Genomic DNA, 72,089 nt, shown 5'->3' with positions numbered 1-72,089 from the left:
ATGTTTGTGAAACATCCTCCCTGTGGGAGGGGCGTACTGTTGAGCTTATTTAACCCTGAAAGCTCCAAACCTAACACCCCCTCTCGCTCCTCACCACAGGGCATTGTAAGCATACTGCTTACCCCCCCACCCACACCTTCACAGAACTCCCTATGACATTGGAAGCTAAGTGGTGTTGTGAATCCAACCGCCAGGTTCACCTGACTGGACCAGTACTTCAGCTTCTCCAAACTGGTCTGACTACCTTGACACAAATCTCGGAAGAGAACGGCCAGGTGTTTGGGTCTGGCTTTGACCTGTCCAGACTCTGCCAATATCAAACAGGATTGGTTGTCCTCCCATACTGTGACGGGTAGGCAACACTCACCGCAGACCTCTTGGACCAAACACCTATACTACTCCAGTTCCCTATCAAGCTCTGACAACGCATGGCTTCTGCAGAGGAACGAGCAATGAGGGTCTGGTTCTGGGACTTCGTCCCAACTAGAGCTCCTCCAAACTTCACAACCATTTCAGACACAGATTTCCTGTCCTCAGAATTTGCCCAACTGCTGTCGCACCAGCACGTGAGCTGGGGCTCACTGGCAGCTGACAACTTCAGGCAAAACTCCTCTGTCTTCTGCAAACATCTCAGCACTCTTTGGATGCCATTCCAGGCATGAACACTTGGCTTTGTAGCCTCCCTGCTGAGCAGGTTCACAGCAACTGCTATGTCAGTTCTGCTCCACTGGGAAAGAAACAACAGAGAGGGCGCGTTCAGTACCTCGGAACAATGGACCCCCTCCTCCTGAGTGAAACCTGTGGCTACTAACCTAGCCTTGTGTTGCAACTCTCGAGTTGCTGCCGTCTTGGGTCTGTACATACCCAAAGACCTCATTGAGCTCACCTGCTCTCCCATGGCTTCATGCCATTTCTGGGCTTCCTCTTGAGGCTACTGTTGAACCTTATCAAGGCTCTTTGGTTCACATTGAACCAAACAAGCACTCATGCTAGTGGCTGTGAACCTTTCAGGTAGAATCCCATCAGTGGATCATGCAGACTGCTGTGATACCACCGTAGTATTCCCCTTTGCCTCAGTCACACAGGATTCTGCCTGTACGTCCTCGACGCCAGGCATCTCTCCTACTGACTTGCTGCGCCTTTGCACCCTAGCTGAACTGCCTAAGGATGACGTTGGCGCGCCTTTGGGTTTCTGATTCACTACAGAAGAACTCCCCTCTTGCTCTGGGACAAGACCTGAGTCAGGCTCCCCTGGAGAAGATTTGCCATGCATGGCCTGCCTCCCAGTCCTAGACACTGGAGGTGTGGGTGCACTCCTAGGCTCCTGCCTTGGAGTTCCCCTAACTCTGCTGCACCCTGGTCCTGGCCGGGAACTTGGCCCGAGCCACCAGTAGGTGCTAAAACTACAGCAATACCCCCCGGGGTTGGTCCACCTGGACCACCGCCACCAGCAGGTGGCACATCTGCCTGTCCAGCATTGACAGGACCATCCAGAACATCTGGAAGAACATCGGGATTTCTAGGGATGCATTCCCATCCATTCTGCTCACAGAATTCAGCACTCCTGCTGACTAGAACCCGTGTTTGATCACCATCTAGGTACGCAAACCTCCAGCTATGCAAGCTGGCTTCATACCCACAGAAAATCATCTTCTGCACCTTGGGACCACCTTCTTTGCGCTCAGCACATGGTACAGAGACCATCGCTTGAAAACTGAAAACGCGAAAGAAGTGTACCTTTGGATGAAGACCTGCTTCTGAGAGCATGGCCTCAGCGGCTTGCTGCAATGTTCTGTTACAACGTTCAGCCAAACCACATACCTGTGAAGAAAGTGGGTTCGTCACTCTGTGCTTAATCCCCCTCTCACGGAAGAAAGCCTCCAGCGAGGATCTAAGGAACTCCTCGCATCTGTCAAACTGAACACAGCCTACCCTTTCAGACCTGGGGTAGCTGGACGTCTTCCCTTTGACTTTGCAATCCAGAAAGTCGTCACATGCCATTAACTTGCACCCTTCAGAGAACTCAGGCTGCTTCAGCACACTGTCCCTGTGGTAATGTCCCAGCCACAGTTGTGCGCACATGTGGTGCGTGGGCACAGTGGTGCACTGAGCCTGTACTGCATCAATGATACTTCCACCTGTACCTACTAGAGGCGTCTCAATAGGAAACACCCCGTCTTCGCTGCGTTCCACTTGAACCAGCAATTTTCCACTCCTGGAAATAAAACAGCTGTTAGATTCAAAACAGACATCAAAACCTTCAGACAGAAGTGTTGGTACAGAAAACAGACACATTTCCTTTTTTTAATAAGAATTTATTAAATTTTGAAAACAAAAACAAATAACAAATACAAAAACACAAATTACAAAATAAACAAAACACTACAATACTACAAAAATACTTAATCACCTATTCTTATCTTATTCATAACATTATTTTGGGACCTCCTCACGTCCTCCCTTCTGCGTACATTTCTAATTAACTATAGTAACTTTTTAACATTGTAAATTCTTCCTTATCAACTAATCTTAATCTTTATATATCATCATCATCATATACCTATAATCTTATTCCTAGTAAAATAAACATGACACAATTCTAACTGTTGTGAGACTTCCCGGGGGGGGCAAGTTGTTAGACTGACCCCCAGGCAAGAACGAAGCCTCTGTGCCTTCCTGGCTACTCGAGTCCAGGGGCACGGCAGTAATATGTGATTGTTCCCAGCTTGCCAAGAACAACACACACAAGCCAGTGAAGGCTAAAACTACTTTATTGTAGATAAAATGCAGAATATATCTCTGCGTAGCAAGCTCATAAATTCAGAGCTGTGCATAATACGTCTAGCATCCTTGAGCCGGAACAGAAAGTAAGATACAACAGTAAATTACAATGACATCACATGTGTGGGAAGACTGGTATCACCAGTGGTTTTCCCACAGGGTGAAACATGACTCTTAAGTCAGGTGACCTCGCTGCTGAGGCTCTTCGCAGCTCGGCTTGTACTAATATCACAACATCCTCCCCCGATATTAGACAATGAAAGAGCGGTGAAAATAAGGCATCATTAAGAGAAGTAAACAAACAGTTATCATATACACAGTATGAATCTGTTGTCTTTGTTCCATCCTTGGAACTCTCTGAGACTGGTTCTACCAGTTGGAGCCTTTGATAACCAACTCTCCAGGGGACCAGAGCATATGCTCTGTGTGTGTAGGCAAGAACAGTGTTGAATTTTGCAACCTGTTGATGTGGCCTTTTCACATCTGTGAAGAGAGCCTGAGTGTCTCTGTTTTGAGTGCAAACTACAGCTACATTTGCAACGGCTGAGATTGCAAACTCTTTTGAGTACCTTTTGGGCACCTGACCCTTTGTCACTCTCTCAGATCTACGCACAAGATGTAGATCCTCTTTGCTGAGTTTCTCCTGAACAGGACTTTTTGGAGAAACCTTACCAATTGTAAACAGTGGCTCTAAAGATCCTAGCACATCATCTTCTGATGGCCTGGTCATAGCATGAGCTCCTCTTTCAATGACAGTGTCACCTGTGTCGGAACTAGCCATGGTAGAGCTTGCACTGCTACTGCTAGAGTCAGTATACTCATATGTATTGACATCAATGGGAAAGCTTTGGAGAACCTGTGTCACCGGCTTTACAGTAGGTTCTACCTCCTGAGTAAGAATTACTGTGTTAGAGGAAGGCAATAGAACTCTGTATTGACCTTTCTCATAGCCCATAAAGATGCCTTGGATGGTTGTACCTTCAAGTGATTCCACCCACATCTGAGAACCAAAAACCTTAAGATGCTTAACAGAAGCCCTTCTTTGAAACAGTATTTCATAAGGTGAGCATTCCATTCCTTTTGGAACACTCCTGACCCAAGCATATGTGAAGGCAGATAGGCTTTCAGCCCAATTCTGTTCAGACAGCTTTGCACTTAGCAATTGCGCCTGCATACCCTCACGTAATTCTGTGTTAATTTTAACACACAAATCTTTGTTCCACGATGATTGGCTTACAGCAACTTTGTGCCGAATGCAATGTTGACTTAGGAAGTCCTGGAACTCCTGTGAATCAAACACTGGTAATTGATTAGTATACAAACATTCAATTTTGCCATCATGCATGAAATCTATCTTAGCACAAAATTCAGTGAACCTGGCCAAGACTTGCTGCGGAATTTTCATAGTATAAATCCAAGAGAATTTAGAAAAATGGTCAGACAGCAATAAATAATATTTAGCTCCGCCTCTAGATTGTGGCAAAAGCCCTATTACATCAGCAGAGACCTGCTGGAAACATCTTGTGACCTTTTCTCTGCGTGGCTGTTTGGTAGTCTCCTTGGACTTAGCAGCACCTGCAAAAGAATAAGAATCAACAACATCAAAACAACAGTCAGTAGAATCAAAAGACAGTAAGAATAGTCCATCTTTGTTCTTCTGAGCTGTAAGGATATCTTCTCCATCCTTAGAGATTGTGCACAGTCCTTTGCGTATTCTGAGCTTGCAGTCCTTCTCGGTAAGCTGTGGTACACTTAGCAGATTGTAGGCAATTTCTGGCACATATAATACATTGCTTATAGACAGCTGGAGACTCTGAAGAAAAACAGTTCCAACTCCGGTCGATTTCAGGTGTGTTCCACTCACCTGCGACACGGTGGAGTCCAGCTTCTTAAAAGTCTTAAACAAACGTTTGTTTGATGTCATGTGGTGACTGGCTGCAGAGTCAATAACCCAAGCTAAGTCAATGTCAATGTCAGTGTCCTGCTCCTCCTCGCCTTGTGTAAGCAATGCAACTGTGCACCCTTTGTAGACGTTGGCTTGCGTCTTGCCTGTAGATCCACCGGCGTGTTGGCTCTGGTGAGATCCTTTCTTGGGCTTTCTGCAGGTCTGAAAACTGTGCCCTCTCAGGCCACAGTTTGTGCAGCGTACGACTTTAAGAGCTTGCGCATGCTCTGTTGAGACACTAGGTGGGGTCGAGGACGCTGCTGCTTCACTCCCCCTTCCATTAGCCTCATTTTGAGCAGCACAACGATCTTGCTCATTAAGCAAAGATGAAAAGACTCTGGCAACGGTTAAGTTTTGAGCATCCAGGGTTCCAAGCTGTGAAGCTATAGCACTGTAACCGTCATGGAGGCCGTTTAGAACCATGAAACAAAAGACATCCTCATTCAGTCGCACGTTTCGTTGTGCAAGTTCACTTCTCAACTCTTTCATGTGGTTAAGATGCGAATGTAAATCACCTTCCTTCTTTAGCCTTAGGTTGGTAAGACGCTGAAAATAGAGCATGGAACTCCCTGCAGCAATCCTTAAATGTTGATCTTGCAAAACATTCCAATAATCATTAGCGTGATCCAAATCCCTTATGTGAATTAACTGGGATTGGTCAAGACGCAAAACAATTGTTGCTTTCGCCTGATGATTCCTGTTGAGCCATCGAGGCATAGGGAACAATGGGGGGGGGGGCATTAGTCACTACATCAAGCAAATTTTGCCTTGTTAGTACTGCCTCCATTTTAATTCCCCAAGTCTGACAATTTTCATCAGTAAGCAAAGGGCATAAAGAACTGCTGCTGCTTTGCTTGTGATCCTTTGCCACTATGGAAAAAAAACAGGCTTTTTACTCTCTGGTTTCAGAAAGCAATTAAGAGGTTTATTGCCTCGTAAATCAGTCCGGTTACTCACAGCCCAATTAACGCGTCTTCTTCTCACAGCGGGAAACGGCCGTCATTCAGCACGAAACTCCCCCGGAACGAAGAACGCTGTTTTTCGGCTGCTTCTTTGCCGGCAGATAAACATCAGGCAGAAGTCATCAATCAGAGGTCCGATGTCCGGAAACCAGCCAAACTCTGCTAGCAATGTTGTGATACTTCCCGGGGGGCAAGTTGTTAGACAACCCCCAGGCAGGAACGAAGCCTCTGTGCCTTCCTGGCTACTCGAGTCCAGGGGCACAGCAGTAATATGTGATTGTTCCCAGCTTGCCAAGAACAACACACACAAGCCAGTGAAGGCTAAAACTACTTTATTGTAGATAAAATGCAGAATATATCTCTGCGTAGCAAGCTCATAAATTCAGAGCTGTGCATAATACGTCTAGCATCCTTGAGCCGGAACAGAAAGTAAGATACAACAGTAAATTACAATGACATCACATGTGTGGGAAGACTGGTATCACCAGTGGTTTTCCCACAGGGTGAAACATGACTCTTAAGTCAGGTGACCTCGCTGCTGAGGCTCTTCGCAGCTCGGCTTGTACTAATATCACAACACTAACTTCTTATGTCCTATCTTAACCTAACTTCTCATTACTGTCGCCTTAAATATCCTCTGATTTCTATTTCAAATATCTATCTTTTCTCGTCGTTTCAAATAGTCTTTAAATTTCTTCCAATCTTCTTGCACCAATTCTTCCCTCTGGTCTCGGAGTTTCGCAGTCAGTTCTGCGAGTTCCATATACTCAATCAACTTCATCTGCTACTCTTCCACTGTTGGTAGTTCTTCAGTTTTCCAGTTTTTAGCGATTAAAATCCTAGCAGCTGTTGTGGCATCCTAAAAAAAGTTCTGTCCTTATTGGGGATTTCATAATTGGTTATGCCCAGCAGAAAGGCCTCTGGTTTCTTAGTAAAAGTGTTTTTCAACACCTTTTTAAGCTCATTATAAATCTTCTCCCTGAAGTCCTTTACCTTTGGGCACGTCTACCACATATGAAAGAAGGTACCTTCTACTTGTTTACATTTCCAACATTCATTACTCAAACCATGATACATCTTGGCTAACTTTACTGGAGTTAAGTACCATCTATAGATCATTTTCATAACATTTTCCCTCAACACATTACATGCAGTGAACTTGGTACCTTCCCTCCAAAGTCTCTCCCAATCCTCGAACATTATGTTATGTCCAACATCTTTCGCCCAGTCAATCATAACTGATTTAACCATTTCATCTTTCGTATACCACTCTAGCAATAAATTGTACATTCTGGAAAGATCTTTAGTATTTGGTTCTATTAGCTCCGTTTCCAACTTAGATTTCTCTGACTGAAAGCCTTGTTTTTTGGCCAACTTAAAAACTTCATTGATCTGATAATACTGCAACCAGTCAGATACTTTCTCTTTCAATTGTTCATAACTTTTCAATTTAAAGTTCTGACCTTCTTGTTCTAATATATCAGCATATTTTGGCCAATTTGCAGGTATGTTGGGTCTCTTGTAGGCCTTGGCCTCAACTGGTGATATCCATCTGGGGGTTTTCCTCTCTAACAAGTCTTTATTCCGAATCCAAACCTGATACAAGGCATTCCTAATAATGTGAGTTTTAAAAGCTTTGTGGGCCTTAACTTTGTCATACCAAAGATAAGCATGCCATCCAAATACATTGTCGTGTCCTTCCAAGTCCAAAACATCAGTATTTTCTAACTTAAACCAGTCTTTCAACCAGCAAAAGGCTGCAGCCTCAAAATAAATTCTAAGATCTGGCAGTGAGAATCCACCTCTTTCCTTAGAGTCTGTCAAAATATTATATTTTATTCTGGGTTTCTTCCCCTGCCAGATAAATTTAGATAAGTCCTTTTGCCACTTTCTAAAACAGTCCATCTTGTCAATAATCGGAAGCACTTGGAATAAAAACAACATCTTTGGTAATACGTTCATCTTAATAACTGCTATTCTGCCCATCAAAGACAATTTCAATCGCGTCCATATGTCCAAATCTCTTTTTATCTCACTCCACAGTTTCTCATAGTTGTCCTTGAACAGGGTCAGATTCTTAGGAGTCAAATTCACTCCCAGATATTTCACCTTGTTAACAAAAGTAAGTCCAGTTTGGTCTTGTAATTTCTGTACCTGCATAGGTGTTAAATTTTTTGTCAAAACTTTAGTCTTTGCTTTATTCAGCTTAAATCCTGCTACTTGTCCAAATGATTCAATTGTCTCTAATGCTTTAACCATGCTGGTTTCTGGGTCTTGTAGGGATAACACAAGGTCATCGGCAAAGGCTCTCAATTTATATTCTTTCTCTCCCACCCTAATCCCTTTTATCGACTGTTCTCTTCTAATCATATTCAGTAGGACCACCAGGACTGTTATAAAGAGTAGAGGGGAGATAGGGCATCCTTGTCTTGTTCCTTTTTCTATTCTAATTTCTTCAGATATCACATTGTTTATTATAATTTTAGCTTTTTGTTCTTTATAAATGGCATTTATACCATTCATAAATCTTTGACCGACCTCCATCTTTTCCAAATTCTTCTTCATAAAACTCCAAGAAATATTGTCAAAGGCCTTCTCCGCATCTATAAACATCAGCGCAGCTTCTGTATTTATCTTCTTTTCCAATCTTTCCAATATATCCACAATATTCCTTGTGTTACTATTCATGTGTCTGCCAGGTAAAAAACCTGCTTGATCTTTGTGGATATATTCCTTCAAAACTCTTTTTAACCTATTGGCCATGACATTTGCAAAAATTTTATAATCCACATTTAAAAGCGATATTGGTCGGTAATTCTTCATCTGCGTTTTATCAGTCTCTGGTTTCAGAATCAATGTGATAAATGCTTCTTTCCATGAGTCTGCTGCCCTACCTCCCCCTAACATTCCATTGCATACTTCCATTGACTTATAGTATTTTGCAGTCAGTCCATCTGGTCCTGGGGTCTTACCAATTTGCATTTTGTTAATTGCTGCTTCAGTTTCTTGATTTGTTATAGGGTGGTTGAGTATTGTTGGTTTATCTTCTGGGATTTTATGCAAACGATTCTTTTCCAAGAACTGTTCAATATCACTCTCCTCTTGATTCTCCTGTTTGTACAATTGTTTATAAAAATTTTGAAAACATTTCCTAATCTCCTCCGGATTCTCCACATTCTTATCCTTAACTTTAATATTTGTGATGGTATTCAATTTCTGTCTTTTCTTCAGCTGCCAAGCAAGTAATTTTCCGCATTTATTTGCCGATTCGAAAGTTCTCTGCTTCATTAACCTGATTTTCCATTCTATTTCCTGGTTAAGTAATTTAGAATATTGGGACTGCAAGATATTTATTTCTTTCTGTATTTGTTGATTCTTGGGGTATCCTCTTAGTTTTTTCTCTTTAAGTTTTATTTGCTCCAAAAGCCTTTCTTTTTCTTAATTTTGTTCCTTCTTCTTCGCTTTTTCTCTTATGAGGAACCCTCTCATCATGGCCTTGCTCGCGTCCCATACAATTCTTTTTTCCACTTGTGTATTCAAATTTATCTGGAAATATTCTTTAATCCTCTTTTTGGCCTCTTCTAACACCTTAGGGTCTCTCAGCAGGGAATCATCCATTCTCCATCTAAAGGAATCCTTGGAAAACATTTTTAAGTCCAATTGTAATGCGTTATGATCTGAACAAGTCTGGGGGCAAATTTCTGCCTTCTGAACTTTTGGTGTCTATGATCTAGAAATCCATATATAATCTAGGCGTGCCCATGACACTGTGGTTCAGAAAAATAAGTTGCCTCTGTCTCGGTGGGATTCTTCAGTCTCCATGAGTCTATCAAGTCCAAATTATCCACCAACTCAAAAAAGGTTTTGGGCAGTTTCCCTTCATTTATAATTTTTGTCCTTTGCGATCTGTCCTTCAAAGTGTAAACTGCCCTATTAAAGTCTCCAAGGCAAATAAGATTGTAATCCAAATAGTCCAAGAGGATGTCATGGATTTTCTTATCATTCGGTGCATAAATTCCCAGTATCATATATTTTTCGCCTTGCACATTTATTTCAATTGCAATATATCTCTCTTCTTCATCTTTGAACAATTGTCTTGGATTATATTTCTCTTTTGCATAGATTACAACTCCTCTCTTCTTGACTTTATCAGATGAAATAAATTCTTGCCCTAATTTTTTATTTTGTAAAATCCTTCTGTGTTGCCGGATTACATGGGTCTCCTGTAAACAAATTATATCCAAATTCTTCTTTTCTAATGCATGGTACACTCTGTGTCTCTTGGGCCTCTGGTTCAAACCATGAACATTCCATGTCAATACTTTCAGCGTCATTTTGTTATGCGTTGCCTCCTGTTGCTCCTTGTAGTTCTTCTTCCTCTTCTCCTCCCGTCCCTGACCCTCCTGGTACAGCTGGATACAGTCTTGAAAACAGACACATTTCCAAAGGGCACCAGAGTCGTGGAAAGAGGATTACATTACTCTGATACCAAAACCAGATACAGACAAAACTCAAATGAGAAACTACCAACTAATCTCCTTATTGAATGTGGACTACAAAATATTTGCAAGTATATTGGCTGAAAGGAGTTATGAAAGAGTATATCCACAATGACCAATCAGGTTTTTTTACCTGGAAGACATATGAATGGAAACATTAGAAATTTAGTGGATATACTGGAAAGACTAGATAAGAGACTCAATACAAGAGCTATTTTGATGTTTATAGACGCGGAGAAGGCCTTTGACAATATATCTTGGAAGTTTATGAAACAAAATTTGCAGTAAATGGAGGTGGGAAGTAATTTTATGAATGGGCTGAATGCAAATATATTTTGAACAAAGAGCAAAGATTATAGTCAACAATGTGGTATCTGAGGAAATAAGAATTGAAAAAGGAACAAGACAAGGGTGCCCGCTATCCCCACTTTTATTCATAACGGTCCTGGAAGTCCTGCTGAATAAGATAAGGAAGAATGCAATGATTAAAGGAATAAGGGTGGGAGAGAGAGAATATAAAGTAAGAGCCTTTGCAGATGATTTGGTTTTAACCTTACAAGACCCTGAAAATAGTGCAGTGAATGCACTAGAAACAATCCAACAGTTTGGGCAGGTCGCAGGCTTCAAATTGAACAAAGCAAAAACCAAAGTATTGACAAAGAATTTGACAATCGAGGAGAATATAAGACTACAAACACTTACTGGGCTTAGCTTTGTGAAGAAGGTAAAATATCTGGGCGTGAATATGACTGCTAAAAACCTAAATCTTTATAAAGAGAATTATGAGAAAGTATGGAATGAGATAAAAAGAGATTTAGAAATTTGGACTAGATTAAAATTATCACTTATAGGTAGAATTTCTGTGATAAAAATGAATGTGTTACTGAAAATGTTATTTTTGTTCCAATCATTGCCAATCATTGACAAGATGGATTGTTTCAAAAGGTGGCAGAAAGATTTATCGAAATTTATCTGGCAGGGGAAGAAACCAAGAATTAAATATAAGATTTTGACTGATGCTAAAAACAGAGGTGGATTCTCCTTGCCAGATCTAAGAATATATTATGAAGCAGCTGCCTTTTGTTGGTTGAAAGAATGGTTTACTTTAGATAATGTTGATGTACTAGATTTGGAAGGACATGACAATGTTTTTGGTTGGCATGCGTATTTGTGGTATGATAAGATCAAAGCACATAGTGATTTTAAAATGCATATAATTAGGAAATCTTTGTTTAAAGTTTGGTTGAAATATAAGGACTTGTTAGAAAGAAAAATGCCCAGATGGTTGTCACCGTTAGAAGCTAAGGCCCATAAAAGAGCAAATATGGATAGACAATGGCCAAATTACAAGGACATTTTGATACAAGAAGGGGAGAAATTTAAACTAAAACCATATGAACAATTGAAAGAGCAAGTTACAGACTGGTTACAATATCATCAGATAAATGAGACATTCAAGTCAGATAGAAAAATTGGTTTTCAGATAGAAAAATCTAAGTTGGAGACTGAACTAATAGAGCCCAAGAACAAAAATCTTTCCAGAATGTACAATTTGTTGCTGGAGTGGCATACCAAAGATGAAATGGTAAAATCAACGATGATTGAATGGGCAAACATCATGTTGGAAGATTGGGAAAAGCTATGGAATACAAATATAAAATTTTCAGCATGCAGTCTACTAAGAGAATATTATGAAGATGATGTACAGGTGGTATTTAACCCCTGTGAAACTAGCCAAAATATATCATGGTCAGAGTAACAAATGCTGGAAATGCAAACAAAGAGAAGGAACCTTCTTCCATATGTGGTGGACGTGCCCTAAGGTGAAAGACTTCTGGAAAAAGATATATAATGAAATTAAAAAAGTGTTGAAAAACACATTTAAGAAGAAACCAGAGGCCTTTTTACTGGGCATCTTAGGTCAGGATATTAGTAAAAATGATAGGAACTTATTTTTGTATGCCACAACAGCAGCTAAGAACTGGAAGACAGAAGAATTACCAATCATAGAAGAATGGCAGATGAAAATCATGGATTATATGGAGCTCGCAGAAATGACCGGGAAACTCCGTGACCAGAGGGACGATGCAGTGGAAAAAGAATGGAAATTTTTTTAATTGTATTTAAAAAATCATTGTATGATTGAAAGTTAGATATAATTTGAGTATAAATTAGGTTGTAGAATAGAAGACAGATGATTAAGATAGAGGATGATTAGGATTAAGATAAGATATAAGATTAATTATTTAGGCAATGGTATAATATAGATTAAGAGAGAGAAAATATTAATGATTTTTTGTTATTGGAGAATAGAATAGAATTGTAGGAAATTTTGGAAGTTACAAAAAAGGTATTAACAAGGGACGCAGGAGGAGGAGACAGGAGGAAGTCCCACTATGATGTGAGGAAGTAATATTAGTTTTAAGAAATGTGTTTTTGTTATGTTTGTTATTATTGTAGTTGTGTTTTCTTTTTTTGTATGTTTTTTTTAGTAAATTTTTTAAATAAATACTATTAAAAACACAAAAACTTCCAGATCTGTCCCCTTTAAGAAGCTTGGATAAACAGTTCCCTTTAAGTCAAGAATCTTCCTGCTTTCATCAGTCAGTTCCACGAACTGCTCTGTAGAAAAGGACCTGCAGTTCCTCACATGTCCACCAGGAGGAACGATGTGGTGGGATGCTGTACTGTCGATAACACATCTCAGCTGACCAGTGTTGGCCTTCTTCGTTGCCACGGCAACTGAATAACAACAGCAGGTGTTATCTTCCTTCCGGCCTCTGGTGGTACTCTTTGGATTCCCATAGTTCCAGGCCCTGCACATCATCTGAGAAATGACCTTGGCCTTATCTTCAGCCATGCACGTCAGCAGCAAATTGTTAGGAGATCCTCCAAAACAATGCCTTGCAGCATTTGCCTTCACGGAGACTGCAGACTTGAAAACATAGCCCACGGCTATCTGGCCCCCCTGCTTTCCCTGTTGACGTGGCTCTTCACCAGCCATACGACCTGACAGGAAATTAAGCTGAGCTGGGGGCAGGCTCTCCAAAGCCTCTTCTTCCAGTCCCTCTGCCCCAGTAAACTGGGCTAGGGTCTTCGAGGTCTCACAAGCGCTGGCCAAACCTCCTATGTGGTGGCCCTGGGCTGCATCAACACTCTGGGCAAACATTCCTCTTGCTGCCTCATCTCTGCGTTGAGCAGCAGCTGCGACCTCCTGTGCTCCTGAAACTGAGCTAGGAAACAGTGAGGGTGGTAGAGCTTCCTCCTGAAGCATTAGTCCCATCCTAATGGCCCACTCTCGTTGGATGGGGCTGCATAACTCCCATAGACTCCCTCCATTATGCCCTGGGGATCCGTACTCACGATTCTGTAGCTCTTCTCCCAGGCAAGGACGATGGGGGTTCACCAGAGAGGGTACACCTTAATCTGGGCTTTGCTGCCTTTCAAACTCTGGCAGCAAGTTGCAGACAGCTTAGCCATTCAGCAGACTGCTGAAAGCTCCTGCCGGCACAGCAAGCATTCCCTGGACACTGCAACAGTCCCAGTCCAGGGAGGCACTTCTCAGCTTGGCACACACGTTCTGGATCCTTCAGAACTGCTTCAGAACCAGTCCAGAACTGTACAAAAGCTTCGAGCCATAACCTGTTGGGCTTTTGGTTTTAACTGGAAAAGCCTCAAAACCAGTTTAGCACTTGGAGTGGTGTCCAGCTATGCTTCCTCTGCGTTTTCCTGCTTCTCCAGTGCTTTTGCAGTTTTTTCAAACTTCTTACTTATTCTTGCGCAACGGTATGTGTGCCTTTCGTGCCGGCAAATAAACTCCCACAACGTCTGGGTTGTTTCAAAGTAAGCAAGCTTTAATTACAAGCATATAAATCACGGAGCTTCTCCAGGAGATTTGGATGACATCTCCTGCCTCTCTGGTCCGCTCAAAAGCGAAAGAAAGACTGAACAAAAACAGTCCGCCTGGCAAACAATCACTCCTACTTCTACCAGACAGGATATGCTTAACTATATATAACGGTGTCCCTGGGGTCCCAAGATGGACTAATCAGAACTTGGCAAAAGGACACCTATGTGCCCTTCTACATATTCCTTCATCACAAATAGACCTTACCTCTGTAGACTTCTTAAACTCCACCCCCAGGTTCACCAAAGTTTTACTTGCCTTCCGGACACCTAAAATACCATTACTATTTCTTGGAAGGAAAGGGCACCTGGCCAGCTGGGGTATCGCTCCGACGAGAGTTTTTAAAGATCTCAACATCAAACCTTTATTCCCTAACCTAACAACAACTGGGGCCTGTGCCCCGCACCCACCGGAACTAGTTTCCAAACCAAATTTGTACGCTACAAATTCATCTCCGCCTAGCGCTCAACCCTCCGCGTCACCGTGCCATGCGAATTCAGGGCTTAGCGTCCTGGAAATTACTGAGGAAAGAGCCCTTATTGCTGACTATGGTAATCTTCCTCCAGTGAAGCAGCAAGAAATTATTGATAGACTGGATTACGTCAAGCAGCTCCTCCTGATCCAAAAGGGCCTTCCCCTGAAAGATGGCCATAGTAACTATCTTCAATATCCAAATGGGCATTTAGGCAGTTGGTTACAATATTTTCCAATTAATCAGAGGTTCCAAGAGGATAAAAAAATCAGATTTGAAAAAGAAATCTCAAAATTAGATGAAATACTATTGGGGGAAAGAAATAAATTATAAAAAACTTATATTGCGTATTACTAAAATGGGACACAGAGGAAGAACAAATAAAAGAAACCATGATAAAATGGGGCCAGGACCTTGGAAGACCGATCATGTTTTAAAAGTGGGAAAATCTATGGAAAAGGGATATCAAATTCACACCAAACTATGATTTAAAGGAGAATATATTAAAAATGCAACATAAATGGCATTTAACGCCAGTTAAACTGGCTAAAATGTACAAAGGGACAAAAAAATCAGTGTTGGAGATGTAAGAAAGAAATTGGTACATATTTACATATGTGGTGGCAATGTAGTGAAATTAAGGCTTTTTGGGAGATGATTTATAAAGAATTAAAAATAATAATAAAGTACTCCTTTAGAAAAAATCCAGAAACATTCCTATTAGGAATGTTGGATAATGATATTCAGGCTAAAGACAGAGGCATACTAATGTATGCGACCGCGTCAGCTAGACTCCTCATAGCAAAAAATTGGAAGTCCGAAAGAATAGCTAACAAAGAAGATTGGCAAATAAAAATGATAATCTATATATATATAAATGTTCCCATTGTGTGCACGGCGGATACCGATGTTCTCCATAACCACTCGACCAAAGCGCATCAAATTAGGACAAAGCGTAACTTGACCATCAAGGAAGGATCTGGCATCATAAAAATTCAAAAAAACCACACCTGTCATGCTTAAAATATAGAATAAAGGCAAAAAAGTGGTGTGCCTATTATACCTCACCAGCAAAAGGAATGAAGAATCCAACAGCATCCAATAGAAAGGCGGATCGCCCATCGACATCATCAGACCTGGCCAGAGCAACAATGCCCTGTCCACCATTTTATAACTGCTATTTGTAAGCACCTGAGGACTTTCTGACACAAACTGCTCATTGGAAATGTGGCGCAGACGAACTTGCTTTTGGGGGGCTGGGGGTGGCCCCCAGTGCCCTCACCTAAAATGGCTGTCGCAGCTTCGCATGCGCCAAGAAAAAAAAAGATGGAGCAGGAGGCATGCCTGAGAGGTCGCACTGAGTAAGACCAGCTCTGAGGTGATTGTGTCGCTGGGGTGCGTAATTTTGGAAATAGGGTGGGGGAGAATGCTCTTTAAGGTCCCCAGTGCCCTCACCTAAAATGGCCACCGCAGCTTCACATGCGCAAAAAAAAACCAGAGCAGGAGGCATGCCTGAGAGGTCGCACTGAGTAATACTGGCTCTGAGGGGATTGTGTCGCTGGGGTGCGTAATTTTGGGACTAGGGTGTGGGAGAATGCTCTTTAGGGTCCCCAGTGCCCTCACTTAAAATGGCTGCCATGCTGTTTTTACATGAGTAGAATGTGTTCTTTTATGTAAAATGCATCTCTGGGTTATTTGTGGGGCATAGGAATTAGTTCACCCCCCCCCCCCAATATAGTCCGGCCTACCACATGGTCTGAGGGAAAGTGGACCGGCCCACGGGTGAAAAAGGTTGCTGACCCCTGCTCTATAGGGACAGGGAAGAATGAAAACAGGAGCTTCCAGAATACTCTCAGGGTCAGGAGAATTTTAAAAAGCAAAATAAATAAATAAATAAATTTTAACCCACAGCAACGTGTGGCCGGGCCAGCTAGTGTATTATAATTTGGCAACAAAATATGAAGAAATAAAAGGTATAAATGAAATAGAGAGAGAGAAAAATGGGAAATTGTTCAAAGACTATTAAACAATATGTAGAAAAAGCTGACCTCCTTGCAGATATTTAAAGGCTCAAACAAATGGAATGGAAAAGAAAAGAAAATCATATATATAGATATGCAGATAGAACAAGGAATGGTACAATGCAACAAAGTGAGGGTTGAGAAGCAGTGGGGCAAGGGAGGGAGGGCTATGGGAGGGTGGGGGGTTGCGGGGATAACTGTGAATGTTGACTTTATTTGTATTTGTATTTTTATTGCCGGATTTATTTGGTATGTTCTGTGGTCATTTTTTTATTGTTTTTGTATATTTTTGAGAAAATTAAAGCTGATTTTTAAAAATTATTTTTTTAAAAAAAAAAATCTTGTTTTATATTCTTAACCAACATTTTAGTTTTCTTTTTATTCAATTTAAAACCTGCAACTTGACCAAATTGTTCAATTTCTTCCAGCACCTCTGTCATACTATAAAATGTGTCTTCCATTGTCAATACCAAATCATCTGCAAAGGCTTTCACCTTATATTCATTTCGGCCAATTGAAACTCCTTTTATTTTTTCATTTTCTCTTACCGACTTAAGAAAGACTTCTAGGACCGAGATGAACAATAATGGTGATAACGGACATCCCTGTCTTGTACCTTTCATAATCTCTATACTTTCTGTTACCACAATATTTACTATCAATTTTGATTTTTGATTTGAATATATTGCTTTTATTCCCGTTATAAACGATTGTCCAACATTCATTAATTCCAAAATTTTAACCATAAAATTCCAGGATATATTATCAAAGGCCTTTTCTGCATCAGCAAAAACTAATGCTGCTTGCTTTTCATTCCTGGCCGTCAAATATTCAACAATATTAATCACGTTTCTTATGTTATCCTTCATCTGTCGGCCAGGTAAAAAGCCTGCTTGGTCTTCGTGTATTATTTCATTCAATACTTTTTTCAATCTATTTGCTAAAATACTTGCAAACAATTTATAATCATTATTTAACAATGAAATTGGCCTATAATTTTTCACTTGTGTTAGATCAGAATCTGGTTTTGGTATTAATGTGATATATGCTTCCTTCCACGTGTCTGGTATTTCTCCATATCTTAATATATTATTCATTACTTCTTTTAATGGTACAAGTAGGGTATGTTTCATTTCCTTATAATATCTTGCTGTAAATCCATCCAGTCCTGGTGCCTTTCCACTCTTTAATTCTCTTATTGCAATTTCAATTTCTTCACTCTCTGTTGGTTCATTCAACCATTCTTTCTTCTCTGTCGGGATTTGTTGCACCTTTTTCTGTTTTAAAAATTCTTCAATTTTCTTTATGTTTTCTTTTCCAGTTTTTTATACAATTGTCTATAGAAATTTACAAATCCATTTCTGATTTCTTTTGGGTTCTCTATTTCTTTCTCATCTACTATTATTTTATTAATAGTATTCTGTTAAGAGGTGGCAAGAATACACAGAGGAATACACATACAGAGGAATACGTATTCTGTTAAGCGGTGGCAAGAATACACAGAGGAATTATACCAGAAAGATATGGAGGTCTCGTACACCCTAGTCTTGTACACCCTAGGTAGTGTGGTTGCTGACCTTGAGCCAGACATCCTGGAGAGTGAAGTCAAATGGGCCTTAGAAAGCACTGATGATGTTCCAGCTGAATTATTTAAAATTTTAAAGGATGATGCTGTTAAAGTGCTGCACTCAATATGCCAGCAAGTTTGGAAAACTCAGCAGTGGCCAGAGGACTGGAGAAGATCAGTCTACATCCCAATCCCAAAGAAGGGCAGTGCCAAAGAATGCTCCAACTACTGCACAATTGCGCTCATTTCACACGCTAGCAAGGTTATGCTTAAAATTCTACAAGGCAGGCTTAAGCAGTATGTGGACCGAGAACTCCCAAAAGTGCAAGCTGGATTTCGAAGGGGCAGAGGAACCAGAGACCAAATTGCAAACATGCGCTGGATTATGGAGAAAGCTAGAGAGTTCCAGAAAAACATCTACTTCTGCTTCATTGACTACGCAAAAGCATTTGACAGTGTCGACCACAGCAAACTATGGCAATTGCTTAAAGAAATGGGAGTGCTGGATCACCTCATTTCTCTCCTGAGAAATCTCTATGTGGAACAAGAAGCTACAGTTAGAACTGGATATGGAGCAACAGATTGGTTCAAAATTGGGAAAGGATTACAACAAGGCTGTATATTGTCTCCCTGCTTATTTAACTTATATGCAGAATTCATCATGCGAAAGGCTGGACTGGATGAATCCCAAGCCGGAATTAAGATTGCCGGAAGAAATATCAACAACCTCAGATATGCTGATGACACAACCTTGATGGCAGAAAGTGAGGAGGAATTAAAGAACATTTTAATGAGGGTGAAAGAGGAGAGCTCAAAATATGGTCTGAAGCTCAACATCAAAAAAACTAAGATCATGGCCACTGGTCCCATCACCTCCTGACAAACAGAAGGGGAAGAAATGGAGGCAGTGAGAGATTTTACTTTCTTGGGCTCCATGATCACTGCAGATGGTGACAGCAGTCACAAAATTAAAAGACGCCTGCTTTTTGGGAGGAAAGCAATGACAAACCTAGACAGCATCTTAAAAAGCAAAGACATCACCTTGCCGACAAAGGTCCGTATAGTGAAAGCTATGTGTTTTTCCAGTAGTAATGTATGGAAGTGAGAGCTGGAACATAAAGAAGACTGATTGCCAAAGAATGGATGCTTTTGAATTATGGTGCTGGAGGAGAGTCTTGAGAGTCTCGTGGATTGCAAAAAGATCAAACTTATCCATCCTTAAAGAAATCAGCCCTGAGTGCTCACTGGAAGGACAGATCCTGAAGTTGGGAAAGATGTTGGGAAAGATGGAAGGCACAAGGAGAAGGGGACGACAGAGGATGAGATGGTTGGACAGTGTTCTCGAAGTGACTAGCATGAGTTTGGCCAAACTGCGGGAGGTAGTGGAGGATAGGGGTGCCTGGCGTGCTCTGGTCCATGGGGTCACGAAGAGTCAGACACAACTGAACGAATGAACAAAAACAAACTTCTTAGAAATCTTTCATCCATGTCCATTGCCTCAAAATTCTTTATCATAAATTCCCAAGAGATATTATCAAAGGCCTTTTCTGCATCAACAAAAATCATTGCTGCTTGCTTTTCATTCCTGACAGACAGATATTCAATAATATTTATCACATTTCTTATATCGTCTTTCAGCTGCCTGCCAGGTAAAAAGCCAGCTTGGTCTTCATGAATTATCTCTTCAAGGATATTCTTCATTCTATTTGCTAGTATACTAGCAAAAATCTTATAGTAATTATTTAGTAATGAGATAGGCCTATAGTTTTTAATTTGAAGCAAATCCGATTCAGGTTTAGGTATCAATGTAATATATGCGTCCTTTCATGTCTCTGGTATTTCTGCTTTCTCTAGGATGTTATTTATAACTTCTTTAAAAGGTTCAAGCAAAGTGCCACTGAATTTCTTGTAATATTTTACCGCGAATCCATCCGGTCCTGGAGCGTTTCCACTTTTCAAATTTTCAATTGCCTTAACAATCTCTTCCTTCTCAATTCTTTCATCCAGTTGGTCTTTCATTTCTGTCGTAATCTTTTGCACTTCTTTTTTATTTAAATATTCCTTAATTCTGACTGTATCATAATTTCTAACTTTTTTATATAGTTGTCTGTAATATTTTGCGAAACCTTTCCTTATTTCTGATGGGTTTTCAATTTATTTATCATCAATCTGGATTTTATTTATTGTGTTTTGCTCTTTTCTTTATTTGCCAAGCTAGCCATTTTCCTGGCTTATTTGCATATTCAAAGCTTTTTTGTTTCATCCATTTTATTTTCCACTCCACTTCTTGATTTATTATCAATGCAAACTGACTTTGTAAAATCTTGATATTCTGGTTCGCTTTTGTATCATTCGGTTTGGATGCAAGTCTCTTCTCATTTTCCATAATTTGCTTGAGAATTACTTCTTTTCTCTTTTCTCTCACTTTTCTCTTAATACTATTTTGTTGTATGAAGAATCCTCTCATTACTGCTTTACTTGCATCCCAAACAATACTTTCTGTTGTTTCTTTGTTCCTATTGATTTCAAAATAATGCGTCAGTTTTTTCCTTGCTTTTTCTTCCAATTCTTGATCATCTAGTAAATTTTCATTGAGTCTCCATCTAAATGACTTTTCCTCCATTCTTTTTATTTCGCAAAATATTGGGTTATGATCTGATAATGTCCTTGGTTGAATTTCAATTTTTCCAATTCTTGGTGCCAATTCACTGTTTTTCTAACGGGTGTCTCAATCTCCAAATATCCACCATATTTCAGTTTTTTTACCATTGAGAAGAAAGTCTTAGGTAATTTACCTTCTTTCGATTCCATTTTCTTCCTATTTCTGTCCATTTCCAATGAGATCACCCCATTCATGTCTCCTAAGATTATTATTTTTTGATCTAGATAGTCAAAAAGTTTTTCTTCCAGCTCTTTATAAAACTCTGATTTATTTCCATTCGGTGCATAGATTCCGACAATTATAAATTTTTCGCCTTGTGTCGTGACTTGAACTGCAATTATACTTTTCTTTGTTTTGTCCGATGATATAAATTCGTTTCCCAACTTCTTTTTCACCAAAATTCTCCTGTGTTTCCTCGCCACATGTGTTTCTTGTAAACAAATAATGTCCAAATTCTTTTTTTGAAGAATATGTTCAATCTTGTTTCTTTTGGATTTCTTGTTAATTCCGTTCACATTCCAAGTCAGCATTCGCACTGCCATTTTGAGTTTTCTTTTTGTTTTCTGCTCTTTTACTGTTCTTCTTCTTCTTCTTCTTCTTCTTCTTCTTCTTCTTCTTTATTAGTAATATCTTCTTCCTCCTCCTCTTCTCCCTGTATTGGTGCAGCACATGCTCCTTCTAATGGCTCCTCCTCCCTCTCAAATTCTTTGTATTTCCTGAGAAATTAGTGGTGTCAGCCATGCCTTTCAGTTTGTGTTTCTTTTCTTTATGAAAAAAGGAAATCCCTTCTGGGTATTCCCATTTAAAACTGATTTCTTTTCTCCTCAGTGTTTGTGTAAGAGGTCGATATATCTCTCTTTTTTTAACAGATGAAGTGGGATGTCTTTAAAAATGACTATCATTGAATTATCTTTTTTATAATATAAAAAGCTTTATTTTATTATTCGTCAATACAACTATTAATACATTCGCATATTACAAACAAAATAAACTAACATTCAATCATTTCAAGAAAAACAACAACAACAAAAACAACTAAAGAACAGAAACGAAAAAAAAACTCAACCAGTCTTCCCTTGCATCCTTACATCTGTTTTCCCCACCACCTTTCAACACCCCCCTCACCCTGTGCTTGACTTCCAGTCAACTCAGCTGCAGTTCATTTCCACTTATCCTTTTTCTTTCAACACACTGTTACTCCCATTTCTTATTTCTTTACAATTCTCCTTTGTTATTCAGCTTGTTTAATATCTAATATTTATAACGGAACCTGTTTATTATAATAGGAGATCCGACTTTTCAACATAATTTTGTAAGTACCCTTTGAACGCTTTCCAGTTTTTTTCTGTCCTTTCTCTTGTGGTCCTTCCAATTTCTTCCATTGTTTTGGACATATTGTAATATTCTAAAAGTTTGGCAAGCCATTCCATTTTTGTTGGAATTACCCCGCTTTTCCAATTTTTCGCTATCAGTAGCCTTGCGGCTACTGTTGTGTATAAATATAATGTTTTACTTTCTTCCTTTAGGCTTCTTGGGACTATTCCCGGTAGAAAACCTTCTGCTGTTTTTTTGAATGAGTGCCTAAACATTTTTTTCATCTCATTGTATACCATATCCCAAAATTGAGCTATATCCAAGCAATTCCACCATATGTTCATCATGGTACCTTTCCCAGTGTTGCATCGCCAGCAGATATCTCCGCAGTTTTTATTCATTTTGGCTATTTTTTCCGGTGTTAAATACCATCTATGTTGCATTTTAAAGTAATTTTCTTTCAATATATTACATCTGGTAAAATTCATATCTTCTTTCCATAATTTTTCCCATTGTTCAAACATAATATTTTTCCCGATATCTTGTGCCCATTTAATCATAGATGCTTTGACTAATTCGTCTTTTGTTTCCCACTCTAATAGATCGTATAATTTAGATATATTTTTTGATGTTTCTTGTATTAAATATTTACTAAATTTAGAACTTTTTTCCGAATCCTACTTTCTTGTCTTTTTGTAATCTGTATTTAATTTGAGTATATTGAAACCAATCTGTGATATACGCTTTGATTTCTGCATAATCTTTTAGTTTAAGTACACCATTTTCTTCCTCTAATACATCTTTATAGGTAATCCAGTTCTCTTTCATGTTCCATTTTTTCACTGCTACAATCTCTGCTGGCGACGCCCACCATGGTGTTTTGGGCTCTAGGATTCTTTTATATTTTTCCCATATTTTGTATATAGATTTTCTAATTGTATGCCCTAGGAAGCCTTTATGTACTTTAACTTTTTCATCAACTAAATAGGCATGCCATCCAAACCTCGTCTCCACTCCTTCTAGATCCAATACATCCGAATCCTCTAATTTAATCCATTCCTTTAGCCAGGTCAGACCCACCGCATCATGATATACTTCCAAATCGGGGAGGCTGAATCCACCTCTTTCTTATCAATCATAATTTTATACTTTATCCTCGGTTTTTTCCCGGACCAAATAAATTTTGCCAAATCCTTTTTCCAATTTTTGAAACATTTTTCTCCTCCTAATATTGGGATACATTGGAATAAGAACATCATCTTGGGTAAGATATTCATTTTTTTTCAAGTGTTTTTTATTGCTTTTATTAGTTACATCAATGAATTCACATAAAGATAATAAAGATAGTTCCAAAACTTATTACAAACGACTATGTATTCAGACATTTTCTTTGTATATCCCTATACTCTGCCGAGTATTGAGACTTCCCTCCCTTCCATCCCTGGGTTTCAATCTTCTCATCATTCTCTCGCTTTAATTATTGTCCATTCACCATTGATATATACATTCTTAATTTATTCTTATCTAAATCTATTGTCGAATGTTCTCACATTGCAAGTATTTTGTTAAATCCTGTTGGTGTTATCATTTTATTACCAGACTTTTTAAGTACTCGATAAATTTACCCCAATCTGTTATGACCTTTTGATCTCTCTGGTTTCTTATCCTTCCTGTTAATCTAGCCAATTCCAAATATTCTAATAATTTATTCCGCCAATCTTCAATTGTTGGTAGGTCCGGCGTTTTCCATTTTTGAGCCAGCAAAATCCTGGCCGCCGTGGTGGCATAAAGGAATATCTTCTGATCGTTTTTTATAATGTCACTTCCCATTAATCCTAGTAAAAAGGCTTCAGGTATTTTGTGGAATGTGTATTGCAACATCTTTTTTAACTCATTGTATATTGCTTCCAGGGACTCACAGGCAGAGTCCAGCTTGTCTGGGTCAGAGGGGGAATCCGAAGTCACACTGAGGAGGTCCCAGAGGACCACGAAAGGAATCCCTCCTGACAGGTTCACAGCCACTAGCGTGTGGGCTTGTATGGCTCAGTGTGAGCCAGAGAGCTTCGAGGAAGTGCAGCAATTGCCATAGTCGGAAGCCACGAAGTGGCACGAGGCAATGCAGAAGGAGATGGATTCCTTGAAGGCACTGAAGGTGTTCTCCACAGTGACGCTGCCCGAGGGCGAGCGTGCAGTGAGCAGTCGCTGGGTGTTTAGGCTTAAACCCACAGCAACTGGAGAGCCTCAGTACAAAGCTAGGTTAGTAGCCAGAGGTTTCACACAGAGGAAGGGCTTGCATTATACAGAGGTGTATGCGCCGACTTCTAGGAGTGAAACTCTTCGCTTTTTGTTAGCTGTAGCTGCTCAGAGAGGCTTTGTAGTGCATCACTTCGATGTTGACGTTGCTTATCTGAACTCGTCTTTGGAGGAGGTTCTGTACATGCTACCTCCACCGGGGTTCGAGGGCAATAAGCCGAATGTCGTGTGGAAGCTACACAAATCCATCTATGGCTTCCGACAGTCCGCCAGAAACTGGAATTTGTGTCTCCATGAAGCTTTGGAAAGCCTTGGTTTCCAGCAGAGTCTTGCTGACAGTTGTCTTTACCTGGCAGGTTCTGGCCAGGAGCAGACTCTGGTGCTTTGTTACATTGATGACATCATTTGCCTTGCCAAGTCAGAGAGTCAGGTGCAAGAGTTTGCAGAGGAGCTTAGTAAGCATTTCAAGCTCAAAGAATTAGGTCCAGTGAATGTCTACCTAGGAGTCAAGAGTGACAGGACTGAGGATGGCAGTTTCTTGCTAAGCCAGGAGAGCAAGATTGAACAGTTGCTTGAGAAGTTCAGAATGTCTGGTTGTGCCAGTGTCAGAACACCCATGGAGACTTGTTACGTGAAGGACAGTCAGTCCAGGGAACACTCTGCATTCCAGAGCCCCGAGGTGTTCCAATCAGCTCTTGGGAGTCTGTTGTATCTCTCCCAGTGGAGCAGACCAGATATAGCCTTTGCTGTAAATCTGCTCAGCAGGGAGGCTGCACAGCCCAGTGTGCATGCCTGGAATGGGATCAAGAGGGTACTGAAGTACCTGCAAGGTTCCAGAGACTGGCGCCTCAAACTGTCAGCAGAAGATGGAGCACAGCTCTCTTGCTGGTCTGACAGTAGCTGGGCCAATCTGGACAACAGGAAGTCAGTGTCTGGACTCGTTGTCAAGTACGTGGAGGCTCTGGTCGGGTGGAGGTCCAGAAAGCAGAGTCTTCTAGCTCTCTCCTCTACAGAGGCCGAATTCAGTGCATTATCTGATGTCTGTAAGGAGTTAGAGTTTTACAAGTGTTTGATCCAGGAGGTCAACGGGGAGTGTTGCCTACCCATCATGGTTTGGGAGGACAACCAGCCCTGTATGAAACTAGCAGAGACTGGACAGTTTAAGTCCAGAACCAAACATTTGGACGTCCGGTTTCGGAATGTTTGTCAGAGTGTCCAGACCGGCTTGGTGAAGCTGAAGTATTGTCCAAGCCAAGAGAACCTAGCGGATGGGTTCACCAAACCTTTGGGGTTCCGACGTCATTGGGAATTCTGCAATGGTTTGTATTTGGTGTAGGCCACGACCTACACCATGCCCTGTGTGACCGACGAGAGGGGGGGTGAGGAGTGAGTGAGCTGAAAGGGTTACACTCAGCTCCTAGCTGCGTCAGCTCACAGGAAATGATGCTCTGTTATTTTTGCTGTGTATGTAGAACTGCTGTAATTCTCAGAGTTCTCCGTGAAGTACCGGAGACAATCATGGCTGCCTCGTCTCCCGGAATGTGATGTATGCTTTGCTGTAACAAATCTGCTTTGCTGACAGAGAAGGAGTCAGTTTTAAGTTTGTTACAGACTGCTTCTTACACAGACGTTATTGCAGGGGAGGCTTGCTTCGAGACGCTGCGTTTTTCTTTCAACTCTGCTAAAAGTGAAAGTGACTTTACAAACTGCGCAATCAGAAGCCTGCTGGGCGCCATTCCGTAATTTATGGCTTCTGGACGCAGGGGTTTTATTGCCAGAAACCCCTCGCAACGAACCGGAGAGACCGGAGCGATGATGTCTTCCCATTCTCCGGGAAAGTGGCTATGATTTATATGCTTGTAATAAAGCGTACTTGCTTTGAAACAACCCAGACGTTGTGGGAGTTTATTTGCTGGCACGAAAGGTACACACACCGTTGCGCAAGAAGAAGTAAGAAGTAAGAAGTTTGAACAAACTCTGCTAAAGCACTGGAGAAGCAGGAGAATGCAGAAGGAAGCGTGCTGGACACCACTCCAAGTGCTAAACTGGTTTTGAGGCTTTTCCAGTTAAAACCAAAAGCCCCACAGGTTATGGGTCGAGTTTTTACAGTTCTGGAGCAGTTCTAAGGATCCAGAACGTGTGTGCCAAGCTGAGAAGTGCCTCCCTGGGAGAAGAGCTACAGAATCGTGAGTACGCATCCCCAGGGCAAAATGGAGGGAGTTATAGCAGCCCCATCCAACAGAGGAAGGCTACCATCCACCGAGAGTGGGCCATTAGGATGGGACTATTGCTGTTTCCTGGCTCAGTTTCAGAAGCACAAGAGGTCGTAGCTGCTGCTCAACGCAGAGATGAGGCAGCAGAAGGAATGTTTGCCCAAAATGTTGATGCAGCCCAGTGCCACCACTTAGAAGGTTTTGCCAGTGCTTGTGAGCCCTGGAAGACCCTAGCCCAGTTTCCTGAGGCAGAGGGACTGGGTGAAGAAGAGGCTTTGGAAAGCCTGCCCCCAGCTCAGCTTATGGCTGCTGAAGAGCCACGTCGACAGGGAATGCAGGGGGGCCAGATAGCCGTGGGCTATGCTCCCAGAAGGGGAAGGGCTGTTTTCAAGTCTGAAGTCACCGTGAAGGCAAATGCTGCAAGGCATTGTTTTGGAGGATCTCCTGATGTGCTGATGTGCATGGCTGAAGATAAGGCCAAGGTCATTTCTCAGATGACGTGAAGGGCTGGCTATGGGAATCCAAGCAGCTCTACCAGAGGCCGGAACATCACCTGCTGTTGTTATCCAGTTGCTGTGGCAACGATGGACAAGGCCAACACTGGTCAGCTGAGATGCGTGATCCACAGTACAGCCCACCACATCGTTCCTCCTCGTGGACATGTGAGGAACTGCAAGTCTTTTTCCACAGAGCAGTTCGTGGCTAGTGGAAGCAGGAAGAAAAGCCTGACATTTAAGGGACCTGTTTATCCAAGCTTCCTAGGGACAGTTCTGGAAGTTGTTGTGTTTCAAGTGGAACTCAGCGAAGACGGGGTGTTTGCTGTTGAGACGCCTCCAGTAGGTACAGGTGGAAGTATCACTGATGCAGTACAGGCTCAGTGCACCACTGTGCCCATGCACCACATGTGCGCACATCTGTGGCTGGCACATTGCCACAGGGACAGTGTGATGAAGCAGCCTGAGTTCTCTGAAGGGTGCAAGTTGAGGGCATGTGACGACTTTCTTGGTTGCGAAGGTTGCAAAGTTGAAGGGCAGACGTCCAGCTACCCCAGGTCTGAAAGGGTAGGCTGTGTTCAGTTTGACAGATGTGAGGAATTCCCTAGATCCTCGCTGAAAGCTTTCCTCCGTGAGAGGGGGATTAAGCACAGAGTGACAAACCCACTTTCTTCACAGGTATGTGGTTTGGCTGAACGTTGCAACAGAACGTTGCAGCAAGCTGCTGAGTCCATGCTCGCAGATGCAGGCCTAGCTCATGAGTTCTGTGAGGAGTCACTCCAGACTGCCTGTTTTGCTTTTAACAAGGTTCTTTGTCCTGAAGTAGGGGACACACCCTATTTTCTGTTGCATGGCAAGAAGCCAAAGGTACACTTCTTTCACATTTTCGGTTCTCAAGCGGTGGTTCCAAGGTGCAGAAGGCGTTTTTCTGTGGGTATGAGGCCAGCTTGCATAGCTGGAGGTTTGCGTACCTAGATGGTGATCAAACACGGGTTCTAGTCAGCAGGAGTGCTGAATTCTGTGAGCAGAATGGATGGGAATGCATCTCTAGAATTCCTGATGTTTTTCCAGAAGTTCTGGATGGTCCTGTCAAAGCTGGACAGGCAGATGCGCCACCTGCTGGTGGCGGTGGTCCAGGTGGATCAACCCCAGGTGGGGGTATTGCTGTGGTTTTAGCACCTGCTGGTGGCTCGGGCCAAGTTCCTGGCCATGACCAGGGTGCAGCACAGCTAGGGGCAACTCCAAGGCAGGAGCCTAGGAGTGCACCCACAACTCCTGTGTCTAGGACTAGGAGGCAGGCCATGCATGGCGACTCTTTGCGTGGCAACTCTTCTCCAGGGGAGCCTGACTCAGGTCTCGTCCCGGAGCAAGAGGGGGGTTCTTCTGTAGTGAATCAGAAACCCAAAGGCGCGCCAATGTCATTCTTAGGTAGTTCAGCCAGGGTGCAAAGGCGCAGCAAGTCAGTAGGAGAGATGCCTGGCGTCGAGGACGTACAGGCAGAATCCTGTGAGGCAAAGGGGAAACCTTCGGTGGTATCACAGCAGTCTGCACGATCCACTGAAGGGATTCTACCTGAAAGGTTCACGGCCACTAGCGTGAGTGCTTGTTTGCTTCAGTGTGAACCGAAGAGCCTTGATAAGGTTCAACAGTTGCCTCTAGAGGAAGCCCAGAGATGGCATGATGCCATGGGAGAGCAGGTGAGCTCAATGAGGTCTTTGGGTATGTACAGACCCAAGACGGCAGCAACTCGAGAGTTGCAGCACAAGGCTAGGTTAGTAGCCACAGGTTTCACTCAGGAGAAGGGGGTTCAGTGCTCCGAGGTAGTGGACGCGCCCACTCCCAGAAGCGAAACCACGCGCGTGTTTTTAGTGGTCGCGACTTAAAGAGGTTTTGAGGTAAAACACTTTGGTTTGGATGCCTGTTTGGATTCCGACCTGGACGTGGAGAGGTACAAGGTACCTCCTCCAGGGTTCGAGGGCAGGCCAAATCAAGTGTGGAGTTTGCACAAGGCAATCAATGGCTTGAAGGAGTCAGCCAGAGATTGGTCCTCAGGCGTGCAAGAAGCTTTGCAAGAAGGCGTGCAGGAGCTAGTTTTTCAGTCCGGTGTGGACATCCTTTACCTGGCAAAGACCAGGGAACAGGTGCAACAGTTCTCAGAGGAGCTTGGTCAGTCTTTCCAGCTCAAGAACCTAAGCCCTGTTGGTGCTTACCTAGGTGTACAGGTAGACAGAGCAGAAGACGGTAGTGTCTTGCTCAGTCAGACAGGTGAGCTAGTGCAGTTGTTGAAGAAGTTCAGGATGTCTGAGTGTGCTAGTGTCAGAACTCCCATGGAGACTGGTTCCGTTAAGGACAGTCAGACCGGGGAACGCTCTGAGTTTGAGAGCCCCGAGGTGTTCAAGTCAGCTCCAGGGAAGCTGTTGTTTCTTTCCCAGTGGTGCAGAACTGACATAGCAGTTGCTGTGAATCTGTTCAGCAAGGAGGCTGCAAAGCCCAGTATGGATGCCTGGAATGGCATCGAGAGAGTGCTCCAGAATTTGCAGGAGACTAAGGAGTTTTGCCTGAAGTTGTCAGCTGTCGGTGAGCCCCAGCTCACGCGCTGGTGCGACAGCAGTTGGGCAAATTCCGAGGACAGGAAATCTGTGTCTGAAATGGTTGAGAAGTTTGGAGGAGCTCTAGTCGGGTTGAAGTCCCAGAACCAGAGACTCATTGCTCGTTCCTTTGCAGAAGCCAGGTACAATGCGTTGTCAGAGCTTGCTAGGGAACTGGTGTACGATAGGTGTTTGGTCCAAGAAGTCTGCGGTGAGTGTTGCCTACCCGTCACGGTATGGGAGGACAACCAATCCTGTTTGATGTTGGCAGAGCCTGGACAGGTCAAAGCCAGACCCAAACACCTGGACATTCTCTTCCGAGACGTGTGTCAAGGTAGTGAGACCAGCTTGGAGAAGCTGAAGTACTGTTCTGGTCAGGTGAACCTGGCAGTTGGGTTCACAAAACCACTTAGCTTCCAACGTCATAGGGAGTTCTGTGAAGGTTTGTGTGTAGGGTAAGCAGTATGCTTACCGATACCCCTGTGGAGAGGCGCGATAGGGGGTGTGAGGTTTGGAGCTTTCAGAGTTAAAGAAGCTCAACAGTTCGCTCCTCCCACAGGGAGGATGTGTCACAACATCCGGGTTATCTGCTGTATGCGATGTCTTTGTGATTTATGTGACGCACCGTTTATTTTCTGTTCTGTCTTACTTTCGGTTCTGAACCGGAGAGACCGGAGTGATGATGTCTTCCCATTCTCCGGGAAAGTGGCTATGATTTATATCCTTGTAATAAAGCGTACTTGCTGTGAAACAACCCAGACGTTGTGGGAGTTTATTTGCTGGCACGAAAGGTACACACACCGTTGCGCAAGAAGAAGTAAGAAGTTTGAACAAACTCTGCTAAAGCACTGGAGAAGCAGGAGAACGCAGAAGGAAGCATGCTGGACACCACTCCAAGTGCTAAACTGGTTTTGAGGCTTTTCCAGTTAAAACCAAAAGCCCCACACAGGCTAAGTCCTTCTGCATGCAGGTCATCTTCTGTGCTGTTGAGCCATGGCCCTTTCCCAGTCTGCAGAGGTACAGGCCATGCTCCTTAGCGTCTCACTCTCAGCTTCATGTAATACTCCTGATCTATATATATACCTAGCCTTTTTCCCTGAGAGGCATTCAAGGTGATTTATAGATAAAAATAAGAACAGTTGAAAACATTGGGGGGGGGAGAGTAATTAAAAAACACTGAAACATTAATAGAATTAAAACTGCAAATAATTACAGGTGCCTCCCTTACATGGGGGTTACATTCCAGGCCCCCATGCGCATAAGGGAAAATTGCGTAGGTGGGGCACACCCTCTAAAAAGCCTCTAAACACCCAGGTTTTCCTGCTCTCCAGATCTCTCTGCCCATACAACTCTCCCTTCAACTAGAGTTGAAGCTCTGGGACCGGCTGGAGGCTGGAGGCTGTGCAGAAAAGCAGGAGGCTGCAGGTAAGGAGCTCCTCCTCAGCTGTTAGGCAGGGAGGCTGACCAGAGTAAACAAAGCCCCATCACGCCTCCAGTCTCTTTGGGGCTTCCTCTGCCCTCACTGATGTCCTCTTTGGGGGAGAGTCTCCTCGTGAGCCATGAGGACTCTCCAGCTTTCTCCTGCCATTGCCTGGTATGATTCTATTTCTGCATTTACCTCCCAGCGCTGCGCATATGTGCAGTTGCGCACAAGTCGATAGTGTGTATGTGTGGGGGATGCCTATACAATAAAAACAGCAGGGCATCATTAAAAGCAACCATTTCGCCAAAGTCTGTTGGGACAAGGAGGTCTTCACCTCCTGGTTGGAAGGGTAACAAGTGTTAGGATATTGGTACAGACCGAGCTGCAAAAGCAGCAGCAGCGAGGCTGATATGACTTGTGTTTTTCCCATGAGAAAGACAGTTGTTTTGTCTTTCTCTCAACCATGTGATATCTTTACTTTCACTTTCTGTTCTGGCTTGAGAGAGATGCTAGATGCATTATGCACAGCTCTGACTTACTGAGCTGGCAAGCAGAGACACACTCTGCATCTTATCTACAATAAAATAGTTTAGCCTTAATGGCTTGTGTGTGTTGTTCTTCACGCTGGGCAACAATCACATATCTATGTGCCACTGGACTCGAGTAGCCAGGAGTGCACCCAGGCTTCGTCCCTACCTGGGGGGGCAGTCTCACAACTTGCCCCATCGGGACGTTTGCTAACAGTAAGGAGGGAGCCAGTCCAGCTTCTCCAGGGAGGGATTTGCACAGTCTGGGAGCAGCCACTGAGAAGGTCCTCTGCCGCATTTGTGCCAAGTGACAGTGGCGGGACCGAGAGAAGGGCCTCTTGGAACCTGATCAGGTTCAGTTGAGGGCATACTCTCTTTCAGATAGCTTAGAACTAAGCCTTATAGAGTACCATCTTCACGGATGCTTAGCTGGACCAACCAGAACCTGGATTTCTGGAGCGGATGCTGTGAGATGTATGGGAACTTAGGCTCCCTTCCCTTGTATGAGGGTAGTCCTTAGTCATTCCCGCTTTGTGCTCCTTGCAACAGGCGCCTGAAGAATGAGCTGCTGGAGATCCGCAGAAAGGGAGCCAAGAGGGGAAGCCAGAGCTGTCAGCAGAGCCTGGGGCGGATCAGCCCCAAAGCCAATACTTGCCGTGGCTGCAACCATCTGGTGTGCTGGGACTGCCACTCCTATAGTGCCAACAGTTCCTGGCACTGCAAAGTCTGCACCAAGGAGGCGTAAGTTTGGCAGCTTGAGTTTGCCAGTGCTACTTCCTGTCCTTGTGCTTCCTGTTCCTTGTCTCTTCCAGCTGCAGCTGTTTCTTGTCTCTGAACCCACATGTTTGAACCCAATTTTGGATGTACAGCTTAGAACCAGCTTTTTATTTAAAGGAAAACATGCAAGATCCTAGCCCTCAACGTTTATGCACAACTTTTTTTGTCTAAAGGCTTTAGGATTCAGGAGTTTTAACTGTCCTGCTCAATAATTTAATCCTCAGTGCATTCTTTCTATTTTCCTTCATAGAAAAGTGAGGCGAATACAGTTAGCAAGGCTGGGTTCTTGCCACCAAGGCCATGAGACTGGTACAGGATTTATTGAGCCAATAATGTTGCTGTGGAATTGTTTGGGCAGAGGGTGCTAACACACCCTTGATAACTACCTACAGGGGAGCTTTGCTGTTCCTGCTGCAAAGCTGTGTCTGCAAAATCCCAAAGTCAGCAACAAAACATCTATAGGTTTGCATAAAGTGTTTCCCCCCTACATAAATGAGGGCTAGAAACTTGAGGTGTTTATTTTAATGAAACAACAACTCAGGAAGCCAAATTCTATTATACATAGTTGTGTAATCATCCATGCTTCAGGAAAACTGAGTGATGGTAAAAACTGAGCTGAACATAAGTGATTAAATTGTTACAAATGGTCTTTTGTAGCACTCTTCTCTCTCTCTCTCTCTCTCTCTCTCTCTCTCTCTGAAGAAATCAACTGGTGACTGGTTCTATGACCAAAGAGTAAATCGATTTGCTAGCAGGCTGGGCAGCGACATTCAAATGTCTCTTCGGTGCAAACCACAGGGTAGGATTTCTTGACACTTCTTGGTCTGAAGAGGAGCAAATAGTCTGTAGTTGCTGGTTCTTATGCAGGATTTTTGGTTGTATTTTCCAATTAAACATAATCAAAAGTTGCCCCAAATAACTTAATAGCTGGCAATTCATGTCCTGGTCAGCGAACTCTTTACATTCTCCACACTCTCCACACCCTTTTAGAAATCTAGCTTGGCTTGCTTACTTGAGCTATCTGTATATTCTCAATATCCTGTGTATTTTCATTCTTCAGCCATGGTGATGGCATGGGCTGCTGAGAAGGAAGGGAGGCAAGCAAGCAAAGCAGCCTAACCAACCCCTCTTCCTTCTTGCTGCCACCAAATGGATGTCTATTTTTTCCTGACTGCCTCCATTGAATATTTTGGACAGTAAGACTTCCGGCGGCGACGCCATTGCGGGTGGTCGTGGGCTGCTTCGGCTGCGAAGCGCCCAGTCCATCCCGGGGGTTTGGAGCCCCGCTACCGCAAAGCGGGGCTCCGGTGGGGTGCGGGAAGAGCGTCCCGCACCCTGGGCTCCCCGGCTGTGCCCGTTGTGGCTCCGAACCCTTCCCTCGCTCCCCCTGTAAAGGGGGAGTGGGGGTGAAGGGACGACGGAGCCGGGCTATAGGGGACATGCCCCAACCGGGATGTAAATGCGGCGGCAAAGCCTGTGATGAGCGTCTAAGTTCTACCTGTCTTTAGCGAATTGAAAGAACCCGGTGGTCGTGAGTATTTGATTGACTTTTATATCTTTGGAACGATCCGGGGGGAAGAGGAAAGGGAGCCTGCCTTCCTCCCTTCGGGAAAGAAAGAAAATAACCAGTTTGAGTGACTGCTGCTACAATAATGGATACAAAGTGTTTGGAATTTGAAAACTGAGACTGCTGAGATTTCCCTTTGGGGATTAAGTGGGCAGAAAATATCTCCTTTTAAAGTTTTGATCTTTACACTCTGGCTTCAGAAAAAATGGCGATGGGAAATTTGGACTGACGTGGGAAACAATTGAAACAAAGGAAGGAAGAGACAGGAACTGAAATTTGACACTCACCCTCTCCTCCAAAATGCTGGACTACGTGTTTGAACTTGTTTTGAACTCTGGTCTAAAGGAGGAAGAAATGCTTGCTGTCTTGAGGCTGGAACTGCTTAATCGGAAATTGCAAGTCTTGAGTGGGATTATAAATAAAAAGAACTTACTTCCCACAGAGGAGGCTTTTCAAAAGTTTTACACAATGGAAGCAAACCTTGGCAAAGAGTTAGAAGGGGTACTTCAAGGATGGTCTGAAATGGCTGGGCGACTCCGGGAAAAGGAACCGTTTGCTGGGGGTGGCAGCCCCGGAACGGGAAAATTTACAATATCCAGACCCCGAGGTGGGAGCTCGGGGGCAAGGGACATGGAATTAAGATATTTACAAGAAGAAGAAGTATGGTACAAAGAAACGGAGGAGCCTAGAAAAGATGTGATGTGTACCCTGAAACTCGATGCAAGGTCTGTTGTGAATACTGCCTGGATCTGTGGACACTTGGTAAAAGATGACATCTCGAGGATTGGTTCCGGCGAAAGACAGAGAAAGACAATGGATAGAGGGGGGGGTGGGATGAAGCACTAAATGTAAAACCCAAATGGTTTGCTATGGTATCTGAAACCGGAGAGTGAAGCTTGTTAAGAATAAGTTTATTTTGAATAAGTAAGGGGATATTGGATTTTAAGTTAAAGCAGCATGATAATGGACAGAAGAAATAAGTTTAGTTTTTATAAGAATATTCTGTTAAGATTTATGATATAATAGGATGATGAAGATAATTGTGTTATCTTTAATTTAAGTTAAAAAAAATTTATAGAGAAAAGGTGTTAAGAAAGTAAAATATGGATTTAAAACCGAAGGTGAAAAGGCAGGGGGAGTCAAACGTCAAGATTCGGAAATAGAATTTTTTTTTGCTAGGTATATAAACAAGAAGAAGAATCCTGGCATTATGTGTATTTGTAATTGTTTTGTATTTGTAGGTGTGGGTCTGGGTTTGTGTTGTATTATGAAAATGCTAATAAATTCTTCTAAAAAAAAAAAGAATATTTTGGACAGTAATTGGCCCAACCTACTCCTGATATAGTGGTACTTCGGGTTACAAACTTAATTCATTTTGGTGGTCTGTTCTTAACCCAAAACCATTCTTAACCTGAGGCGTGCTTTCACTAATGGGGCCTCCCGCTTCCGCTGTGTGGCCGGCACACAATTTCTGTTCTCATCCTGGGGCAAAGATCGTAACCTGAGGTACTACTTCCGGGTTAGCAGAGTTTGTAACCTGAAGCGTTTGTAACCAGAGGTACCACTGTACTGGCGGGTTAAGATGGCAGCAAAGATAGTTATCAAGTAACTTTGCCTGCCCTCATTGAAGATTTAAGTTGTTTTTCTTAGCTTCCCGGATTCTTATCTTATAGTTTGAACGATTTACTGGCTGTTCTAGCTGCTCTATCATTTCTCCACTGCCCCCGTTCTGGCTTTTTACTGTTTTACTGGGCTATTTTTTTGTTTTCTTCTTACTTGGCTTGTTTGACAGAGGTCCGACGGTCCGGAAGGAGGGCAAGAAGAGTTAAGGATTCATTGCCAAGGTTGTCGCTGCCTTACTGAATGGGGATAGATGAGTGAGAGAGTCATTTTAGGCATAAATCTTCTGCCTGGTTGACCAGTTGCTCTTCCAGTGTACTGCATATTGTGACGCTGAGGTCGTCTGACTGCTGGAGCTGTGCAGACTTGAAAAGATTTAGGAACAAGCGAGAGGGGAAGGAAGAGGCATCGACGTGGCTGCCTTGCTGTGAGTAATTTTATGTTACCACTTTCCTGGAAGTGGCAGTATTCCTGTGAGGCAGATTTAAGGATTTCCCCATTACAGTTCCCTTGCAAAATTTGATTTATGGGCCACGGAAAACGCCTAAGAGACTCTGACGAGGCACTATCCTCCCCGAGGACTAAGCAATCAAGGACGGATTTACTCCCCCCTAAAGGTGGGAGTTGTCCTGTGGAATGGTCCTATTCGGTAGTAACTCAAAATCGTTTCAATCCCCTATCTGCCCTCGAAACTACATCAAAAGATGAGGAGGTCCTTAACACGCCACAAATTGAAAACGCTAATGGTAGCACTAACGGGGATGGACCCTATCCAAAGGATGTGCTGGAAACTGAACCCGCTGATTGCACTGGATGTGAGTAACTCCATCTAATAATTAGAACCTTAAATTGCATATTCAAGAGAATGGATGGCCTATCCTCACAACTGCATAGCCTCCATCAAAAACTTGATATGCCAGCACAGGCAGCTCAAGATGGGGCAGTAGGTGATCCAATGTTTCGGCAAAAAGCTCCACCAATCACTGAGCAAACGGATATCTGTAAATATAATTTTAATCCCTTACTGAACCGCCAATCCCTGACTTTACATTCAAAGAAAATTTGCCTAACCATTTGGGATAGGGACCCAAGATGGTCAACTCGTTATGGGGCCAAAGAGCTCCTTAGGGGGCTTCTAAAAGTCAAGGCATCTCAAATAGATCTCTGTCCTGTGCTTCCCTTAGCCCATCAGAACAGATACCAGAGAATGATGCTTGCTTTTCACTCTGCAAGAATACCCTCTCTCATCGTTAGGCAGAAAGTATTTTTGAATAGTCATGGCATCTTTCCAACGAGGGTCTTTATGGATTCCATGATTAGACCTCTTCTATCTGGAGGATTAACTAAGGAGACCGTACGGCCATCATGTTCTGTGCCACAAATGAAGGACGGGTTGGATGCCCTGCGTCAGGGCCAGACCCATAATACCTCCTCTCCTTCAGTTAAATATTATGATTGTGCCAATAACTCCTTGACACCCCTGGAGGAAAGAGAGCTTATCGCCTCCTTTGGAGAGCTACCAGCGTTGGAGCAACAAGAAATTATTAATAGGCTGGACTTACTTAAACTTCAGCTCCTAAATATTGCCAGTAACGGAGCTTTTATGAACAACGATCACTCTAGTTTACCGGTGCCATGCCCCATGGAGGTGGAAGCAACAACTTCCCAATGCCCGCCGCCATACAAGGTGACTTCTGCATTGGATGGGAAGGTCGCGCTTCAGGAAACAGACCCTTCTCCTCCCCTTCAAGCTGGTAACTCATCTTTGGTGCTAATAGACTTATCTGCTCCCCCCTTGATTAATCTATCAAAGAACGGAACTCAGGATAACTCCCTCCTGGATAAATCATTGCCTTCCCACCCCTCCATGCCGGAATTGGAATCATCATATAGCGATGACCACTCAAGAACCGAGGCAGCAGCGGCCACTCCAAGTCTGGCTTCCCCAGCACATCTTCGTTTACCAATAACCCAACATGAGGAAGACAATATAGTGTCGAGAGCCACCTCAGACCCAGCAGGCCATATAAATCAAATGACTACAAGCTTACCTGTTAGATCCCTAATGAGGATGGCTCCAGCTGACCTGGCAGGAGTTGCCTCAGAACCTAGTGGGGTCCGACAGCTAATAATAACGCCAAAGACCACCTCTACTCTTCAGGATGTTAACTCCCTTCCGCCCTTAAAAAACCCTGGACCGCGTGATTTGATTGTGTTACAACCTGCCTCTATTAGAGTGATTGACTCATCACGTCAGGGCGAACATTTTCAGCAGAGAAAAATAACGGACTTTTTTATGGGAGCGTCCATACCGCACAAGAGTCCCCCACAAGAACTCAAATGACAGTTAGCTGGAAGACTCAGAGAACCACCATTATCAATCCTCTGTTGGAACATCGCTGGCTGGCATAAGAAAATTTTTTACCCTGAATTCCAGGCGTATATTAGTTTGTTTCACATTATTATATTACAAGAAACTTGGGAGGAGGGTGAAATTGTCATAAACGGTTTTGACCTGTTATCTCTTCCTGCTTGTCCTTCCCTGAAAGGAGGAGGGCCGAAAGGTGGCCTAGTAATTGGTATCTCACTGAAGTTGCATTTCAAACTTTCATTAGTTTTGACTGCCTCCCCTTATATCTTATCTGGGCTGTTGAAGGGGGGGGGGGAGTTTCACTGTTAATCTCTAATGTTTACCTCCCACCAGGGGGTTCGTCCCTCGAACTTTGTGCCTGATGGGAAATATTAGAAGATCATCTAGTATCATGTCGAGTTACATTTCCCAATATCCAATATATAATTGGTGGGGACTTTCATGCACGTATAGCAGCGAATTGGGATGACTTAACCAAAGCCAAATGGTGGATTGCTCCATGCCTCGATAATTATGATATGAGACTTGCCTTAGGGAGAGTCTCAAAAGACTCTAAAGTAAACGAGGCTGGAGTACTCATTTATCAAATGGCTATCCGCCTAAACCTAGTGCCCCTGAACGGTTGCTGCCCTTTTGATGTACCGGGGGAGTATACCCACCTAGGTATAAAGTCAAATAGCGTATTAGACCATATTTTAGCCTCAAGAGAGCTGATCTCGAAAGCTCTCTCCTTTAAGGTTGACAATATTCAATTAAGTGATCACCTTCCACTTGCTGCTATGTTTGACTTAGACTGGCGGGCACTTGAGCACAGCCATCCAACCCAATTAGAAACCAACGCAGCGTCCAATGTAAGAGGAATAAGGTGGTCTAAGGTTCATGCACAAATGTACCTGAACTTTTTCCAAAAAAGAAGCAGTGTGCAATTAACTCATTTAGTTGCGATTCCCCCTGACCCCAATGTGTTATTGGGGATGTTCAATCATTTTATGGTGGATCTCTCTGCCTTCTTTACGTCACCATCCCAAGCTGCCAATCGTGCTCCGTTCAAATCTGGTGCTCCCTGGTATGACTCGCAGTGCAAACAAGCTAGATCCCATTTGCGCTCAATCTACAATGAATACAAGATTTCAGGTGCTTCCTCCTTGCCAACTATATATTTCCAAGTCAAGCTGGCCTATAAACAGGCCCAGATAAAGGCTAAACGTACGTGGCAATTGAACCGTTGGCAAGCTCTAATCGCAGCATCTAAACCAAATAGATCTCGTGTGTTCTGGTCACTAATCAACAGAGGAAACAGAAAATATACCTTGACTGTTATCCCAGCACCTATATGGGAACAGTTTTTTTAAAAAAGAATTTATTAGATTTTCCAATTAAAAAACCAATTAAAGCCAATACATTATAATACATGGTTAAACACTCCAAGCTCCCCCCTCTCCCACCGAGGGGAGCAATATGCACCAAACCCCCCTCTCACAGAGGTAGCAAAAGTCATTTTACATTTAACCACATACTTTCCAAAGCACAGCTCGCTGATCCTCCTCCCGGGTCAGTCAATTTAATTCCAATCTTTATTCCTTTACAATGACTTCCTCAGTGCCCCTCTTACTGATTTCTATATGGGAACAGTTTTTGAGGAAATGCTTTGCTCATGCAGATGACCGCTCTTCTTCCTGCTTGGAGTACTTGTCTAACCACCTACCTATATGGCCTCCTACCGATCCAGGAGAAATAAAAGATTTGATAGTCCAATTGGAAAAGGGTAAGGCTCCTGGGCCGGATATAGTGCCAGCGGAGGCCGTAAAGTCTCATCCTGAATGGTGGGCCAGAACCCTGGGCAAAGTCTTTGATGCAATAAACACCACGGGCCTCATCCCCAAGTCGTGGAAGGAGGCGATTATCATCCCAATCCATAAAAAAGGTTCCACCGTGAACCCGGGGAACTACCGTAATATCAGTCTTCTTTCAATAATTGGGAAGATATATGCCCACTTTCTGTTGTCTAAATTGACGCAGTGGTCTGAAGAGTTAAATTTAATTGGCCACGAACAAGCTGGCTTTAGACCTAACCGCTCTATAATGGACCACACTATAATTCTCCACCATCTAGCCATGAAATACTCCTCCAACACACGGGGCTATCTATGTGCTGCATTTATCGACTTGAGGGCAGCTTTTGACAGTATTCCCAGAAACATCCTTTGGAAGAAGCTTGTGACCTGGGGCATAGATAGAAGACTCTTATGGCTGTTGATCCAACTACACGAGGGCTCTGTTGCCAGAGTGAGATTAACCCCGGCAGGAGAATTTACGAACCCGGTACCTATAAATAAGGGTGTTCGTCAAGGTGATATCTTAGCCCCTTATCTGTTTAATTTGTTTATAAGTGACATGAGAAATCCCTTAATCGAGTCACAGGATAAAATCCATGCCCCCCACCTTGCGGATTACCGTTGTCCTTTACCTTTGTATGCGGATGATGCTGTGATTCTCTCCTTCTCGTGAGTTGGACTCAACAGAGCACTGAGGATTTTTGCTGCTTATTGCCAAGCAAATCAGTTAGCTATAAACCACTCTAAATCAAAGGTGATGATCTTTTCTAAATCCTGAAGATTGTATAAATGGAAGCTGGATGGTGAGACAGTAGAGCAAGTATCCAAATTTCAATATCTGGGCATATATTTCCAACAAAATTTACGGTGGACATCCCATATTCAGTATCTTCTTAATAAGGCCAAAACAATGTCACATGCCCTTCTCCAGTTTTACTTTTCTGATGGGGCTTTGCATGTGCCCTCGGGACTGAGGGTGTTTAAAGCAAAAGTAGTCGCTATACTTTCATATGCGGCACCACTATTGGCTGCTATGGCCAAATTTACACCCCTCGAGATGCTCCAAAACTATTTTTTGCGCCGTCTTCTGAAACTCCCCCCTTGCGTGAGTAACGCGGCGATTCATCTAGAATTGAAAATCTCTTCAACAGAAACACTGATATGGAAACGAACTCTAAATTTTTGGTTAACACTCTGGCATAGGCTTCCTGATCACTATCTAGCCCAGTGCCTATGGCGGGATGAATTTGCTAGTCCTTGGGCCAGCAAGATCCATGCCAAACCTCTGCATATTGGAATTTCTCCTTCTGAAGTCCTGAATTTAGAATTGATTTCCGCAAAAAAAAAAAAAAAAAAACTTATCAATTTGAGACTAGACGATATAGAACTGCAGCATAATCATATGTTGGGGGGGGGAGTATGTTCCCCTCGGGATTTGGGTATTACATCTACGCAGTATCTCCCATCTTACTTCTCATCCCTTACCACTGCAAAACATCGTTTTGCGTTTATTAAGGCAAGGTTTAATGCCTTTCCTTCTGGGGTCATGTCACATAGATTCTCTAGGGGCCGTGTATCAGATTTATGCTCGTATGATGAGTTGTCGAGGGAATCCCTCCTGCATATTGTTTTTATCTGCCCTTTATACAGTGATGTCAGGAGAAATTTGTTGAGCCCACTGCTCCAAAAAATCTCTGGACTTTCAGTTGAGATCCAGCTTACCCTTTTACTCCAGGATTCTAACCCAATGGTAACCTTGCAAGTGGCAAGGTATCTGACTTCGGTTCTGAACCATAAGAGGTGAAATGGCCTATTACAGGAATCCTAATGGTTATTTTCCACCCCTTTTGGGCATATAACTCCTGATAGTATCATAGGTTGAATTTATATTTATTTCTCCTGATTGTAAATATTTTATGTTATTATTTCTATTTTAATGTAATTATTTTAGCTGTTTTTGCATGGATTGTAAGTCAGGTATGATTTGCGTGTCTATTTATGTATGAGCTTATAGTTGCAATAAAGTTTTATTATATTATTACCACTGTACTGGGTAGAGTGGGACAGCCCTTAGGTGTGGGGTAAATGACAAGGCCTCGGACCAAGTTTTTCTGAAACAAATTATTATTTCACTTACAGTTTTAGGAAGACACCAAGTTAAACATCATTTGAGAAAATGATTTTAGAAAAAAAAGTTTGAAAAGCCAGCAAATAAGCAGAGAGCAACTCTTTCAGCTACTGTATTGTATTCTTTTGTTCAGCTACTGTGTTTTATTCTGTATTTATCCATTTACATTGCTCAGTCCAGCTTCTGGGTCCCTCAGAATCCCCGCCCCCCAGGCTCCTTTATGCTGCAATGGTTTCTTAAAACTATTCAACTTTCTATAACATTGGTTCCACAATAACTGCATTAACCAGTTTTCTAGCTTATAGACAGTGGCCTTGTTTGCACATAACACTATGGCAAATGATGCTTTAGCCTGAACAAGCAAGTGTGCTAGTGAACAGTCAGTAATCTGTGGTCATTTTGCTCCTTCCCTGTTTGTATTGCTGCTGCACCACTGGAAGCTAAGCCATGGTTTGCCACACCTGAACCTGTGCTTATGGTTTGTCTCCCCCAAACAAATTGTGACCACAAGCTCACAAAAAAATAATAATATTGGGCACAGCTTGTGGTCTGTCTGGAACGAGACAAACTGTAAGCCTGAGTACAAATGTAATGCTAAGCCAAACCATGGCTTAATTCCTGCTAGTGTGGTAGCAGCAGGAACAGGGAGGTCCAAAGCAGCTGCAATTTTTTTCCCCAATGCATCAGCGTGTTTGCTTGTTCATTCACTCCTAAGTCATGGTTTGCTTTGGCGTTAACAGTTAACAAGGCGGCGAAGAGATCCCAACAGTGGAAGAATGGCAGATGAAGCTAATGGACTTTATGGAACTCGCCGAACTGACCGCGAGAATCCGAGACCAGAGGGAGGAGAAGGTGTCGCAGGATTGGAAGAAATTTAAGGACTATTTAGTTAACTGTGTAAAATTGAATATTTGAGCGGAATTAGCTGTATAATAAGGCTTTAGCTAGGCAATGTTAGAATAAATTGTTGGTAAGAATTTTTATAGTATATGTTTTAAGTGTTTAAGAATATCTGAAGATATTTGGTTTAAGTTATGAGATACATTCATGTAAAGAAATCTAAAGATTAATAAGAGCTACTGTTAATGTTTATGGAAAAAGATATATAGCTACCCAAAGTATATATTGATTATCAAGGCAGTGGAGGGAGCGGGGGAAGTCCCCTTGTTGAGAAGATAAAACAAGAACGGCATAAAAATAAGTGTTTATTTAGGTATGTATATGTTTACCTTATGTCTATTGTGATTGTTGTTTGATTTGTTTATTGTTTATTGTGTTTTTATTGTATTTGTGTATGTTGTGTTTTTCTTTTTTGATATGCATATGGAAAAATAATAAAACCTTTATAAAAAAAAAACAGTTAACAAGGCAAAAAAAAAAAAAAACTGAAAAAATCACTCCCCCACCCAAAGATTCCAGCTTTTCAGAAGTTTCCATTTCCTCTTAATTGCCAAGTTCCTAGGATGATGGGAGTGGCATTTCTGACAATATAAGGAGGGCTACAGATTGGCTAACTGTGCACTATATATAGCCACTAAGAGAGCTGGGTTTGATGGGCAATATATAAATGTTAACTATTGAATGAACCTACCTCTCAAGGTTATTGGCTGGGTGGAGGATGCATCCTGTGGTTAACCTTGAACTCCCGGGTAGGGGGGGGGGGGAGGAAAGGTGAGGTGAAAATGTTGTGAATAAATGGGGACTGCTCCCAGTATGTGTGCGTTGACCCTAAAAGGTTTGTTATTTTTATCCCCTCTCTTTTAGCTAACAAAAGGGAGACAGCAGGGCAAGCTCTTCTGCAGAAGGCCCAGCTCACCGATACCAAAGGTTCCTCCAAGACAACACTGAAGAGTCCCCAGCAGCAACGCAAGGAACCCAGGTGACTCTCTCTCTCTCCCACCTACCCCACCTGTCAGGGAACTGTCCCCAATGCAGCGCAAGGTGGTGGAAGGGCTCTCCGGATGCTACAGAGAGCCCCAGTCCCACCTTGCCAGCAGCTCCTCCTCTGGTAGCGAAAGGAGCGGCGAGACGTCCAGCGAGGAGGGGGAGAGTTCACAGGGGAAAGGGAGTAGAGGCTCTCGGGATGCAAGAGAGACCCAGCACTCCCACAGTCCTGAGGGCGATACAGGGGAAACACAATTTTCGTCGCCCCAAAGACGTCGTGGGGTGAAAAGAAAGGATGGAAGGTGGGGTTTTCGTATACCGAAACTCTTTTGTTGGGGTCAGAACCGGAAGGGGCCATTCCTGGATTCTGACACTGCTTGATACAGACATGAACTTTTTAGCTCTGCACTGTACATAGTTTGCACAATAAAATCTTTAAAGGAAACAGCGGAGTCCTGGCTGCTTACTCATGAGCAACTAATTGAGAACCTTACACCACCCCTTCTTGCTCCAGCATGCTGGGGCTGTTGTAGCAACGGGAGTCTGTTTTATCCCTCTCACTAGTGGCAGTGAATATCAAAGCACATGAAGGGAAAATTATCAGCATACTTACATTCTCTTCAAGTATGCAGGAAGTGTATATGCCAGAGTTTTTCAACCGTTTGAGTCCACAGCTCCCTTGGCCAACTACATTTGTTCTGCAGCACCCCTGGGGGGCTCAGGAGCCCAGGTATATTACCCCTTGCCAACAGAACCAGCAGCCCCTCACTGCTTTTTGCGCACCCTCCCTTGTTGAGTGTTCGCTCAGCCTCCTCTCTTCTCCCCTCTCCTTGGGAGACCTCTGAGCAGCCACTGCTGCCACCCATGGTCTCTGAGCTGCCCACCCCGCCCCCAAAGAGAGGTGCTTCCTCACACTGCCCCACAGGGGCCTGGGAAGCAGCCCCTGGCCAGACCCAGAGGCACCATTTGCCTGGGGAGCTTGTAGCCAGGGCTGCTGCAACAAACAGCCATGCAAGCCTTGGGGAGGCAGAGATTCAGGAGGGCATCAGAGGAAGGGAGGGAAGGAAAGAGGGACAGAGGCCAGTGTTGCCACAGTGCATTGGTTGAAAACCACTGGCCTATGCATATTGCATTTGCATGCAAGCAGTTTTCAGGATGCAATTGCATTTTAAGACCGGAGGCTTAGAATAGCTGTAAAAAGGCAAGGTCTGCCGTTCAGCTGTGCATTGATGAAATATGCCACACATTTCATGGAAAATAGCCTTGTGTATGAGTCTGCTGTATGTCTCCTCCTCCCCCACCTATTACTGGAACAGAGACGCCCAACAGCTTTTCTACTGAGATAATAGAGCTCTTCTTGCGCAATGTTCTCCACATCTGGTGTAGGCAGTGATGAGCTGGGTGGATCAATGATTTGACTTTGTATGAGACAGCTTCCTATGTCTTTGTGTTCTCTGCTGCCTGATCCTTTGAACTAGAGATGCCAGGGATTGAACTTGGACCCTTCCACCAAGTCCTTTATTGCCATTCACCTGTCTAGACTGTTACTTCCAGCTTGACCCCTGATCACTTGGAGCTCCGAGATGCAAGGAGTGACACATGAGTCTGGATGGCTTCCACACTTGTCTCTTCTCCTACAGCTCCTGGCCCCAGGTTAGAAAAGACCAGTTCCAATTCTTATAAGGTGTATATCCCAATCTGTAGGGGAATCTGTGGCTTTCCAGGAGTTGCTGAACCACAACGCTAATAATTTCTGACCATTGACCATGCTGGCTGGAGCTGATGGGAGCTGCAAGCCCAACAACAATGCTTTCAAAAACTAGTTATTAATTCTCACTAATATCCAAAAACACCACTTTTCAGAATGAGCAATCATTTTTATGCCAGCAGTTTGTGACATGATGCAATTCACTTGTTTTCTGTAGTGCCTTTTGAATATTTGAAAAGAATCATACGGTGATGGAATCCAAAGGTACTGTAGGACAATTCCTGTGCTGTTTGAGCAGTGCTTTCCACCAGAGTTAATTTCTTTATTTGCTGAGATGGAGGGTGCACATGGTCTGCCTTTTATGTGCCCTTCAGCTTTTTCTCACCTGGTTTGCTTGTAGCAAGCTAAACGCAGAGATATCCATATCAACTTCATGTAAATCTCCTCTGCGATATGACTTTCTATGATAACCTATGAATGTCACTTCTATTTAGTGAACTAGTGGATGGCCTGGATAATGGAGGCTGCATTCTGTTTTTACCCTATCTGGTTGGATAGCCATCTGCCATGTTCTAGTTGAGATTCCTGCATTTTAGGGGGTTGGACTAGATGGCCCTTGGGGTCCCTTCCAACTCTATGATGCTATGAACTTCTGGTGGAAGGGTGGGGGTGGGAGGGAGCCACAACTTGCCCATCCTTGTTTTAGAATGTGCTGCTTTAGAATCACAGGAGAATTCTAGGCAGTTAAATCTGTTGAGCTCAACTGAGAGAAGAGAGGAGTGGATGAGGTTTGATTAGAGGGAGAGAAAAGGTAGGTAAGTTGGGGCGGATAATAGCCCTTTTTAGACTTTCCTCCCTAACCCTTTCATATACTGAATGCCTGGGGTGGGGGTGGCTTGCTAGGGGTCAGGATATTGCCTGCAGAACCTGTGCCTCTGCTTTTGGGGTGGTCCTCAGTGAACTCATGCTGGGAAATAATTCTATGCATGTTGCAGAGAAAGAAAGCAGAGTTTTATTTTCTCCCTCCAGTAATACTAGAAATCAAGCATTGACCAGCCTCCTTTCCCATCCTCACCAGCCTTCCAGATATTGTTGGACTACAACTTCCATCAGTTCCTGATCTTAGGTGGGGCTGATGGGAGCAGGAGTCCAGAAACATCTGGGGGGGGCACAGGTGGGGGAAGGCTGAAACAGACAAAAGGAAAGATCTATTGACCCAATGCACTTCTCAATTTATGGAATTCGCTGCTGCACAACATGTGGCAGTTGGCTAAGGCTTTAAAAGGGGATCGCCTAAATTCATGCAGGTTTACAGCTGTTGCTAAATGGAAGGGTTAGTGGTTTTTATTCTGCTGTGCCTCAGCTGATCCCATTCTCAGTGTGACTGCAGAAATTTCCAGGTAGACATACTGTTCCATTTCCAATCCTCACATTTAAGCTTCCTGCTTTTCCTCCCACAAATGTTCCAAGAATTTCTTATTGGTTCTGCTTTGGCTGTGCTATAGAGCAAGAGCACACTTCAGATAGCAGTCATGTGATACATCGAGGAAGCAGAGCAGAGCTACTAATAAAGCAGAACAATGTTCAGACTATTATTGCGTTGATGATGCACTGCAGGAAACAAGTCTGGAGGGTACCCTGTTCAGAGAGATGAATGTCCTTGGTCTGCTCCAGGAAATATATGCTTATGATCTCCCCGCTTTTTGTTTCTTTGCAGCCCTCAACAAGAGAGGACAAAAGCTATCAGCCCTTCAGGGTCCAATGCATCCAGCCTGACGCTCCCCAGCCGCTTCAGAGAGGCTCTCGCCTCCGATTCAGATGGTGTAGGTTTGCACTACTGCTTTGCATGTGGCTTGGGCAATGTCATATGGCGGCAGGTGTCTTGGGAAATGCAGGACTTTCCCGTCACAGGGCACCCCAACCTTTTTAATGGGCGTATCCACATTGGTCCTTGTTGGTTGTATTGATTGGCAGAGTGTAGTACAGTGGTACCTCAGGTTACATATGCTTCAGGTTACATACGCTTCAGGTTACATACTCTGCTAACCCAGAAATAACGCTTCAGGTTAAGAACTTTGCTTCAGGATAAGAACAGAAATTGTGCTCTGGCGGCGCAGCGGTAGTGGGAGGTCCCATTAGCTAAAGTGGTGCTTCAGGTTAAGAACAGTTTCAGGTTAAGAACGGACCTCCGGAACGAATTAAGTTCTTAACCCGAGGTACCACTGTATTAGGTGGGCTATCTGCATATCTAAAGCTGCTGGACTCAAAAGTACCAAAACAGCCTTTGGCACTCTTCCTAAAGCTTGGGCTGGCCAAATGCTTTTGGGAATCAGATTTCCTTATTCTTTCTACCTGCAGCCCAGTGTGTGGGATGGTGGTTGTGTGAGGGTCTTGTTTATGTTTTTGTGATGTTGGCATATTCTTTTCTAGGACACTCGTTTTAGCTGATGAGAATGAAACCTTGTTCAATTAGAATCCCAGGAGAGTTCAGAGGCCTTCAGGTAAAAAGACCCTTAGATGCAATGTTATGCTGGCCAGGGTGGTGCACTGGTTAAGCTGCTGTATTTAAACTGGAGAGATCCATGTTCAGATCCTAACTCAGCCATGAACCTTCTTCAAAGGAAGTTTGGACAAGCACCTGTTTGGGACTGTCAGATCTCCCTGGTGGTTGCTCATGAGTAACCAAGCATGAGTCCCAACTGTCTTTTAACAGTTTATTGGTGCAGACTATTTACAGTGTGGAGAAACAGAAAAACATGACTGTCCTAGTCACTAGCAGAATCCGGGAGTGCTGGTTTCCGGCTGTGACCCCAACAAAGGAATTTCGGCATCCCCAGGTGCCTCCTCCCCATCTCCTTTTGACCCCCCCTGCGCAACTGGGGCGACTGAAGTGGCGTGCTCCCCTCTAAATGAATGTTGTGGGAGGCGCTGGGGCTCTCAGCGACATCCTCAAGCTGCTGCCTCTCCGGACTGCTGGTTCCCTGCCCTTCCCCACCAGAGGAGGAGTCACTTTGCCCGCTGGGAGATGTATCACTGCTGAGGATGTGTTGGGGCTCTCTGTACATCAGTGAGACCTCTCGCGGGGCCGAGTGCAGTTCCCTGACAGGGACAATCCTCTTGGATGGGGGGTGGGGGTGGGGTGGATAAAGGGTTGGGTTTGGGTAGTGATTCTGTGACCTCTTGGCTCTGTGATGCTGAAAACGGTAGCTCTCTCTTCTCCTGACCTATTTCTGTCACAGAATACACAAAGTCAGTGATTGACCTGCGACCAGAGGAGCCTGTGATTGAAAGTGGGCCTCTAGGAGACAGAGGCCCACATTCCCTTCAGGGGAGCTAGGTGTCAGTGGTAGGTAGGCCCAGAAGCAAAAGTGGGCAGAGCAAAAAAAGAAGAAGTTAATTTTACCTTTATATAGTAGGCTAATTCACCAGAGACCCCCAGAGGACACTGAACGTTTTTAGGATGGCATGCCTATGGCAGAGCCATGCAGATTTGCCTCCTCCTGTAGAAGCCCCCAACTGTCCCCCAGACTGGCTGTACCTGTAGTGCTCACAGGTGATGCTGGTTTAGTGCTCTTAAAGCCAGAACCTGAGATTTTGGGTTTTTTCTTGTGCATCAGCTCCCATTCCTTCCCTCACGCTGCTGACACTGTTTAGGTAGGAAGGGGGAGATTTTCCTCCACCTTAAAGGGTGGCATTTCTTTTCTTCCCCTTACTGGTGATGCACCTTGTCTTCTGCCTTTTTCAGGCCTTTCAGAGATTCAGGTTACTGAGGATTCTGCTGGAGTGCAGGTAGACCTCCAAACAATGTACTCCACTGAAGCAGTGTGGCTTGGGGAGAGGGGGTGTGGCTTGAGATTTCCCACACAGGACCTCCGGCGAGGACGCCATTGCGGGCGGTCGAGGGTCGTTTCGGCAGCAAGACGACCCTGGCCTGTCCCGGGGGTAGGAGCTCCGCTACCGCACAGCGGGCTCCGCCAAACCGCGGGTCGAGCGTCCCGCGGCACGGGCTCTCCAGCGGGCCCACTATGGCGCTGAACTCTTCTCCCGTTCCCCTTGTAAAAGGGGCGCGGGAGTGAAGGGACAACGGCGCCGGGCTGTGGAGGCTATGCCCCAACCGGGCAGGCGAAGTGGCGGCTGCCGCCTGCAATGAGCGTGTTGTTCTTACCTGATTTGAAGGAAAAAAAGAAGAACCCTGTAAGCCGTGAGTACGGAGTTAATTGGATCTAAAAATTCTACAATTGGCACTCCAGGAGGAACGTCAAAAGGAAGCCCGTTCCTCTCTTTGCTGAATGAAGAAAATAACAATGTTTCTAGCTGCTGCTGCTGCATTAGCGGATACAATGTCTCTAAGGAGCTTTTTGACAAGCGAGATCGGCTGAATCCCTGTTAGGGGAACTAAGATGTTGGATATATTTCTTCTTTGAAGTTGTTGGATTATAATCTTTTCACCCTGATTTGGGGGGAAATGGCGGCTGAAACTTGTGGCTAAAGATGGAAAAGTACTGAAACTTGATACCCTCTGCCTACTTCTACCATGCTTGGTTTCGTTTTTAAACTGGCTTTAGATCCGGGTATGACCCATGAACAAAGGATAATGCTTTTGAAGTTAGAACTGTTAAACCAGAAATTAGAATTGTTGAAGCAGAATGTTGAGGAAAAGTTTTATGCAACAGGAAAGACTCTTGAGAACTTTGCTAAACTGGAAGAAAACCTTGCTAGGGAACTTGAGGAAATATTTGAGGAACAAAATATAGTGACTATGCAACTCCAAGAAGATGGAAAATCCTGTTGGTGTGAGAGACCCAGGGTTGAAAGACAATTTATATCCGATTTCTGGGGTGAGAGCCTAGAAATGAAGGGAAAACGACTTTTGAAATCGCAATTTGAAGATGACTGGAATTCTGAAATGGAGATGCTGGAAGGTGATGCTTTGTGTTCCCTGGAGTTCTCTGCAAGGATGTCTATGGACTGCGTTCTGACCTTTGGCTATAAAGAAAAAGAGGACATTCTGGACAATGATGTTGGAGGGAGGTGGAGAGATGTCTGGTGGGTGATCCCGAGATGGCGAAGGAAAATGGTTAGAAGAGGGATAGGGTGAAAATATTTAAAATATAACTAGGATGGCTCATCATGGCACCCTGAAGTCAGTGTGTTAAGAATTTATGATTTTGAACTAGTGAAGAGATATGTGAATTGATTATCAGCAGCAGTTTAAGTAAAATAAGATGTAAGATTTGATTTAAGAAGTAATATGTTGTATTATGATGTAAGATTAATTATTAAGAAGTTATATTTGGATATTTTGATGGTAATAGATTTAAATTTTAGAGATGAGAAGTTATTAAAGTAAATTAGTATTGGAAGCAAAGGAGAGAAAATGGGGGAAGTCCCCCAAGTAGATTCAAAACAAGATTTTTTAATTAGTGAAAGGAATGTTGGTATTCCAGTATAGGTTTGTATCTTTGTTTATTTTTGTCTTTGATTGTTGTATCTGTTGATGTTGTATTTGTTTTACTGTATTGTTTTTTGTTTTGTGGAAAACTAATAAAATCTTTGTAAAAAAAAAAAAGAGAGAGATTTCCCACACAGATGTTACAGAAGGTTGTTCCAGAGTCGAATACTGAGAAGTACTCTCTGCGTCCTGGGGATACCGGTATTTGATGTAGTAGTAGTTTTAGTGGACTTCCTTGAGTCTAAAAAAAATATACCATTATGGGACATAAAGGTGGGTAGCCGTGTTGGTCTGCCATAGTCGAAACAAAATAGAAAATTCTTTTCAGTAGCACCTTAGAGACCAACTGTGTTTGTTCTTGGTATGAGCTTTCGTGTGCATGCACACTTCTTCAGATACCTAAAGGGACATAAAGGGGGAGGCAGTTCCTTAAGCAGAACCAGCCCAATCATAGAGGCAACCCTCACAACCACCTGGGGTGCTGAACTTCCAAGAGCTCCTGCTGTGGCTATGTCAGTATTTTGGTGAAAGAACCTCTGTCTTTGGTTTTGGAGGGTGGTGCATAGATGCAGATTAGCAGCTCATTTGGCTGGGTGGTGTTTCATTTCATATGACACAGTCAAGAGAGCCTTTTGACCTCCAATGGGCACCTGGAGGCATAGGCACAGCTCTAAAAAGAAGTGATGGTATGCAAAATAAAGATGTGCTCAATAGTTCATAATAAAACAAGACACTGGAGGAGGGTGGTGATGAGCTGGAGGACTTTTGAACTTGATTGAGCCAGCAATCTTGAGCCAGCAGTCTTCCCTTTGGGAAGTTGTGCTGATGCTGTTTAGGATGAAGCCCAGCTGTTTGTGTTTACTTCTCTAGGAAGAGGAAGAGGAGGACATAGACAGCCTGGTAGAGATTCACTGAAGGACAGCCAGATGCAGCATGTGTAGCGGTACATCCTCGGTGGGTCCCAGTACCAATGCCTATTGCCTAGGACTCTTTTGAACAAGGGTGGGGAACCTGTGGGACTCCAGCTCCCATCAGCCCCCAGGCAGCATGACCAATGGTCAAGGTTGATGGGAATTGTAGTCCCAGCAATCTCTAGAGGGTGACATGGGTTCTCCATACTTGGCTTACAGAGCATAATGTTCCTTCTTCTGCATTCCTATCAAGCCCAATATATTTATTTATTACATTCTATTTACACACAAAAAATGTCTACACCATCAGCATTAAAGGGGGGGAATAGATCGTGGTGTGAACAGCACAAAACAGTGTTGTACATACAGGTTAACATAGGGTTAAGCCTGGCAAGGATGTGACGTCCCTCACTGGATATATACTGCTGATGTCTTGAAGCTATTGTACTTTCTACTTTCGTTATCAGTTTGCTGTATGGTTTTTCTGCTTTCGGTTTCGTGTGTCTGAGCACCATGTTACAGGAGTGTGCTCCGGGCTAAGCTGTAAATAGTTTATGAATAAAAGTAGTTTGTAGACAAAATACTACAGACTCCAGAAGCATCATTCTTTGGGCCGAAGCTGCGCTGCTCTGCTCTGCTACACAAAGAACTGCTCTGCTGTGAACTGTGAGTTTAATGCGCAGGAGGAAGCGCGTGGACCCAGATAGTAAGCGTCCGAAAGCAGTCCAGTCTGCAGCCGCTTATCTAAGTAATTAATTATGCTACAAACAGACAATAGAATTTCATTCATAAAGCAAATGCACCATAATTCAGTGGGTCAGCTTAATATGTCACAGGAAAACTGCCTGATGCTGAGTCTGACCACTGGTCTATCTTGCTCAGTGTTGTCTACTACACTGACTGGCAGAAGCTCTCCAGGGTTTCAGACAGATATTCCCAATCCTACCTGGAGATGCATGCAAAGCAGATGCCTTACCACTGAGCTACGGTTCTTCCCCCGTTAGCACAGCTGGATTAAGATAGGTGATCTCCAGGGTAGGGGGCTTCTTTTCCTCCATTGCTGTCAGATCACTCTTCCTATCCATGCAGGAAGTGGTGGAATTCAATGATGGGTTTGAAACTAAAAACGAAAGCTGTGTTGGGACCTTAAGGATGAACAGATTTTTAAAACAGCATAAACTTTCAAGGATCAGAGGCCTTTTCACCTCCTGAAAAAATTATGCTGTGCCAAATTATTATTGTTCTAATTATTTATATACCACTCTTCATCACATCAAGATCTAAGTCTTTTAACTGCCCTGTTGTTTTGCCACAACAGACTGAACACTGCCCCTACTTTATGGATGGAAATGTAGGTTGAACATTTTGGTTAAAAACCTTTCGGAGTTGGTTACAGTAGCTGGTCTGCACGTGCAGCAGAATCTCATGGTGACATTGGCTGAATATGAGCCAGGAAGGCAGAATTCAATGGATGGTAAACAATGCTTTTTCTTTTCTTTTCTTTTCTTTTCTTTTCTTTTCTTTTCTTTTCTTTTCTTTTCTTTTCTTTTCTCAGAGCACTTTGGGAAGCATGGTCAGTATCTACAGCGAGGCGGGCGACTTTGGCAATGTCTGTGTTACGGTAGAAATTGCCTTCTCCCTGAGCTATGAGCAGAAGGTGCAGACCCTCTTCATCCACATGAAGGAGTATCGCCAGCTGGCCTATGCTGACGAGGCCAAGAAGTGCTGCAACCCGTGAGTGTGCATCGTGTTGTGCTGGATGTGTGGGGAGGACGGAACAGGGGACAACCTGTAGGAACAAATTAAGTGGGTCAGTTTGGACATGGTACAGATTAGTAGCTGAGGAAGCTTGACTATAGTTTAGAAGTGTAATTGCAGCATCAGTTGCTCTCCCTCCTAGAGATAGGAGGTAGAAACCAAAAGCAGATGACCAGTTGTAAACCATGTGTTTCCTAGATTTATTTGAAAGCTCAGCTATGGGCTAGGTTTGGTTCCAAATTAGGGTGAATGCAAACCATGTGTGTAGTGGGGTTTTTTTTAATGTGATGCCTGAAATTGAGTTCTGGTGTGTCCATGTGTACTTTTTCATTTGTTGTATAGTTTTAATTTAAGAGGGATCAAAAGCAGGTGTAAAAACGCTTTGAACGAACGAACATATATTTTAATCAAACACTCTTTTAGCATGGTTAAATGTGGGCTGCTTTTGGGACAAAATTGCAGTGCTGTGCTTCCAAGACACAAAAGTTAGGCAAGAGGAAGTGTGTACAGCACCCTCAAATGCATTTTTGGATAAAGGCATTTTTTATATTTTATAATATGTGTCACGGCAACCTTGCCTTTGGTGTTGCTGTGAGATAACAGCCGGCTCGTTTCTCGCTTTTGAAAGCGTTTTATTATCCTTACTAATTACAGAGCTATAATTCACGTCTGCATCCCATTACAGCAAACATCCTAACTGCTATCTTCCGTTTCGCGCCTCTTCCAGCACAATAACCTCCGGGTGTTTCGGAAGTGACGCGTGAATTTCTTCCTCTTGCTTTTGCTCCCCTCCCCCTGTTTATTACTGACGTCAGCACTCCCCCTTTCTTCTGGCGATACCTCTAAGAGATTGCTGTCATCATCGTCGGACGTATCTGTTGAGATTAATGGGCCCGGTTCTCTATACCTCGCCCCCTCCCCCTGCCTGTCTGTTTTGCTGCTTTCCCTCACTGATCCTCCTCCCACGCTCCTCTCCCGATCCAGGCTTGTCTCCGTGACATCCACTCCCTCCTCCAAGCCCCCTTCCTCCCCGGAGTCGCTGGACTCAAGCGGATGGTGTATGATCGTGCTAACATTCTCCACTTCCCCGTTCCCATGCTGCCACTGTTCCGTGCGCGGTGGAGTGACAAACCCCAGGAAGTCTGTGTCCTCATTTTCATCCAACTCAAACACCGTCTTCCACTGTTCCGTCGTAAAGGGTGCGAATGACACTACCTCGTCCACCTCCTCCTCTGACCAGTCTGGATGGGGTTCCTCTGCCTCCTCCCCTCCTCTGGACCCTTGGTCCCCCATGCCCTCCTCCTGACGTCCCTGCCAACATTCATACCCCGGTGGGGCTGGCTTTTGTGGGTATAACGCATGGAATTCAGCCTTGAGGTATTCCTCCTGAATATTATCATGGCGCATCCATGTGTTGTTCTCGGGGTCCTCCCCTTCCCAGGCTACCAAGTATTCCACCTGCCCCTCCCTCCACCAGGAATCGAGGATTTCAGTGGCCTCATTGCCTGCCCCCACTTCCTCCACTGACGGCCCTGTTGTCACCCCCCCCTTCCCTTTGATAAGGGTGCCCTTCCCTGTATGGTGTTAACAGCGCTCTGTGAAACACGGGGTGAATTCTCATGTCCTCAGGCAACCTCAGCTTGAAGGCTACGGGATTGACCTGGCCCACTACCTCGAAGGGTCCCAAACGTCTGTGCTCTAACTTCCTGCACCTGCTTCTGGTGGGCAGCCCCCTGGAGGACAACCACACCCTGTCCCCCACCCTGATGGCCTCCCCCTCCCTCTGATGCTGATCCGAAGCCCTCTTATAGGCGTCTTTGGCCCTGTCCAGCGTGCTCTTGAGTTGCTCGTGCAGTTGGAGCATCTCCTCCGCAAAATTTTCTGCCGCTGGCACACTCGGGCCCCGGTCCTCTCCCCTCGGGAACGACTTTGGATGTCCTCCATAGTTCGCAAGAAAGGGTATCATCCCTGTGGAAACATTAACTGAGTTATTATAGGCAAATTCCGCTAAAGCTAGGAACTTTGGCCAGTCCGTCTGTCGTCGGCTAACGTAGCAACGTAGGTACTGCTGCAGTATAGCATTGGCCCTCTCTGCCTGTCCATTCGTTTGCGGGTGCCTGGCCGTCGACAAGTTGAGTTCCACACCCAAGAGCTCCATGAGCTTGCGCCAGAACCGCGACGTAAATTGGCGGCCTCTGTCGCTCACGACCCTCGATGGTACTCCATGCAGCTTGAAAACGTTGTCTACAAACAACCTGGCTGTCTCCTCTGCCGACACCGCCCTGGGACAAGCCACAAAATGGCACATCTTGGTGAGCATGTCCACTACGATTAGCACTGCCGTCTTGCCCTTCGATGCCGGCAGATCTGTCAGGAAGTCAATGGACACCATCTCCCATGGCCTCCCCGGGGTGGGCATGGGATGCAACAGTCCGGCAGGGGGTCTATTGTCACTTTTGACTCGTTGACACAAATCACAAGCTTGCACGTAGCCTTTGACGTCCTCCTGCACCCCTGGCCACCAGAAATCCCTGGTGACCAACTGCAAGGTCTTTTGCTGTCCCGGGTGCCCTGCCGAAGGGCTATCGTGCAGTTGCTTGAGAACCTTAGCCCTCAAGTGATCCCCCGGAACATATAATGCTCCCTTGTAGAACAACAGTTCATCCTTGGCTACGAAGCCGTCTTCCACCCCTGTACCTTGTTGAAGGTCTTTGAATTTCTGCTGCGCAAACGCATCTTCCCTAGTTAGACGTCGTATGAAAGACTCTTGATCCCTGGCTCCAGCGCACTGCCATCGGCTGGGTGGCATCACATGTCTCTCCTCCGGCACTCCCTCGTCCTCTAGGTACTGCGGCTTGCGAGACAAGGCGTCCGCCCTCGCATTCTTGTCCCCCGGGACATAATGGATCCTGAAATCAAAGTCGGCAAAAAATTCCGCCCATCTGAGTTGTCTCTGGTTGAGCACTCTGGCTGTTCTCCAGTACTCCAGATTCTTGTGATCCGTGTAGATCTGGATCTGATGGCGGGCTCCGATAAGGAAATGCCTCCATTTTTTGAGCGCCGCTACAATGGCCAACAGCTCCTTATCCCAGATGGTGTAGTTGCGTTCCGATTTGCTGAGTTTTCTCGAGAAAAACGCACAAGGTCTCCAGTTGCCTGCTCCATCCTGTTGCAGCAGTACCGCTCCTACCGCCCTGTCCGACGCATCAGTCTCCATACGTATGGGCCGCTTCGTGTCGAGGTGCAGCAGCTGTTCCTCCGAGGCGAATACCTTGCGTAACTGCTCAAACGCCTCCTGCGCCTCTGGAGTCCACTGAAACTTCTTCTTAGTACTCAACGTGTCGGTTATCGGGCTAGTGAGCTGCGCAAAATTCCTGATGAACTTGCGGTAGAAATTGCTGAACCCAATGAAGCGTTGTACATCTTTTCTGGTTTTGGGTGTTTTCCAATCCAACACTGCCTTTACCTTCTCCCCGTCCATTGCCAGGCCTTTGTCCGACACCCTGTACCCCAGAAAGTCCACTTGCTGGACATGAAATTGGCATTTCTCCAGCTTCGCATACAGGTGATGCTGTTTCAATTTCTGCAACACCTGTCTGACATGCTGCTCATGCTGCTTCTCATTGTCCGAATAAATCAAGATATCGTCCAAAAAACATACACAGCTCCGGTACAACAAGGGACCCAGCACATGGTGCATAAAGGCTTGAAAGGTGTGTGAGCCCGCTTGTAATCCAAATGGCATCACTGTGTATTCGTAGGTGCCAAACGGGGTAAACATAGCTGTTTTCCACTCATCTCCTTCTCTGATTCTTATGAGGTTGTAAGCTCCTCGTAAGTCCAACTTCGTGAAAATTTTCCCCTTTCGCACTGCCGCCAACAAGTCGTCGATCCTGGGCATCGGAAAGGCGGTTGGTTTCGTTCGTGAATTTAAGATCCTGTAATCACAAATAAGGCGTTTTTGTGTCGTCCCTTTCTTGTCCACGAAAAAAATCGGGCTTCCTCCTACCGCTTTGGATTCTCGAATGAATCCCCTTTCCAAGTTCAGTGTGAGGAATTCCTTCAGCTCCTGCAACTCCTGCTCCGACATGGAATACAACTTTCCTGCAGGCAACTTTGCCCCCGGCAGCAACTCAATTTGACAATCATACGGCCTATGGGGGGGGCAGTCTGTTGGCTTCCTTTTCACTGAACACTTCCTTGAAATCTTCATACTGTGGTGGAATTCCCCTGGAGTCTTCCAACCGTACCGTGGCGATCCTCCCCTCCGTCTCCGACGTTTCCACCTCCATCAGGCAATTCTCCGTGCAATGCGAAGATCCGAAGGTGAGCGACCTCTGGTGCCAGGCAACGACCGGATCGTGAAGATCTAACCAACTCATGCCCAATATGATCGGCGCTCCGGACAGGTGTGTGACATTGAAAGCAATCACTTCCTGATGCCTCGAGACGCTCATCCTCATGGGCGGTGTCTGATGCCTCACTTGGCCCCCCAGCAGCTCTCTCCCATCAATTGTGGTCACCACCAGGGGAAAATCCAAAGGCAGTAAATGGATCTGGTGGGCCTTGGCGAAGCTTTCGGACATGAAAGAGGCTGAGCTGCCCGAATCTAGTAGCGCTTCTACCTCTAGGGGGTACCCGTTTGGCAATTCCAGCCGTACCATCAGCACAATTCCCGGCCTGGGCTCCCCTGGAGTCACTGCACTCTGCCGTTGTGGGGGGTTTACTTGCGTGCCGCCTGGTTGGTCTTCCCCTCTCTTTTTTCCAACCAGGCGTTGGCGTTTCCCTGCTCCTGTGCTTCCCCACTCGCCTCCTGCCCCGCAGCCGCTGCCATCCCTTGCCACACTCGCTTCTGCGAACAATTACGGGCTAGGTGTCCCGTCCTGTCACACACAAAGCATTTGCGCGTCTCCTTCTCCCCCTTGCTTAGCAGCTCTCTGCGAGGTTTCTCTTGGAGGCCTTCTCTTGTGTCCAAACGACCGATTTCCATTGGCTCTTCGGGGGGCAGATGCTGCCTGTTTCCCTGAACTGGCTGAACACCCTGGGAAGGCCTCCTGTAAGCATGGAATGTCTTACTGCCCGGTACATTTCGCCCTTCCCATTCCCTTAGTTCCTGCCGAACCCCCACTTGCAGAGCCAGTTTGATATAAGCATCCGTATCCTTGGGTTTCGGTCCCCTGCTTATTTCATCCAAAATTTCCGGGTTCAGCCCCTGCTGAAAAAGCGCTTCAGTTTGTGGAGCTAAAATCTCCCATCCCAGTTTATGGCAGAGAAGGGTAAATTTAGCCACATAATCTCTCACAGTCCCTTTCCCTTGTCTGAGACTCATGAGTTCCTGCTTGGTTATCTCTTGATCAATGTCACTTGTGTAATGAGCCGCCATGGCATCCAAGAAATCCTGGAGATTCCCAAGCGCTGGGTTGTTACTTGCCAAAAGTGGGCGTACCCATTCTCTCGCTGACCCCGTCATGTGTGAAATAATAAATGCTACCTTCTCAGCATCAGTCTCAAAGTCTTTCCCTCGCACCCTCAGGGCATAATCAACCTCAGTCCTGAACCCCAAATATCCCCTGGGGTCCCCATCAAACTTACTCACTGATGCCAGCTGTTGCCTCTGAGTCACCACTGCTGTGGCTCCTCCTCCACCGGTCTTGCGAGCCTCATCAAGCCTAATTTGAAGATCTCGTAAATCTTCCTCCAGTTTGGCAACTCGAAGCTCAGAACGCTTATTTATCTCTTGCAAATCAGCAACTCTGGCTTCTCCTTCCTGCCGAACTTTCAAAATCGCTTCCTTGGCTTGAATCTCCCAGCTGGCCCTCGCAGCTTTCAGCTTCTCGTCGACCCCTTCCATGTCTCCTTTCCAACAGTCCCACAGCAACGCAGTAGAGTTAGGATGTGTTGTCACGACAACCTTGCCTTTGGTGTTGCTGTGAGATAACAGCCGGCTCGTTTCTCGCTTTTGAAAGCGTTTTATTATCCTTACTAATTACAGAGCTATAATTCACGTCTGCATCCCATTACAGCAAACATCCTAACTGCTATCTTCCGTTTCGCGCCTCTTCCAGCACAATAACCTCCGGGTGTTTCGGAAGTGACGCGTGAATTTCTTCCTCTCGCTTTTGCTCCCCTCCCCCTGTTTATTACTGACGTCAGCACTCCCCCTTTCTTCTGGCGATACCTCTAAGAGATTGCTGTCATCATCGTCGGACGTATCTGTTGAGATTAATGGGCCCGGTTCTCTATACCTCGCCCCCTCCCCCTGCCTGTCTGTTTTGCTGCTTTCCCTCACTGATCCTCCTCCCACGCTCCTCTCCCGATCCAGGCTTGTCTCCGTGACAATATGCCAATTTGAATTTAAGGATTTATCACATTTTTTATCCTGCCATTCCTCCAAGGACAGCTAACCGTGTTCTCTCCTTCTTCTCCACCCCTTGCCCCATTTTTAGCAAAATAGTTTGGGCTGAGATGGTGAGTGATTCAAGGTCACCTAGTGATTTTCATGGCTGAGGCTGCAGGGGTTTTAACTCTGGTTTCCACAATTTTAGCCCAATGCACTACATTAAGAGTAATCATGAGGAGGGCTGCAATCTGTAGTTGAAGTGTTTCACACACCAGTGTGAACTATCTAAAAAAGTGGGGTTTGGGGGGGGTGGCCCTCAGCAAATAGTTGTTTTTTGTAAGGACTCACTGTGTGGATATAACCCTCCTCTCAGCATACCAATGCAATTGCACGACCACTTTATCCAAAGCTGCCTGCTTCGCCAGTCTCATCACCATTAAACAGAGGTGTGTGAGACCATGGAAGGAAAGGGAGATAACTGGGCAAGGTGTAAACCTACATGTTTTGTCTCTTGCAGGTATGTGAAGACATACCTCCTCCCAGACAAATCCCGCTCAAGGAAGCGGAAAACCACCATCAAACGGAACACTGTACAACAAGCTGCTCAAGGTGTCTGAGAGTTGTGGGCAGGAGGCTAGCCAGGCTTGTCTATGTTGTGCCCCTCTGTGGAAGCTATTCTTGCTAAATATGCATTCTCTCTCTTTTATTTTCTTGCAGTATGAGATCAGCAAGGCCCTCCTGCTGACAAGGACCTTGCAGTTCTCTGTCTGGCACCACGACTGTTTTGGCCGGAACACTTTCTTGGGAGAGGTGGAGGTTCCGATGGACACCTGGAACTTTGAGAGCCCGTTGGAGGAGTGCCTCCCCCTGCATGGCAAGGTTTGTCCTACCCCACTGCTTGCTTCCGTGGTTCTCCTGTCATGTAGCTTCACCTGAAAGAGGTTTCTTGGGAGCTCCAGGAAGTCTTGCTAAACTCGGTTCTCAAGCTTCTAGTTCTAGGTCATTACCTCTGTGTTCAGCTGCGGTTTTGGTTTAAATAACAAACAGGGAGTCTTGCTTGCCACCCGTTTTGTTGTAATTTCAGTTGCAGGTGAAGCTCTTTCCCATTTTCAAACATTTTCAATCATTTTAATTGCTTCTTTTCTCAATATTTTAATTCTTTGAAGCTGCAGCAGAATTTTTTTGGCCCAGGGATTGTTCTATAATGTGCTTGGTTCGATTACTTTTTAAAGTACTTTTTTGTTCTCTTTGCAAGCTGTCCTGGGAATGCCAATTTTGACACTGAAAGGGTAGAGGTATTATGAATTATTTGAGCCACTCCTCCCTGCCCATATATCTATATTTAGGTGTCCTCTAATTTATTCTCCTTCACAGCCACTTTAGAACCCCCCACCCCATCTGTAGAACCTGCTGCAGAATAGCCCCCTCCTCCATATCTTACACAGAGCCATCTCAGTGTCATCTCCTTGCATCAGTAAATCCTGCAGGAATCTGATTGGTTGTACAAACCTGTAAGGACATTCAGTCGTTGCTCATGAGAAATCAGCCGAACGCAGAACTTCTACAAACTTTTATTGTGGGACCAGATGGACTATCTGCAAAATATTACAAAATCCTCAGCGAGCAACTGACTCCGGTGCTGAAAGAAGTAATCGACAACATTTTGAAAGGAGGAAAGATCCCAAATACGTGGAAAGAAGCATACATAACTCTAATACCTAAACAGGATACAGACCGACTAAATGTCAAGAATTATCGTCCAATTTCATTATTGAATAATGACTACAAGCTTTTTGCAGACATTATGGCAGCAAGATTGAAGGGAATCTTGAATGAAATAATTCATAAGGATCAAGCCGGCTTTCTTCCTGGTCGACAGTTAAAAGATAACGTTAGACACATTGTTGATGTAATAGAATATCTGGAAACCAGGAATGATAAACCGGCAGTATTAATGTTTGTTGATGCAGAAAAAGCTTTTGATAATATTTCTTGGCAATTTATGAAGAAAAGTATGGAGGGAATGGGAATAGAGGGATCCTTCATGAGAGGAATTGAATCAATATATTCGGATCAAAAGGCAAAATTAATAGTGAATAATGAAATAACCGAAAGTTTTGAAATAACGAAAGGCACCAGACAAGGTTGTCCGCTGTCACCTTTACTTTTTATAATGGTCCTGGAGGTTTTAGCTAAAAGATTGAGAGAATGTCCGGAAGTAAGAAGAATTAAGGTAGGTGCAAAAGAATTCAAGCTAAAAGCCTTTGCAGACGATTTGGTAATAACAGTAGAAGAACCCCAGAGCAGCGTCCCGAAAGTGTTGGAGGAGTTGGAGAAATTTGGACAACTTGCAGGATTTAAATTGAACAAAACCAAGACGAAGATGATGGTGAAGAATATGGAGAAAGAGAGAATAGAGGAAATAGAACAAAAAACCGGCATAGCAGTAACAAAGAAAGTCAAGTATCTGGGAATCTGGTTAACTCCTAAAAATATTAATTTATTCGAAGATAACTACCAACCAGTTTGGAAGGAGATTAAGAAAGATCTAGAAGTGTGGACCACATTTAAATTATCCTTTAGTGGAAGAATAGCCGCGATTAAGATGAATATCTTACCAAGGATGTTATTCCTATTCCAAACAATTCCAATAATCAAAGGGACAGGACAATTCAAAGAATGGCAAAAATATTGACAAGATTTATTTGGCAAGGACAGAAGCCAAGGATAAAATTCAAATTGTTGATTGATAAGAAGGAAAGAGGGGGCTTCGCCTTACCAGATCTGAAGTTGTATTATGAAGTGTCCTGCTTGTGCTGGCTAAAAGAGTGGATAACATTGCAAAATACCGATTTGCTGGACTTAGAAGGATATGACAATAGATTTGGATGGCATTCCTATCTTTGGTATGAGAAAGTAAAAGTTCATAGAGGTTTTTTGAACCATGTGATAAGGAGAGCCATCTTTGAAGTATGGGAAAGGAATAAGAGACTTCTAGAGAGCAAAACCCCATGGTGGATCTCACCGATTGATGTTTTTACTTTAAAGAAAGTTAATATGGAAGGTAAAAGGTCCACATATGGGGATTTGTTGATGAGAACAGAAAGAGGTTGGAAGTTAAACCCATATTACCAGATCGAAGATACTTTTACAGGATGGATACAGTATCACCAGGAGAATAATCTGTTTTTAGAGGATAGAAAAATTGGTTTTGAAGATAAAAAATCTAGACTACAAACTGAGCTATTGGAAGGTAGAGGTAAATACCTGACAAAAATGTATGATTTGTTGTTAGAATGGTATACTAAAGATGAGTTAACGAAAGAAGCGATGATAAAATGGGCAATAGATTTTGGGCATAATATTGATGCATGGACAAAACTATGGAATGAGACTTTGAAATTTACCGTGTGTGTAACATTGAAAGAGAATGTTTACAAGATGATGTATAGATGGTATTTGACTCCAGTAAAATTGTCAAAAATGTATAGAACGCATGATAAGATGTGCTGGAAATGTAGACAAGAAGAAGGAAACTTTTATCACATGTGGTGGACTTGTAACAAGGTCAAGGTGTTTTGGGAATCTATTTACAATGAACTTAAGAAGATGTTTAAATATACTTTCCCAAAAAAACCTGAAGCCTTTTTGTTGGGGCTGATGGGAGATGAAATAGTTAAGAAAGATAAAAGATTGTTCATGTATGCGACAACAGCAGCGAGAATATTGCTTGCCCAAAAGTGGAAATTACAGGAGTTACCAACGATTGATGAGTGGCAGACGAAGATGGTGGAATATGCTGAACTTGCAAAACTGACCGGTAGGGTCAGAAACCAGGAGGACTCGAGGTTTCAAAGAGATTGGAGTAAATTTGTGGAGTATTTAAGATTGAACAGAGGAAGTTTAAAAACACTAGTAGGACTGGAATAAACCTTTGACATAGTTTAACATGGACGCAATATAAACTGCGCGACAAGAACTGGACTAGAAAACCTGCTGACGAGGGGGAGGGGAGTCATAGCTCGGCAGAGCAACGGATAATGTAATGTGTATTTGATGTTGAATTGGTAGTAATTTGGTATATTTGGAAAAACAATAAAAATTTATTTTAAAAAATAAAAACTTTTATTGTGCAGATATTTACAGTGGAGCAAAAGAAACAACGTCCATCTCATCCCTCCACAGAGTCCGGGAATGAACCCTTCCGGTTCTTGGTCCAGCAAAAGAGGCGCGGGATCCTGAACCCCCACCTCCCCCTTCCACGTCTTTCCTGTCTGCGAACTCGGGGCGCGGGAAACTGTCCCTTTTCCCCGCTTCCCCCTTGGTGCTCAGGCTCTGCGATCTCTTCACAGACAGGGCATCTGCCCTAACGTTCTGCTCCCCCGGGATGTACTGGATCTTGAAGTGGAAGCCTGCAAAGAACTCTGCCCATCTGATCTGCCGTTGGTTGAGCACCCTGGCCATGCGCCAGTACTCCAAGTTCTTGTGGTCAGTACAGACCTGAATCTGATGCTTGGCCCCTACTAGAAAGTGCCTCCACTGCTTGAAGGCCGCATAAATGGCCAGCAGCTCCTTGTCCCACACCGTGTAATTGTGCTCAGATTTGTTCAGCTTCCTGGAAAAAAAGGCACAAGGCCTCCAATCACTGGCCTTGTCCTGTTGTAAGAGCACTGCACCAATAGCATGATCAGAAGCATCTGTCTCCACCCGAAGAGGTGCCCGCGTGTCTACATGCACCAGCTGCTCTTCAGAGGCGAACACCCTCTTTAAACGTTCAAATGCCTCTTGCGCCTCCTCCGACCAGACAAACGTCTTCTTCCCACTCAAACAGTCCATTATGGGCCCAGCCACCTTGGCGAAATTGGGGATGAACTTGCAGTAGAAGTTGCTGAACCCAAGGAACCTCTGCACATCCTTCTTGTTCCTGGGGCTCTTCCATTCCAACACCGCCTTCACCTCCTCGCCGTCCATAGCTAAGCCCTTGTCTGTTAAGCGGTACCCCAGGAAGTCCACCTCCCTGGTATGAAACTGACATTTCTCGAGCTTGACGTACAAATGGTGCTCCCACAGTCGCTCCAACACTGCTCTAACATGACGCACGTGCTCCTCCTCTGTCTGTTATCTGTCATCCAGATAACAGATGCAGTTCTTGTACAGGAGAGGACCCAGCACGTGGTGCATGAAGGCTTGGAAGCAGGGGCTTCCCGCTTGCAGACCGAAAGGCATGACTAAATATTCATTAACATGGTGGTCTTCCATTCATCCCCCTCTCGCACCCAGATCAGGTTGTAAGCCCCTCGCAAGTCCAACTTGGTGAAAATCTTGCCCTCTTGCACTCTCGTCAACAAATCGTCAATGCGAGGCATTGGAAACGTCAGGGGTTCCGTCATAGAGTTGACCCGTCTGAAGTCCACCACCAGCCTCCTCTGGGTGGTGCCTTTCTTGTCCACGAAGAACACTGGACTTCCTCCAATGGCCCGGGACTCTCGTATGAAACCGCACCGTAGATTCTTGTCGATGAACTCCTTGAGGTCCGCAATCTCCTGGTCAGACATGGCATAGAGCTTGCCTGTAGGCAACCTTGCTCCCGGCACCAGGTTGATCTGGCAATCGTAGGGCCTGTGGGGTGGCAGACGATCCGCCTCCCTCTCGCTGAACACCTCAGCGAATTCGGTGTAGATTTCCGGCAGCGCTCCTGCCCCGCACACCTGCACCACTGCTGCCAACACCTTCCTGCTGTCACCGCTCCCCCCACCCAAACAATGCTCCACGCAGTGGGTGGATCCAAAGGCAAGAGACCTCTGATGCCAGGCCACCACGGGGTCATGCTGATTGAGCCAACTCATGCCCAACACAATGGGCGGTCCTGCCAGCGTGGTGACATGAAACGTGATGACTTCAGCATGCCCCGCTATCTTCATGCGCATCAGGGGGGTCTGATGGGTGATTCCCCCCCCCCAACAGCTTTCTGCCATTGATGGTCGTCACCTGCAAAGGAAAGTCCAGTGGGAGCAAGTGCAGCTGGTGCTCCAAAGCAAAGTCTCTGCTGGAGAAGTTCGCACTCGCCCCCGAGTCCAATAAGGCCTGCACTTCCAAGGGGTGGCCATTGGGGAGCTCTAGAGTCACTCTGACCACAATGCTGGGCTTGGGCGCTTCTGGTCGGGGCACCTCTACTGCTGCTCCGCCTGGCTGCTGGCCCCTCCTTTCTCCAGCCAGGCTACCTCGTTTCCCTGTGGCTCCGCCTTCCCCTGCTCGGGCTGGACAGTACCTGCCATGCCCTGCCACCCCCTCCTCTGGGGGCACAACCTGGCAAAATGGCCAGTCTGAGAACACACATAGCATTTGAGTCCAGTCTTAGGGGCCTTGCTCTCAGCCTTGTAAACAGCCCCGAGCCCCTGTGGCTTTTTAACGGGAGCCCCCCCCCCCCCCCGATCTCCATCGGCTGCGGCTGCGGCTGCACTCTGGGCACGTAGCCAAAACTGCCTGGAATGCAGTTGCCAAGGAAACGCTCCCCTCTCTGCGATCCTTTCACACCGGCCCGCTCCTCCAGCCTCACTCCCATGGCCAGACAACTGCGTGCCAGTTCGTTCATGTTCTTGGGCCGGGGGCAGCGTGCCAGCTCATCCTTCACCTCCTCATTGAGCCCACCCATGAACATCGCCTGGCTCTGTTCTGATAAAAGGTCCCAATTCAATCTATGAATTAGCATCAATAATCCTGACCAATAATCTCTCACTGTCATCGACCCCTGCTTGAGCGCTAACAGCTCCTGCTGCGCCACATCCTTCTGGACCGATGAGGTGAACATCGTATCCATCGTCTCAAAAACTTCTTTATGTCCTCCAGGGCATCGTTCCCCGACGCTATCAACGGGCGGACCCACTCCCTGGCTCCCGCCTCCAGATGCGTAATGACAAAGGCCACCCTCTGCCTGTCGTGGGTGAATTCCTCATCCTGCAGCTTCAGGGCATACAACATTTCAGTTTTAAAGTTCAAATAGTCCCTGGGGTTCCCGCCAAATCTGCTCACCAGCGCCCCCAGCTTACGGCCCACTGGTCCCACACGCGCGTCCTGGTCCAGCTGCCGCCGCTCCTCCAAGCACACACTGAGCCTCTCTGCGTGTGCTTCCAGCTCCTCGTTGCGTTTTTGGAGAGCTGCGATCTGCTGCGCTGCCGCTATCAGCCTTTCCCGATCGCTGGCTCCTGGTGCCGCTGCGCCGTCTTCTGAGATCATGGTGCCTCTCCGGGGTCTTCTGAGTCCCTCACGAGCAACCTGCAGTGATTCCCGGACTGCTGTAAGGACGTTCAGTGGTTGCTCATGAGAAATCAGCCGAACGCAGAACTTCTAAAAACTAAGTTCTTTATTGTGCAGATATTTACAGTGGAGCAAAAGAAACAACGTCCATCTCATCCCTTCGCAGAGTCTGGGAATGAACCCTTCCGGTTCTTGGTCCAGCAAAAGAGGCGCGGGATCCTGAACCCCGGCCTCCCATTTCCACATCTTTCCTGTCTGCGAACTCGGGGCGCGGGAAACTGTCCCTGTTCCCCGCTTCCCCCTTGGTGCTCAGGCTCTGCGATCTCTTCACAGCCCCTGCGCTGACTTCCTGCCTCTAACTCCCCCTCCCCACTGGAGGAATGGTCGCTTCCTGCTGAGGAGGGGGATGACGAACTGGTGAACAAAGGGGGTGGTTCCCTGTACTGCAAGCTCTCCCGGGATGCTACCTGCCGTGGAGAGGGGGGTTTCCTGACAAAACCTTTTATTAATGATGTGCTAATATCCTAATATTTATCATTGTCCATTTCTGTCCTAGAATGCTGCAGACTCATCTGCTTCTCCTCAATACAAAGGCGAATTGGTGGTTTCTTTGAAGTTCATTCCACCTGCTAAGCATGCCAATGCAGGAAGTGGAAGAAAAGGTGAAGATTCAGTGTAACACAACCAGTTTCCCCCCTGAATGCAACAGAAACCATACACGTGGCAGCTGTCTGGTTTTTCTCTTTATTCGTATCCAAACCTTTCCCCAATTCCATAAGGTCTAGAAACTTGACTTAAATTCTGATAACAATTGGCTTTCCTGGTTCTGTGTGGTTGGTAGGGAGGCTTTCATACCACCCTGGTTAGAGGAAGCTTTGGGATTGGGGAACTCCTGCCATTCATGCTCATCACAGGGGTCTCTTTGTTAGGCAAAAAGGAAGATGGCGGTGAACTTCAGGTCTGGATCAAAGAGGCCAAGAACTTGACAGCAGCCAAATCTGGAGGGACATCTGACAGCTTTGTCAAGGGGTGAGCAAATGGGAGCTTGCTAAAACTGTGTGATGGGTGGAAAGGAGGCTGGAGACTGAGGGTTTACAGTTAATTGTTGCCCTGCCCAGGTACCACAGGGCTTGTGTGTGCATCTGATTATGGAAATAATTATTTTGCATTTCATGTAGTATCTTGTACAGTAATATGAAACGAGTGTGCTTGGCTTTGAGTAGCAATTGATTTGGGGCTGTGCAAATCCTTCTAAGTTTTAAAAGGGGCTGGATCTGATTCTTAAAGAAGAGAAGCACTTTGACTTTGAACTATGCATACGGTGCATAGTTCTGCGTTTACAGGTCACAGGAAACGCACTCGCAGGGTACCCTCTTCTGGCTGCTGAGAATTCTCTCTGCAGCTTCTTAAGCACAAGAAATTTGCAGAGAGCTCTTCAAAAGATGCTGAGTTTTCTACCCCCCCCCCCCTTCCAAGCTACCAATTTCTGCAAGTCCTGGTTGCAGGAGCCTCTTTAATAAAAGATACACATTTTTCCCTCCCTGGTCCACAGATATTTGCTCCCCCTGAGGAACAAGGCCACTAAAAGACACCAGTTGTGAAGAGCCTGAACCCCCACTACAACCACACCTTGGTCTACAACAACATCAGTCCTGAAGAGCTGCCGCACATCCGCCTGGAGCTTACTGTGTGGGACTGGTAGCCCCTTTCCAGCAACCATTTCTTGGGAGGAGTCCGACTCAGAGTTGGGAATGGTGAGGAACCTTCTTAGGGCATGCATATGTGTTTGTGTGTGTGCTCATGGGTACACCTGTCCCATTGTCAGAGAACTGTCCCTGGCGCAGCACAAGGTGGTGGAAGGGCTCTCAGGATGCTACAGAGAGCCCCAGCTCCACCTGACCAGCAGCACCTCCTCTGGCAGTGGAGGGAGCAGCGAGGCTTCTAGCAGGGAGGGGCATGGGTCTCAGGAGACGGAGGGTCGAGGCTCTGGGGATGTCGGAGGGACCCTGCACTCCTCTGGCCCCAGGGGCGATGAAGGAGGCACACAATTTCCGTCGCCCCAAAGGTGTCAAGGGGTGAAATGAAAGGATGGAAGGTGGGGTTTTCATATACTGAAACTCTTTTGTTGGGGTCAGAACCGGAAGGGGCCATTCCCGGATTCTGCTGACGTGTGATACAGACATGAACTTGTTAGCTCTGCACTATACATAGTATGCACAATAAAACTACAAAAGGAAAGGTTGGTGTTTTGCCTGGTTACTAATGAGCAACTAACCAAGGACCTTACAGCAATCCAGGAATCACTGCAGTTGCTTGTGAGCAGGTTCCTGCACCCTGAGAAGCGCCACAATGAGCAAACCAGTGAAGGAGCAGGGAGCATCTGGTGGGGGAGCAGCGAGTGGCGACCAACACAGGCGAGATGCTCAGGATGTGGTAGCACTGGCAGAACGGGCGGAGGAGCTGGAAGCATATGCAGCGCTACTGGTCGCGAGGCTGGAGGAGCGCAGGATGCAGGACCAGGAAGGTCGAACTGCCCCCATTGGAAGAAGGCTACCAACGTTGGTGAGCAAATTTGGCGGGAATCCCCAAGGGTATCTGGGTTTTAAGACTGAGATCAAATACGCAGTGGACTTGCAAAAGAAGGAGTTTGCTAGCGATGAGGAGTGGGTAGCCTTTGTTGTAGCCCACCTGGAGGCGGGTCCGAGGGTGTGAGGTTTGGAGCTTTCAGGGTTAAAGAAGCTCAACAGTTCGCTCCTCCCACAGGGAAGAGGATGTGTCACAACATCCGGGGTATCTGCTGTATGCAATGTCTTTGTGATTTATGTGACGCGCCGTTTATTTCCTGGTCAGTCTTACTTTCGGTTCTGACCGGAGAGGCCGGAGGTGTCCTCCCAATCTCTGGGCAAAGCTTTATGATTTATATGCTTGTAATTAAAGCTTGCTTACTTTGAAACAACCCAGTCGTTGTGGAATTAATTGCTGGCACATACCGTTGCGCAAGAAGAAGTAAGAAGTAAGAAGTTTGAACAAACTCTGCTAAAGCACTGGAGAAGCAGGAGAACGCAGAAGGAAGCGTAGCTGGACACCACTCCAACTGGTTTTGAGGCTGGTTTGAGGCTAAACTGGTTTTGAGGCTTTTCCAGTTAAAACCAAAAGTCCAACAGGTTATGGGTCGAGTTTTTTACTGGTTCTAAAGCAGTTCTAAGGATCCAGAACGTGTGTGCCAAGCTGAGAAGTGCCTCCCTGGACTGGGACTCTGTTGCAGTCTCCAGGGAATGTTTTCTGTGCTGGCAGGAGCATTCAGCAGTCTGCTGAATGGCTAAGCTGTTTGCAACTTGCTGCCAGAGTTTGAAAGGCAGCAAAGTCCAGATTGAGGTGTGCCCAAGCAGTGTACCCTCTCTTGTGAAACCCCATCTTCCTTGCCTGGGAGAAGAGCTACAGAATCGTGAGTACGCACCCCCAGGGCAAAATGGAGGGAGTTATAGCAGCCCCATCCAACAGAGGAAGGCAACCATCCACCGAGAGTGGGCCATTAGGATGGGACTATTGCTTCAGCAAGCACCACCATCCTCACTATTTCCTGGCTCAGTTTCAAGAGCACAGGAGGTCGCAGGTGCTGCTCAACGCAGAGATGAGGCAGCAAGAGGAATGTTTGCCCAGAGTGTTGAGGCAGCCCAATGCCACCACATAGAAGGTTTTGCCAGCACAGTTTCCTGGGGCAGAGGGACTGGCTGAAGAGGCTTTGGAAAGCCTGCCCCCAGCTCAGCTTATGGCTGCTGAAGAGCCACGTCAACAGGGAAAGCAGGGGGGCCAGATAGCCGTGGGCTATGTTTTCAAGCCTGAAGACCCCGTGAAGGCAAATGCTGCAAGGCATTGTTTTGGAGGATCTCCTGACAATTTGCTGCTGATGTGCATGGCTGAAGATAAGGCCACGGTCATTTCTCAGATGACGTGCCGGGCCTGGAACTATGGGAATCCAGGCAGCTCTACCAGAGGCCGCAAGGAAGATAACACCTGCTGTTGTTATTCAGTTGCCATGCCAACGATGGAGGCCAAGACTGTTCCTACTGGTGGACATGTGAGGACCTGCAAGTCCTTTTCTACAGAGCAGTTCGTGGAACTGACTGATCAAAGCAGGAAGATTGTTGCTTTAAAGGGAACTGTTTATCCAAGCGTCCTAGAGGCAGTTCTGGAAGTTGTTGTGTTTCCTGGCATAGAAATGTGTTTGTTGTCTGTACCAACACTTCTTTCCAAAGGTTTTGATGTCTGTTTTGAAACTAACAGCTGTTTTATTTCCAGGAGTGGAGACGGGGTGTTTGCTGTTGAGACGCCTCCAGTAGGTACAGGTGGAAGTATCACTGATGCAGTACAGGCTCAGTGCACCACTGTGCCCACGCACCACATGTGCGCACATTGTGGCTGGAACATTGCTACTGGGACAGTGTGCTGAAGCAGCCTGATTTCTCTGAATGGTGCAAGTTGAGGGCATGTGACGACTTTCTTGATTGTGAAGTGGGCAAAGTCAAAGGGAAGACGGCCAGCTACCCCAGGTCCAAAAGGGTAGGCTGTGCTCTGTTTGACAGATGCGAGGAGTTCTCTAGATCCTCGTTGAAAGCTTTCCTCCGTCAGATGGGGATTAAGCACAGAGTGACTAACCCACTTTCCTCACAGGTATGTGGTTTGGCTGAATGTTGTAACAGAATGTTGCAGCAAGCTGCTGAGGCCATGCTCTCAGAAGCAAGTTTTCAGCCAAAGGTACACTTCTTTCGCATTTTCGGTTTTCAAGCGATGGTCTCTGTACCACGCACTGAGCGCAAAGAAGGTGATCCCAAGGTGCAGAAGATGATTTTCTGTGG

General features: G+C 44.9%; 1 protein-coding gene and 1 long non-coding RNA gene across 2 annotated transcripts; both read left to right on the top strand.

Moving 5' to 3' along the window:
- Positions 1–33,159: 33,159 nt before the first annotated feature.
- On the top strand, positions 33,160–45,409 carry LOC117039797. Its single transcript, XR_004425798.1, has 3 exons — positions 33,160–33,204; positions 43,691–43,805; positions 45,365–45,409. It is a non-coding gene; the product is annotated as an uncharacterized LOC117039797 (long non-coding RNA).
- Positions 45,410–60,350: 14,941 nt separating this feature from the next.
- LOC117039796 (synaptotagmin-like protein 4) lies at positions 60,351–68,358 on the top strand. Its single transcript, XM_033136996.1, is given in 5 exon segments — positions 60,351–60,568; positions 60,570–60,588; positions 60,697–60,858; positions 67,790–67,895; positions 68,163–68,358. Coding segments are annotated over 5 exon segments (522 nt in total). The 5' UTR covers positions 60,351–60,437; the 3' UTR covers positions 68,267–68,358.
- The last annotated feature ends 3,731 nt before the right edge of the window (positions 68,359–72,089 follow it).

The sequence above is a fragment of the Lacerta agilis genome, chromosome W, assembly GCF_009819535.1.
Source record: "Lacerta agilis isolate rLacAgi1 chromosome W, rLacAgi1.pri, whole genome shotgun sequence".
NCBI lineage: Eukaryota > Metazoa > Chordata > Lepidosauria > Squamata > Lacertidae > Lacerta > Lacerta agilis.
This window is presented reverse-complemented; position numbering and strand designations above follow the sequence as displayed.